This window comes from Borostomias antarcticus, assembly GCF_949987555.1.
Source record: "Borostomias antarcticus genome assembly, chromosome: 8".
Taxonomy (NCBI): Eukaryota; Metazoa; Chordata; class Actinopteri; order Stomiiformes; family Stomiidae; genus Borostomias; species Borostomias antarcticus.
The window spans coordinates 29,035,648-29,107,736 of NC_140241.1; the positions used below are offsets into that span (position 1 = coordinate 29,035,648).

At 44.9% G+C, this 72,089-nt stretch overlaps 2 protein-coding genes across 2 annotated transcripts in view; both read left to right on the plus strand.

Moving 5' to 3' along the window:
- The first annotated feature begins 10,210 nt into the window (after positions 1-10,210).
- On the plus strand, positions 10,211-38,106 carry znf618 (zinc finger protein 618). The gene is made up of 15 exons (XM_084442246.1): positions 10,211-10,459; positions 12,382-12,456; positions 17,648-17,957; positions 20,448-20,525; positions 20,993-21,037; positions 21,400-21,489; positions 26,296-26,376; positions 26,744-26,833; positions 27,347-27,427; positions 28,436-28,513; positions 28,916-28,960; positions 29,931-30,008; positions 32,433-32,618; positions 32,811-33,907; positions 37,400-38,106. The coding sequence occupies exons 3-15, from the start codon at positions 17,681-17,683 to the stop codon at positions 37,955-37,957; spliced, it is 2,784 nt and encodes a 927-aa protein (XP_084298372.1). The 5' UTR covers positions 10,211-10,459; positions 12,382-12,456; positions 17,648-17,680; the 3' UTR covers positions 37,958-38,106.
- Positions 38,107-58,125: 20,019 nt separating this feature from the next.
- pappaa (pregnancy-associated plasma protein A, pappalysin 1a) overlaps positions 58,126-72,089 on the plus strand; it is a gene marked incomplete at both ends in the record, with an annotated part of 53,047 nt that continues 39,083 nt past the window's right edge. Inside the window, 2 exons of the mRNA XM_084442590.1 lie at positions 58,126-58,516; positions 67,556-68,651. Of these exons, the coding sequence (XP_084298716.1) occupies positions 58,126-58,516; positions 67,556-68,651 (1,487 nt within the window). The remainder of the gene's footprint in view (positions 58,517-67,555; positions 68,652-72,089) is intronic.

Below are 72,089 nucleotides of genomic sequence, written 5' to 3' on the forward strand. Positions count from 1 at the left end.
CACTGAAGAACATAATTATGATGTACAGTATACAGTACCTACAGGACTGTTGTCAGATGTCAGTATGAGGAAATAGAAGTGCAGAGGTGGGGTCTGTCCTTCTCACAGTAGGTCTAAGCACAGGATGGTAAATGGACTGCACTTTTACCCAAAGCGCTTTACAATGGCCTCTCATTCACCCATTCACACACCAATGGCAGCAGCTGCCATGCAAGGTGCTAACCTGCTCATTGGGAGCAATTTGGGGTTCAGTGTCTTGCCCAAGGACACTTCGACATGAAGACAGGAGGAGGTGGGATTCGAACCGCCGACCCTACACTCATTGGACGACCCGCTCTACCACTGGGCCACAGCCGCCCCAGGAAAGTTGAACAGAACTGCTTCCCCTGTGATAACGTCCCTGAAAGCCATCTGAATTTAAACGACCCTGTCAGCACACAAAGAACCATCTGCCTTACGTCTATATGGTAACGTGGCCATTTCTTCCACACTAACAGAGATTGTTATCTCTAAAGATAACAATGTTATACCCCTGTTATCTCTAAAGGAGACACGCACAGGTCCCTTCGGGATGACTCCTCATCCCTCTGTTCAGTTGCATCGTTTCTCCGCCGCCTCCGCCATTTTAAAGAGCCGTGTAGCGGACAATGAGATAGAAAAGGGAAGAGAATAAGATAACGTCTGACAGACCCTGGAATGAACCTTGGTTGTCCATTTCGCAAGAAAGAAGGTTTCTACATTAGTGGTTTATTTAAGCAATAAGCCACAATGGGCCGTGGTGTACAGTGAGTTTAGAACAGGGGGCCTATCAGCCCGGTAGAACATGAAAATGATCATGCAATCACGCATTGCATTTGCATTTCAATCTTGTTACACACAAAGCGCCTGTGTATACAGTAACAGTACACACAAATTCAAATGCAAATCACATTATTACATTTTCATATTGAAATAATGCATGCAAAAGTGGAAAATGAAATATTGCATTTGAACATTTGAACTAGAAAGTACATTTCCTGGAGAAAATGTGAGGTGGGCTAGCTGCTGCAGCTGTATGTAACAGCTACTGCTAGTACTACTACGGACTGGGCAATCTTGTGAGTCCATTAATATTGACAGCGAATGTACATGCCAGTACATGCAAATATTCAATACGCAATACTCAAACAATGTAGACAAAAGTGGGAAATTAAAATGCATTCCCAATTTGCATTAACATATGAATTATGTTTCCTATACGCTTCCATAGCTTCACTGCAGCAGGGACTGGAAAACTCACAAAGATAGATGGCAAAATGAATGGAGCAAAGTACAGAATAATTCTAAAGGAAAACCTACTGCAGTGTGCAAGAGACCTGGGAGAAGATTCATATTTCAGCGGGACAATAACCCCAAAAATACAGCCAAAGCCACACTTGAGTGGCTTAAAAACAAAAAAGATAATATCCTGGAATTGCCCAGTCAAAGCCCCAACCTCAATCCAACTGAGAATCTGTGGCAAGATTTAACAATTGCTCCAACTTGATGGAGATTGAGCAATTTAACAAAGAAGAATGGATGGACATCAACTGCTGCATCCAGATGTGCAAAGCTGATAGAAATGTACCCAAACAGACTGTACAGCTGTCATTTCTGCCAAAGGTGCTTCCAAGGGTGATGAATGCATTTTATAGGCATTGTATACATGTACAGTATATATTTAAGCAATAAACCACGAGAGGCCGTGTGTTATAGTGATTTTATAACAGCTAGGGGGCGTTGTTAGGCACGACGCGAAGCGGAGTAAAACCCCCCTAGCTGTTATAAAATCACTATAACACACGGCCTCGAGTGGTTTATTGCTTTTATACAACGGTTACTACAGCTATTAGTGTAAAATAGACACACAGCAATGTAAAATATTAACATTTATTCAAAACGAAGCATCATTCCCTCAATTCCGCCGAGCAAAATAGTTCCCCTAACAAATGGGTTGCCAAGCAACAACAACAACTACAATGCATTGGATCAAATGGGAGGCGCGTTAATACTGAAAATGGAATGATATGCAGTCCCAGGTTTGTGTATTTTAAGTATTTTAACACGGCTTCCAGCCAATCAGAATCAAGAACCAGAACTAATTGTTGTATAACACTAGCTCAATCACTACAGTAGGTGAGAGACATCAATCATCAATTAATCTCTCAAGGGATGGCTGAACCCTACGCCCTCTCGACTTCATTCACAGTTTTCAGCTTTAACTTTCTGCATTTATGACATTTTAGCATTTTAATTGACTATTTCACACAAAACCATAGCGGTAAACACACCCTTGGGTTGCAATAGCAGTGGAGGGCAGCTGCATCTTGCTGTGTCTCTCAAACAGAGACAGAGACAGAGTTCGGAGCTGCGGGAGACCAGAAGAATGACAGAAAGACCATACATGTGACACACACACACCCAGATAACTCGTAAATGTTGATTTTGGGTTCGAGGTTTCAGTTGCACGGCGGCGGCAAAATATGACACGACATCTAACTCTAGACAGTGGGTATGGCTATAATTAACCCTAGACTGAGCATCACTGTAATCACAGAGACGCTGTTGCATTGTGGGAAGACTATCTTTAAAGTCAGCCTGCATACTCTTTGTTTTTTCAGAGGTACAGCATGGACATGACTGATGCTGAGGTTAGGACTGGGTCAGGTCATTCCATTTTGTGTGTGTGTTTTGCTCTGTCATAACTACCACAATGATTGCACCCTTTCTTTTTACTTGCCTGTGCTAATCAGAGGTCCGAGTTCTATGTCAGGGTATGACGTTAGCGCCGTCACCCCCAATACACCTGTGCTTTTATGCCCACAGCTAGCAATTAGCGAAGGGAGAGTAAAAGCCCTTGATTGCCTGAAGGCTGGGGTCAAAACATCATCCATCCCAAAATAAAGAAGAGTGCTATGCTGTCTCAAGCCGAGCGCAGCTCTGACCTCGATGGTGCCAACTCTACCTACAACGACACCACAATTACAAAGTGTAAGGATTGAAAGCCGAAATCAGTCGTTTCAAAAGCCAGCCTGGTCATGCATTTATTTATTTGTATTTGTTTTGGGGGGGGCGCCAATTTTGTCATTGAGAGCCTCCCATGTTGCTCACAACAAGAAGAACAACGACACAACAATATGAGCTGTGAGCATGAGGTCAAAGGTTTGGAAGTGAATAGAGTCAAATGACATGCTGCACATGGGAAGGCTACATGTGACGCGCTGGTCACACAAGCCAGGGCGGAGCCCTACAATTACTACAGACAGAGCACCGTTAATCCCCAACAGTGAGGGCACTCACCCACTTCTATTTTCCTCAGCATAATCGATGGGTCGGCCTACAATTGCTAGTGTCTCTCTCTGACAAAACCCATTAGGGGAAGAATGAAACCACTGAGATGCAGCCAGCCGAGACAGAGCAGTGGGTTACAGTGCTTTATCCTGTGCTGGGAGAACAGGAACAGGTTAAAACGTGGGAAAATGTGTGTGTGTATTTGTGTGTGTGTGTGTTTGTTTGTGTGTGTGTGTGAGAGAGAGAGAGAGAGAGAGAGAGAGAGAGAGAGAGAGAGAGAGAGAGTATGTGTGTGAGAGAGTATGTGTGTTTCTGTGTGTGTGTGTGTGCTTGTTTGTGTGTGTGTGTGTTTGTGTGTGTGTGTGTGTGTGTGTGTGAGAGAGAGAGAGAGAGAGAGAGAGAGAGAGAGAGAGTATGTGTGTGAGAGAGTATGTGTGTTTCTGTGTGTGTGTGTGTGTGTGTGTGTGTGTCTGCGTAAATTGGTACGTGCATATGGTGAACTAAGAGAAGAACTTCTCTGTCTGTATATTTATAGTTCCCTTCAACTCAACTCCATCTGATGCACCCTGCTCAATAACACACACACACACACACACACACACACACATACTGTACACACACAACCAATGCTTTGTGAAGAATTATATAAACTGGCTCGTACTGTATGTGTTTATCTGATTGAATAAAATGGAGAGATTAACTATGACAGAGATAATTCCTGTGCTAGCTCTGGCTAAATGTTTTCTCTGGCTAGCTAGCGCAGCTCCAAACCAAGAACACAGCCTATTTCCAATCTCCGGCCTATTTATACACTCTAGCGATACCTGATGGGGCAAATCTTTGCTTTCATAAGACACTCCTCACACTGATTTCCGCTCCTTTGAAACTGCTGGCCAACACTACTACTTGAGTACTATAAAAATACAAATTTGTTACATAAACGCTTAGCAAGTCAGCCCACATGAGGAATAGCAACGTCTCCCAGTGAGAAGATGCGCCTTTCACACTCAGTGTAGCCACTCATTAAACGGTCAGTATGAACAACAAGGGGCTAGAGATGAGAGGTTAATTGATTTATTGATATCTCACTTACTCTCAGGATGTGCGGTTGGTGTCTTTGAGCGCTTTGTACTGTCACTGTATAACTGTTGTTTTTTTTTGCTCTGTAAAAATGATCCATGTTTGTTTTCATTGCTCGGGCATGTTTGGGTATATTGGGCTTCTGCTGTCACAATGGACAGATTATTATGAGAGGCAACTCTTCCCAGGTCACAGGCGTGGCTCGGGGGACTGCATCCGCTGAGTCTGCTCTCAAGAGGACCCAAGGGGCCAGTGTGTACATCAGAAGTCTTCTTTCTCCCCAGCAGAAGTTAATTACCTGTGTGTGTGTGTGTGTGTGTGTGTATTTGCCATCCTCCCCAACCAGACACCCTGACATTCCCCTTGTCTATTCTAGTGTACCTACTACAGCACGACGTGGTTATAGTCTAATAAACCGCAACTACAGTCAGGTACAGTATGTGCAGTATGTACGGCATGTAAAGTATCGGCTTCTTGCATCCCACAAGCTTACTGCCATATGCATGGGTTTATTTGCATTCCTCTGCCTTTGTTCCTGCACACTGGAGTCCACAGCCCTACAGCGTGTCTCATCCGGCCTGCGAATCCTCGATGTTCCTGTTTATCTCCGTCTTTGCCGACGCATTGCTGTGAGACGCATCAGCTGCAGCTATAAACAGCGGGAACACGAGGAACACAGGATCACTACGGCCTATTCTGTCCCTCCCTCGTCATGTCTTTCCATAGAGAAACCCTTGTCTCTTAATGTCCACAGATCAGAGACATGTGAGAGGAAACAGCCACTCCAGTTGAGGAATGTGATGCCTTTTCCTCCACAACAACAGTAGGGTCAAGATGTGTGTCCTTCACCCAGATCCGGCTGTGTCCCAGAGGGTCTGGGCTATAATGCAGTCTAAACAGGTCAGGTTTCTATGTCCCCTGGCTGGTCTTTGATATTGAGCAAGTTTTGAGGTTTTTTTTGCTAAAGTTTTGTTATTCCTCAACAAATGAAAATGTAGAGCTCAAGATGACGACAGCTCAACGTAGCTTGTAGGCTACAGTTCCTAAAAGCTAATGAGAATGTCAGCTTACCTGGGAACATGTTCTCATTCCAATAGGTTAGACTGTACGGCAGAAGGAAAAGTACAACATTAGTACCAACCAATAGGGTTGCAGTTGGCTGGTTTCAAACCCGGCACCCAGGGACCCAGGTACAAATCAAATGCTTTTTGGCCTTCCTCCAGTCCTATCCTGACCCCATACACAGCGTTTGTTGTTCTATCATACACAATGCATATCCTAAAAAAAATGCTTAATGACATGCATGAATGCATTCGTATAGCCTATTGTAGCACTTGCTTTTCTCCATTGCACGGGCCTTAAAAATGATGCAGAAATACATTTCCGGTCAAATAAGGGTGAAGTTTGATTAAAGGTTTTCCCACAGCAATTAATGAATATTGATTTCTGACACCATCCTATTCAGCATGAGAAGAGATACTGTACATTTCATTTACAATACACACATTCACAATACAATTAATACTGTACAATTACTCACAAATGATGTGTGTGTGTGTGTGTGTGTGTGAGAGAGAGAGAGAGAGAGAGAGAGAGAGAGAGAGAGAGAATGATAGTGCACTTAAATGACCTATGAATAGAGAACTGATCAGACTGTACTTTAGCCATGAACCCTGCATGTACGCATATACAGTAGCAAGTCAAACTGGGCCAAATATGGGCCAGATGCAGTACTCATATGGCCCATATCGTCTTGCTATCAGGGGGACTTGAGTTGTCCACTCTTTTCTCCCATACATAGGCCTCAATACATTTTCTATTTCCCCATTTTTTATACAGTATGTGACCCTTATTTGATGGACCATGAGATGATGGACCTAGATCTGCCCAAGCATGTCATCTGGCCGTCACGGCGAGAAGTAGCCAGCGTCGGTGTCCACTCACGGGCCACTTGAGCATGCGGCCGTGGTCTCTCTAGGTAATGTAGGTCAACAGAAGAGAGAAAATAGCATCTCTGCTGTCAGCCTCTGTTCACCTGTTGCCGGCGCTGCCTCTTGAAGAACCGCGTCCCGGTAAGTAGGACAAAAAGAGGTCGGAGAAACCTTGAGAAGACTCGCAGAAGCACAAGTAATAGTGTAAAAGGCTATTATGGGATGTTTGTTAGGCTCCACAACCAATGGCATCAGAGGAAGGGTGATTATCACTTACGTGAAGCAAATTCTTACCCTCAACATTGTTCTTCACAAGTGTTCTTTTCAAATAATCAAGCATATAACGTTTATCCAATAGGCCTATGACATATTTGTAGCACATTGTACCTGGACACAAGGACTGAACAACAGCCCAATACATTGCAGTCATCCAATCAACCGATAAGGATCGCAAGGCCCTACAGAGAGTGGTACGGTCAACTGAACGTACCTTGGGGGGGCCACTCCCCCACCTCGAGGACTTCTACACCAAGAGATGCAAGACCAAGGCCAACAGGATCCTGAAGGACCCCAGCCACCCTGGCAATGGACTGTTCTCTCTGCGTCGGTCAGGGAAAAGGTACCACACACACACGGCGAACACAGAGTTTCAAGAGGAGCTTCTTTGCGCAGGTCATCCGTTGCCTGAATGACCTTAGCTAGTGTATACGGTGTACACATCTACCACGCATGTAAATGCAAATGTAAACACAGACAAAAACATATCTCATCCCTGGATGTTCACTTATCTACAGGTGCATCTCAGAAAATTATGTTGTGGAAAGTTCATTATTTTCCGTAATTTAATTCAAAAAGTGAAACTCACACTTAACTTAAAAATACAGATATAGGCCTAGTTATAGATTCATTACACATGAAGTGAAAGATTTAAAGGCTTATTGCCTCCATGCCACACTCCACGTTGATATAGGAATTTGTGCAAAAGGAGCCCCGACCAAGTATTGAGTGTATAAATGAACATACTGAACATACTGTACAATAATAAAGTTGTAGCATAGCATGTACTAAATACATCCATGCACCCCCCCCCCCCTCCCATTATCTTTAGCTTCACATTTTATAGATTGTATTCCTTGTGTAATTTAACTTATATTGTATACATTCTGTATGTGTGTGTGTAATTGGTAACTTGTGTATTCCTAATTACCTATAACTATCACAGAGCCGGCAGTAACATTTCACTGTGATGGTACAGTGTACCTGTATGTTGTGACAAATAAAGATCTCAATCTGAATTCAATCTGAGTAGAGGAGAGTAATGGTGGGTTCCTGCTGTCCTCTGGTGGGCTTAAGTGGTACTGCACTTTAAGAGAGAGAGAGAGAGAGAGAGAGAGAGAGAGAGAGAGAGAGAGAGAGAGAGAGAGAGAGAGAGAGAGAGAGAGAGAGAGAGAGGAGACTGTCTGCCACAACTGAACTTTCTTTGGTCTTCTAAATGTCATCCATAAGATTAGTTCCTCTCCATGTACATATATATATATATATATATATATATATATAATTTTTCATTGTCAAGCCTTGCCAAGCCTTTCACGTTTTCCTACTTTTACATTTATTTTTATCATTTGCTATGACAATAATACAATCACTGATTAATGAAGTCGCGCCTGACTATCAGCACTATGCTGTGACACGTAATGGCCGATTACATTCAAACTACGTCGGCATGCCCTACTGAGGAAACGCGACAGCTGTGACAGATATAGATGCCCATAACATAAGAGCATTATATTTTTAGGATGTCTAATTGGCCAAGCTAATACAGCAGCACAAACCATGAAACAGTGAGGGAGCATGTGCGTTATGAGGTTATGAGACTATGAATGTATTATTGTTCGTAAGTGGCTCTTCAAAACATCATGGCTTGCTCATATGGAGAGGATTCCTCCTTGTGTATACTGAGAAAAACGTCAACCAAAAAAAAAGATTAATTTAGATTTAGACACAGATTCAGTTACTCCATGCTCTGATTGTTCACCAGAGCATGGGATAATTGAGTTTCCTATTTCATATCATACTTTCCTATTGCTTCTTTCCTATATGATCTTATCAATATTGTCAACAACTAAATAAGATTAAATAATAAATAACATTTAACTTCCATTCAATCAGAGGCATTCCGACAGACAGGCTGAACAAGGTGAAGAAAACTGCACGTGAATTAGTGAGCAGGTGGCTACTGTATATTCTACAGAGAGAAAAATTATGACATAACTCACATTCTTCTGGAGATATAATTGACAATCTAGCAACAGTTCATGTCTAGAAAACGGTTGCAGTGAATAAGAAGAATGAACAACTGTATAGCAAATTCTATTATCTACATCTGATTCATTAATGAGATGATGTAGAGATATGAGTCTATATGGTACAGTATGAATACTGTATCTAATGACAACTAACTTTAAGACCTTTTATCTTAGCTAGTAATACTGTATTAATATTGAAATGTGTTAGCACACATATATTTGTGCCAACAAAGTGTACCATTTACTGCACAATTACAAGTGAGTCTGAATATATTTCCATCGAGGGCCAATTAGAACTACAACTCCCACAAGGCCAAGCTGCCTGTTTCCAAAGTAGTGACAGCCAGGTACCTCAATGAGGCACTAGTGTCTTTCTAAGCAGATCCATACTGTTTTAAAGTGATAGGATTTTAGATTTTAACTTAAATGTGGGCTACACAATATAGTCAGGTTTCATTTAGCATATAGTAGGTTAGCATATAGTCAAATCGGCTACTTGAGTCAACTTCACTTTGTTATTCAACATGACTGTGAATAGAACACTAGAATAATTGTGATATTGTTATTTGAACCTTATACATAGTATACATATCACAATAAGACATCTTCATTTGAACCTAATGAATAAAACACAATACAATTATATGGTGACATCATCTTATGAACCTTTAGAATAGAACACATCACAAATAAAACTTCCGTTTGTTAAGATAATGAGATGTGTGTGCGCTCAAATCCTTACTATGCTGAAAACGGTTAGACCCCTCCCAAAAAAAACAAAAACAAAACAACAACAACAAACAAACAAAAAACATAACTAAGTATGTTCAGTTTCAAACAATATTTTTCAAACCTAATATCTGTAATTGCAAAAATAATTTACGATTTTGAAATCTTATGTTGGCCAACCAAAACCTTGCCCTAAAAAACACAACCGCAAGCTGTGTTCTATTCTAAAGGTTCATAAGATGATGTCACCATATAATTGTATTGTGTTTTATTCATTAGGTTCAAATGAAGATGTCTTATTGTGATATGTATACTATGTATAAGGTTCAAATAACAATATAACAATTATGGGGTGGTGTTCTATTCATAGTCATGTTGAATAACAAAGTGAAGTTGACTCAAGCAGCCGATTTGACTATATGCTTACCTACTATATGCTATGACATTAATCACATTTGCCTATACATAACAACAAATCATTTCATAAAGTTCATATAGCTCAACACATAATGTAGGCTGGTGACTCATTGCATTCCGACTAGCCTACCACCACCTAATTCAATCAGATGGTTGATGGACTTGAAAATACATGTCCAAAGCTTGAACAGTTGAATGATATAAACATATCTTTAGACGGACAAGCCTTTCACTTTGATGGACTAATTCAAGTTCCATATAGCCTAGTACATCTGGAAATGCAATGGTAGCCTATGTGATTTCCAGTCTCCACATTTCCCTGCGCAACTTTACGGTCGTTCGGTCCTTTTCCCCCCTAGATCCCAGAATATTTGGATGTTAAAGCTCGCAGATTTCAGAATCTGTCCTCTTATGATGGCGGACGAACATTTCCACCCGAATACGGGCCAAGCTGAGCTCCCCCGGACCTGGAAGCCTCTCCAAACAAACCCTCAAATGCGTCCACTTGTGCCGGAAGATGTCAAGGTTGCTGATGCGGAAATAAAGCTGTAGCCTACTCGGTTTTTATCATTTGGAAATTATAGGATAATAAGTAATTTGAGTTGTAAAAAGAAGCAGTTGTCCGGTCCCCTGTCGTCGGGGAGGAGGATTTGGGAGCAATCTGAGCTGAGCCGCATCATTTGGGAGGTAACGTCAAATCCACTCTTTGGTATTTTTTCTGTTTTTAGAAATCCTAAATTTTCGAATTTCTACAATTTCTAGTTTCTAGTTGTCTCAGTGCAGTATAATGACCGATGTTTATTATATTTACGCTATTGCACGACTGGAAAGCTTGCCACTGAACTGGGTGGTTTATAGACGTTACCACCTCGAATTTATCTGTTGATTTTGACAGCAAATTCGAAGTAAAGTTTTAATTGAACTACTTAACAATGTTCAGAAATGTCGACTAGCGCTTGACCGAGCAATTAAGACTAATTGGCTACATAAACGCGTAAATACGCGTTTCTAAAGCGCGTGGGATATGAAGGACGAGGGGAACAATCTGAAAACAAAAACCTCCTGCAGCCATGTTTTATGAATTTTCGAGCAATTTTCCCGTCCATTCAGCTGTCATGTCATTCGACAGGCATGGCTTTTATTTCTCTACATTTCTTCTCTAATTGTATGATAAATGACATGACGAAAGAAATGTTTTGCTGCAGTTTCGAATATAATTTTTCACTTCTGTTTTTCGGAACATGGGGGGTAGCCTACAGGATTTTAATTCAATTTTTATTATGAAATTGGCGCCACCTGTCGGCAGTCATTTCTACAATTTAATGAAATTGTAGTTAATTTGCCATGTTTGACACTTAGATTTAACCATTTGTAAAGTCTTGCACTGTCGGTGTAGCCTATGTTTTGATAGTATCAGGACATTGTTTAAAATGATGTCACTGTGATTAGGTGATGTAGAAGACCGCCTGTCCATCTGCTTCATAGAAATGCACACTTGTATTGTTAGTTAATGTATGGTGTAGGCTACAGTGTTTTAAGGGGATTCTTATAGATGCAGTATCGCTATAATATAATCATATTATATTATTCCCGTTAACTCTTATTGCAGTAGTGGATGTTTCCTATTGACACAGCAGTGGTCGTCACATCAACCTATGTACTTAATCAGCATAATTAATGTTTTTGTCCGCACACAGGCAGAGAGGGATCTGAGGATATCTGGCACCCACTGTATGGTAGCATCATGGTACTTCTCATGCAAATTCCCTCCTGTAACAAGCAGTAGAAATGCATTGTGTTGGAGTGTTGCATATTTACATTTCAGCGTTTTAGGAGAGGAGAGTGCAAAAATAATTCATTGCCAGGATTGTGGAATATGGTTAACAAGGATTTAACTTAACTTCATGTCCAAATGTGGGAAATATGAATAGTAAAAAAAACTACTAACCAAACAATAGGAAACAGCACACAAGGAAAGAATGCACGGAACACTGTCAGCACATTTTCCGTACAGGAAAAACAATCATAACCAATTTCTCTACTGTTTACATTAATCTTGTAGACACAAAACAATTTCCCGTCCTCTGTTTTTTTTGTCTTTCTATGGGGGGGAGGGGGGATGGGGGGGGGGGAGCAATTTAAGATTTAGTTATTTTCAACCCGACCTTCAGAGGCATCTGAATTTGAAGACTTGGTGAAAAATATTTTATGCTATGTATGCAAAATTATAATGCAAACTGACCTTTCCACAGTCAGTCTCATAAATGAAAAAATACTGGGATGTGAATTGCATTAGGAAATTGAAGAGAGGCAACCAATTCCATGTTTTTAATGGAGAAGGATACGTGTACTGTATGAATGGCAGGAGTATTTATATGGGATGTGCGACCAAGTATTGAAATGCATTTAGGATTTGTATTTGAGTGATGCTGTGTTGAGGTGAAAGCCACCCTTAAACACGTACTCTATTAGACGTTCTTGTTAATTTGATTGATTGCTTTGAATTAGAGACTGGAAATGACTGCTCATGTGTTGGGGCTCAAAATATGTGCTCAAAATAAGCATGGGGCTGTACTGTATGAAACTAACCACACCTCCTGTCCTTCCAGGTGACTTTGAAGATTGATCGGGGGAAGAGAGGCCAGATAAAGAGAGCTGTACCCTCAGGCTCTGCTCACCAGAAGGTACTCTAACTCAACACTAATCTTGTATATCAGGGTTGTGAGCTGAAGATTGCTGCCCCAGTTTTCATAAAACAAGTATAGTGTTAAGAATAAACATTGTGTTGGTTCATTTGGACTTTTCAATCTTTGTCATTTACAGTTTACAAGAACGCAATGCCAGAGCCCTTCTTGATGGTCTATTTAGAGAATTGCAGTATGTTTCTGCCCCATTAATAGACTTCTGAAGAACCACTAGACCTTATTATGGACATTTGGTAATGAGTGCTTTTCAAACTTTAACTTTCTTCTCTCTTCTTTAATGTTGGCCAGTGCAAACTATGGCACCTTCCCAAACCTGCTAAACACATCAGCAATGAACTGTCTTACATAAGCAATCCTTTAAGAGTCAGGGTCTGGGATTGAAAATCTCACGACCGAAAAATGGCTGCAAAAAAATTAAATTAGACCAGACAGAATGGCTTTTCTCTATTTGGACTGGTAAATGACGTTTTTTTTGGCATGGGGAGAATATTGCTTGCATTCTGTCCATATCCCTCTCTCTCTCTCTCTCTCTCTCTTTGCTTAATACGAACCTTATTGGTCTCATGAATAATGCACAACAACACTCGCTGTTTGCTGCAGCGCTGAAAATTAAGCCCATTTATATACTGCGGTTATGTAGCTTGTATTTTTTTCGTCCATTGCCTAAAGGTTTAGAGCCCAGGTTACTTTTCTAAAAATATTTGTAAAAATTGTGAGCAAAGAGAATCTCATTTATTTGAGTGAGGGGGAGATGACTCCTGTGGGTTTAATGAATCCATAAATCACAATGGAGCAGGTTGGCCATGCCTGCCTGTCTGCGCTGCAATTTAGATTTTCATCAAAAATTTAATCTGCCAGCATACAAGGGTTTAGCAGCAAGCCGGATGCTGACCTGAATTTCTAATTTTAGGGCTGCTCTTTCAGGATTTTTTTGGTATAATTCAGGGCTGCTTTTTAATATGTCTTGTTATTAAATTTTAATTTGCTGCATTAACATATAAATTGAAAAGGTTTTTATGGGGTTTTCGGAGTGCACACAGATGGAATTTTATGACTTGATGCCATTCCTGCTTCCAGACCGCTCCAGCTATTAGAAGGAAATGGAGAAAAAGGGAAAAAAAATATTCTCCAATTTCTCTGCATTATTGCTTTTAGAAATCATTGGTTGGAAGCCATCTTGAGAGTCATTTCGCTATTAGATGGAGGAGGATAGGAAAATGTGGTTTTGATTAAAGCGAGCGTGAAAGCGTTCTGACTTAAATAGGTTTTTAGCCCTCCCTTCAGGTGACCCTTGCCACTGATTCCATTGCCTGAAAAGCAGAAATGCAATTTTATATTATAATACTCTCGACTTATGTCTCAGGCCACTCTTTTCTTTCACTCAGGAACACTGAGACCATCATGGTCATCTTAGACTCTGTTGACTGGTTGGTGATGATCCCTGGCTTACATTCCACAAAAGAGGTATCACATCCTAGGCTGGAGGACCCCAAAACATTCACACAAAAAATGCCAGAGGCCAATTATATCCAATATCTTGTTGAACATCAGAGTTCTGTTAAGAGATGTTTTAGAGATGATCAGATCATCCTCCTCCTTAGCCTAGCACCAGTCAAATAATACCCATGCAACTGTGTTAAGCATAGCAACTGCCCTCAATCCTGAGGAGAGCAGTCAGACTAGTATAGCGTCTATTCAAATAGGCACATATAAGCAAAACTAGTTTGATAATGAAATGCAGGCCCACGCACACACTCCCTAAAAACCCTCTTCAGCTTGATTTAATAGTGCTCGCTGTACTAGACTCCAGGAATGTTCATGTGAAAATGAAATTTGACAGAACAGAGTAAACCCTATTTCATGGTTGATGTGACATGGAGATATTTGGTGCCTATTTTATTGGCTTTTTGTTCTTGTTTGATCCTCTTGTGTAATGAATGAAAAAGAAAAAATGCACGTTTTGCTGTAAAATAATGGGACCTCATTGTTACAGTGCTTGGGTGTTGCAAAAGTGAAGGCCTCAGTGATCCCAGGAAATAAGGCAGTTGGCTCGTTTTTCATTTTGAGTCTGAACAACAGCCTGACAAATCAGATCTGCATTCTGAATATACCTAACTGCTACGAGAAATGTAGCATTGGACAGTAATATGAGTATCTGTAAATCATTTGGCCTAGTTAGAAATGAAGAGCAGTAGTTGGGAAGAATTTGATTTACAGTAGGGAAGCAGCCCAGAATCGGGTTCATTCTGTAGAATTAATTTACTTTTCCGTTGGCTCCTTGTTCTTCCTTATTAAATGGCAAAGTGACCTTTGCCTGCCAGTTTTGCAAACCTTTTTAATGGGCTGTGTGGAGAAAGGCTAGACTAATATGTTCAACACAGAACATCTTGGCCATTGATTTTCATCTATTGTGAGTTGGGGGGGGGGAAGGGATAATGCTTCTCCCCCAGAATTAAATTGTTCTCTAGCCAATGACCCAGTACACAACAGTGTGTTCCACAATGGCTTTAGGAGTGTTGTGCAAGGGGGCATCAAAACAAAAGTTGTCCACAGAAAAAAAACACTGACACATTTGGTGGTAGGCCTATGTATTTTTTTACCATTTTTTTCAAGGGAATATCTTTGTATTTTACACGAGGTACTGTCACATGACTGGATAGAGAGACTTAAGTTCCATCATATTTGCTACCACTTTTCTGCCTAGCTCACTGGAATGCTGGTGAAAATCAGTATGGTTACTGTATGTGATGAGATAAAGTCTTGAAATGGATCATAGTTTCTCTAGCCTACAAAGCCTCCGTGAAAAGAACATAAAGAACATAGGATGCCAGGTATTCTTCATTTGATCCGCCCTGTTCATTGTAAGTCTCAAATAGATTGGCCGTCCCTATTGATAGCTTGTGAACGCATAGCAACAATCCAAGCAACCAGCTCTGCATGAGTGCCTGTATGTTAAAGAAATTCAGGGCAGGAATGAATCACCGTCTGCCTTAATGGTATGAAATCCAATCATATTGAGCTCTGAGAGAGAATTGTGATTTTCAGTTTTCCCCTCCCCAGTGTTGATATTCCCCTCATACAGTAGCTTCCTGCTCAAGCCTGTTCTTGACAGGGCTGCTGTTTTGTTCCACATGGCAGCAGAAATAAACCAACACTCATCCGCTTCTTTCAGTTCTCTAAATTGCTTCTCAATATCTGCCGTGGCGTGTGACATTATACATCTCTTTCAACACATTTCAATGACCAAATAAAGTGCATGCTACGTTTTCCAGGCATTACCAAATAGAATAACAGTTGTGTGGCCAGTTTAGTTGTCTTTAAACACTTCAAGTATAGTGTGGGCTGTCCATTACAACCCATCGAGACCATATTGACAGTAAAAACATGAAATGGCCTCAATTCTCAATTCTGCACCGGACCAAGAGCACCATGGCCGCCTTAAGAAGGCTTAGCCTGTTGGCTAAATTAAGCATTATTCAATAGAGCATTAAAGCTAGCTGAGCTATCCTTAGCTTATCCAGCGTAAACATGCAGTGACAGGAATAGTTCTATTAGCTAATAGTCTATGTTCTGTGGGCCTCGGTCCTCTTCCCTCACAGTCTGTTATGTTAACCAATGCCCTTTATAGCTGCAACTAGCAGCTCTATAGCTCGTTCTGTCGGTTGGTTGGTTCGTCGGTCCACAAAAATTGTAGCCTGGTAAACCAGACTCATCGCAAAAAAAAGTTTTCATTATGAGTTTGGACTTTCAGCCAACCAGAGCGATTTGAGTTTCCCCAGAAAATGGGGCACCAATCTGGAGACTGCATTTTAACTGCTGTTCTGTCCCCAGTCCCTGATTGGTTCCCATAGATGATGACGTGAAATACAGGAGTCCGCTAGTAGTAGAACAGTAATGGCGGCTCCCGAAGCAACGAGCGGTAACGTTAACGTTAGATGAATAAACACAGCCATACAGTAAGTGCGGTTATTGCAGAAATAGACTCAATAACAACAAAGAACAAGAGTATGCACTAGCAGAGTTTCTCAGCGGAAAATAGGTTTTCGCCATTCTTCCGACTGGAGTTGGGAAAGTGATTGATCTATGTTACGCTGATTGGCTGAAGGAGTTCATCTCTCAAGGCAAGTACTCCCGCCCACTCAGTCACTCGCTCTGTGTGGCTGGAAGTCTAGACCCATAGTGAAAATGAAGATTTTCTGGGGGTCTGGCTGCACATGCTCGTACGTGGTCGCTGCTATTGTGAATTAATACTTGTTTATTTGGTAAAATGTATCTAAACAGTAACTTCAGCAAAATCAAGAAAGTTAGGTTCTATGGGCTAATTCCTTATGAACTGAGTCATGTTCTGGAACAGCAGCCTCACTTGTAACTATGGTCTTTAATAGTCATTTGCACCAATTGTCAGTCGTCATTTTCCTAAAAAGGTGTGTTGCAAAGCTATGAAAAGACTTGTCGCTATATTTGTGTGCTATTCTTAGTGTCTTTTTTCCTATTCCTTCTCTTTTTCCTATTCCCTCGCAAAATCAGTCATCCTCATCTAAATCGGTGGTGCTTGGTTTCATTTTAAGAGCAGCGTCTCTCAACTAGGCCTCTCATTATAGTCCCACACTACCTCCAGGAGCACTCTGGGTAATTTTAATATCTGAAATTGGAGCACCTGGGCTCTGTGAATTTACTGTCACCAAAGGTCACTTATAAACAATGGAGCACTATGCGCTGCCATGCTAATTATAGATAATAATAAGTATCTATTCCATCTATTTCCCCCTTATTTAATGCAAAGCTGTTGATTGGTTGATGAGTTGGGGATTATTAATGGGTTGGGTTGTTTTTTTAAGTTATTGTTTTCCCCTGTTGTTATAACAGACTATCTCAAATAGCAACCGTTTTTTCATAACGGTGTATGTGTGCAGGGACAGAAGAACTATGTTTCAACAGGAGATTGAAATGGTTCCTTTTTAAGAATCGGTTGGGGAATGGCCACAAAATGGCCTAGCTAGGTCCATCACTGCTGCAGTGGAAGTGGCTAAAGATTCTCAGGAGCCAGCAAGTCAAATTTTTCATTAGGATGGGTCCAAATAAAACTCTAGTGTTTCATATATCTACAAATAATCATTCTTTCTCTCTCTCCCCCTCTCTTCCTCGTCCTCCCGTCCGCTTCTCCTCTCAGCTGGCGTAGCGCGGGCCCAGAGGAGGAGGAGTCATGAGCGCTCAGGAGGTGCCCAATGTCGGGCAGGAGCACTTGGACACCGGGGGCGGAGCTTCGGGCGGCTCGTCCCCCGTGGGGACCAGGGCCACCAGCACCAGCACCTCCACCCCCGGCCCGGTGACCGTGAAGAGGGAGCCGGGGACGCTGGTGGCCAGTAATGGGAACGCGGGAGACACGAACCCCGCGGAGATCTGCGTGGTCATCGGAGGTAGTAGTAGTGGTGGTGGAGGAGCAGGAGGAGGTGGAGGGTCCCGCATCTCCCAGACACAGGGTACGTACACACGCTCATGTATGCACACACGTGTTTCCCACAGGATTTTGGGCAGCTATGGGGGGTGGACCTCCGAACCTCTAGGGGGGTCCAGGGGCATGCCCCCCCCCCGGGAGAAAATGTTTAACATTGTTAATTTAAATGCATCAATTTGGCGCACTTTGAGAGCAAAATCAAGAAGCCATAGCAATTAAATCATCGGACCACATTTGGTTATGAAAGGGGATGGCAAAGAAGTAGTCATACACAAATCATGGTAAATGAGACAGGACTTTAATAACTAAATCAATATTAAATAACATCCAGTGTCGTGGCCAGTCTTTTTAAATGAAAATACAAGTAACACCCTGACAAACAACTCAATGTGCCAAAGACCACATTTCCATCTACTGTACAAAAGACAATTTAATGCAACATACTGCGGGAATGAGCCCTTAAAAAATATCAGTTCTGAAAAAGAAAAAATCTGGGGGGAAAATGTGCCAGTGAAAGCTGAAATGACTGCAGTTGCTAAAAAGAGCCAGCTGACCATCATCTAATAGAGATCCCTCAGAGATGACCATCATCTAATAGAGATCCCTCAGAGATGACCATCATGCAGTCTGAACGAGGCTTCCCCTCTGACACTAACAGCTGCCACACACCAGGGCAGAGGGTCTGGACATCTCACTGGTCTAATATATCTCTCTTCCTCCTGCTATCTAATGAGGCTCTGACACTAACAGTGTGAGAGTGAGTGAGTGAGTGAGAGTGTGTGTGTGTGTGTGTGTGTGTGTGTGTGAGAAAGAGAGAGAGAGAGAGAGAGAGAGAGAGAGAGAGAATGATGAATGATGAATGAGGGAGCTACCTGCCCTGCTGCCTCTACCTGTCCTCCTGCCATCTGAGAGTCAGAGTCAGTCCCTCTCTCTCTGTCCCTCTGAGAGACTGCTGGAGTCAGAGTCAGTCCCTCTCTCTCTCTGTCCCTCTGAGAGACTACTGGAGTCAGAGTCAGTCCCTCTCTCTCTGTCCCTCTGAGAGACTGCTGGAGTCAGAGTCAGTCCCTCACTCTCTCTCTGTCCCTCTGAGAGACTGCTGGAGTCAGAGTCAGTCCCTCTCTCTCTCTGTCCCTCTGAGAGACTGCTGGAGTCAGAGTCAGTCCCTCTCTCTCTCTGTCCCTCTGAGAGACTGCTGGAGTCAGAGTCAGTCCCTCTCTCTCTCTGTCCCTCTCTGAGAGACTGCTGGAGTCAGAGTCAGTCCCTCTCTCTCTGTCCCTCTGAGAGACTGCTGGAGTCAGAGTCAGTCCCTCTCTCTCTCTCTGTCCCTCTGAGAGACTGCTGGAGTCAGAGTCAGTCCCTCTCTCTCTCTCTCTCTCTGTCCCTCTGAGAGACTGCTGGATGGAGAGGAAGCTCTCCTGCCTGAGAGTCAGAGTCAGTCCCTCTCTCTCTGTCCCTCTGAGAGACTGCTGGCTGCTGGTTGAGGCTGCTGGCTGGACAGGAAGCTCTCCTGCCTGGAGAAGCCGTCTCTCCTGTTGTAAATAAACATTTCACTGTCAGTCAATCCACTTTATTTTTTGACAAAAGCTTATGAATAATAATTATTCATAGGCAGTATGTTTGGCTATTGACTTGGCATCTATTGCTACGTTATCCTAGCTAGCAAGCCAACGTTACCTCAGGGTTGTTTTTTTTACGTTACGTTTACCTCAGGCTCCACAGCAGTTTCTTCATCTGCTTCTACTCTCACTTTCTTCTTGAAGAATGTTTATATTGGTCTGGTACTCATGACCTGAACATCAAGAGTACAAACATATTAGCTAAGCTTAAGACAGTCCCGTTTTTCAATGACATTGGCCTGACTAAAGTTACATGCAAACCTATCTAGCTAACGTTAGCTAGTGCTAGCCTAACTTTAGCTAGGTAACGTTGCTGGTAGTTAATTAACTGTCTAGCTTGCTAACCTGGAAAATTCGCATTACATAGACTGGAAAATGAACGTTACAGCATTGCCCAAATTATGTTTGGACAAGTAGACAACTACAGTGGATATTCAATATGGATTGTATTGTATATATTGTAAGTAGCTAACATTAACTTAGCTCTGACAACCGTGTCACAACTCCGTGTGGAATTCCAGCGTGAATCAATGCAGTTGTGTGCAATTCACACTTCCAACGCGACCTATTTCAATCCACGCGATTTCTGCGGGAGGGGGGTAATAACTGTTAATAACTGTCTGATAACTTTACGACAGTACGACAGTGCACTTACTCGCAGAGCCTGTGGGGGTGCAATTCCAAGAAAATCGGAGAAAACACTATGTATTGCTTTAAAGCCTGGTCTACTTTGTTACATGGTCCTATGTTTCTTTAAAGCCTAGTCTTCATTGTTACAGGGTCCTATGTTTCTTTAAAGCCTGGTCTACTTTGTTACAGGGTCCTATGTTTCTTTAAAGCCTAGTCTTCATTGTTACAGGGTCCTATGTTTCTTTAAAGCCTAGTCTTCATTGTTACAGGGTCCTATGTTTGCGGTGTATGTGGGAAGAAATACAAATACTACAACTGCTTTCAGACTCACGTCCGGGCGCACAGAGGTGAGCGTCCTCTCACAGACACACACCGCATTGCTTCTTTGTCTAACTCCGTAGAATACATTTGATACGATTTGAATGTAATCAAGTCCACTGGTCTCATTTGAATGATTTAAAGTCACCTCTCTTCTTAACAATTATTTTATGGTTCAATATACAGGCAGGCAAATGTTCCTCCTCACAAGTCATCTGATTCCAATATTAGTGGGATAAAATTGGATTTGCAGCACACTGCTATGTTTTGCAATCATCTATTAACTTGTCAGCCACATTCATCAGCTCATACTTTTTAGCTAGTTTCCTTTTTTTCTTCTTCTCATCCTGACATCCATTATCTTGATGTGAGAGATGGCAAATGTTTGTGTAAAAGGGTTTGCAGAGAGACAAGCTGTTGTACTGTAAGTGCTGGTGCTGTCCTAATCCACAACAAATGTGTCTCTTTCTCTCTTCTTTCTCTCTCTTCTCTGTAGAGACGGATGGCATGGCGGGTGAGGCGACACCCCAGCCCCCCAACAGTGAGTACACGGATGTGAAAAACACACACCTACACGCACGCACACACACACCATTCAATTTTTTTTTGACTGTAATCGGGTCAACAATTCCCCACTTGGACTTGCAAACGTTGTGCTACAATGAGTACCTTCACATTTTTCCAAACAATCTTGTCAATGACCTCTTCCCAACTGAGAGGTAACATAACGGTAGCACATCGACCTGAAGATGAATCCTATCCGGTTTAGCTAAAAAAAATAAAAAAAGTACAAAAAAAACTGTGAAGGAAATGTGTTGTTTCGAGGCCGTGGATGTTGTGTTACTCGATGCCGGTGCGTGTTTGCTACAGACAGTTCTGGTCTATCTGTGTGTCCGAATGCAGATAGCTTCCGCTACTCCTGCGACATCTGCGGCAAGAAGTACAAGTACTACAGCTGCTTCCAGGAGCACCGGGACCTGCACGCTGTCGACGGTAACTGGCCTCTTCACTTGCCCTCCTATCTGCCATGACTGTATACTACTACGTTTTCCTTTTTACTGTGATGTGGTATACAGTAGATGTATTTGTGAATGGCGGGTACTGTATATTGGCCACATTCCATAACTTTGGGATGATACCTGAGGCCATTGTGAGTTTGTCTTAAAACTGTAAAAAATAAAAAATTAAGTCAATTATTTTGCAATCAGTGGAGCAGCAAGCGGTAAGAAAAAGTGTCAAGTAAATCTGTCCCTGTCAAGGCATCCAGCAGCTTATCTGTTGAAAATTCGCAAAATTAAAATATATTGTTGACTTATTTTTCTCTAAACCAATTTGAGACTGGGAGAGTAAGGAGCTGCAGGGTGTCTGGCCACAGCCAGATAAAACATAATTTCTTTCAAATATAAAAAGCCAGCTTAGATAAAGTTGATTAAAAGCATTACATATCTACTTTATCTGTAATGAGGCCAGAGATGGAGAGAATACAAATAGATGAGAAATGCTCCAGAGCCATAATTATTTTTCACCTTTATTTAAGCAGGGGTTCCCTTTGACAGATATACTGTATATTTGGCAAGAGAGTTCTGCTTACAAAACACAATACAAATATAAATACAAAATACATAAAATGTAAACAATTACAAAATACAGAATGTACAAAGTTGCTGCAGTCCTAGTGGAACTAGTGTGTCCAACTTGAGTCCATCAATAATTCTGAAGATTCTGAAAACTCACGAGGTTTTAGATTTGATTTGAGAACTTTTACAATAAATAATTATTCTTGACATTTGCACTCACGTCAGATGTGAGAACTTTTAAAATACAAATCTCATAGTTGTATGTTAACAATTGTCAATGTCGTTTTATTTCTATAGCACCATTCCTACAAATCAATGTAGCACATAGTGCTTTACATAAAAAGAGATGGATACAAACATAAATCATGTAAATACAGTGAGAACAGATTTAAAAGAAGCAATAAAATTAAAATAATTAAAAATGTAAAAAATAATATAAAATATTATAAAAAATATTATACAAATAGAATACAAATTAAGATCACTTTAAGATATTAACACAAGTAAAGCTACGCGGTAAAAGCAATATTATAAAGATATGTTTTATCTCACTTAAAAGTTACCACAGTCAGACATTCGAACCATCAAACACTCAGTACCTGAAGGACCTATTGGTGTATATTTTAAAAGCATGTCTGACAGGTATTTAGATGAATGATTATGTATGGATTTATAGACCGATAAAATATTCTTAAAATCTATTCTAAAACTGATAGGTTTTAGTAGTAGTGATTTTAAAACTGGTGTGATGTGTCCTTCTGGTCTTTGTAAGAACATGTGCTGCAGCATTTTGAATCAGTTGGACTCGCTTTCTTGGTAGGTCAGACGAGAGCGTTACAATAATCCAACCTGCTGGGAGTATCAGTATCAGTATCAGTCTGGGAGAGGAAAGGTTTCACCTTGGCAGTTTTTCTTAGGTGATAAGATGAGATCCTTGTCACATTCTTTATATGGGCCTCAAAGCAAAGATCAGAGTCCAGCACAACACCTAGGTTTCTGGCCTGGCATTTGGTATTCAGTGACAGTGTTTTAAGTGCACAGATGGTCTCTCTTTCACCTTTTTCACCAATGATCAATACTTGAGTTTTGTCCTTGTTTAGCTGGAGGACGTTCTGTGACATCCACATATTTATGTCAGCAAAACATTCTATCAAACGGTCAACTGAGCTGTAGTCCAGGGGTGTCACAGAAATGTAGAGCTGGGTGTCATCTGCATAGCTATGGTAGCTCATGACATCACAGGGGTAACATGTACAGACTGAAAAGTAAGGGTCCTAGAATTGATCCTTGTGGGAGCCCACATGTCATCTCAGTGTTTTTTGAGCTGTGGTCACCAAAAACTTTTGGCCAGTTAGATAAGTCCTGAACCAGTCAAGGACTGGACTTGCTGACTCAGTTCTCAAGTCTTCTAACAAGGATATTATGATCTACCGTGTCAAACTCTGCGCTCAGGTCCAGGAGGACAAGGACAGAGAGCTCTTTTGAGTCAGCATTGATTCTGTGGTCATTAACAACCTTGACAAGCGCTGTCTCTGTGGCTATGATGATTGAGAAAACCTGACTGAAAAATACAATATGTAGCTAGGAAATCATTTAGCTTTTTGAATACTTTTTTTCTAGAATTTTACTTAAAAAGGGGAGGTTAGAGATTGGTCTAAAATTACTGAGGACTGTGGAGTCTAACTTGTTTTTCTTCAGAATGGGTTTTACCAGGGTAGTCCTAAGTGCTGATGGAAAAATGCCTATATACTGAGGGAACAATTTACAATAGCTAAAGCGTCCACGGATACAGTTAAAAATAGTCTTGAAGAACTTAGTGGGAATAGGATCGAGGGGGCAGGTAGACGACTTAATTTGTGATAACACTTTGCTCAACATATGTGTTGGAGGAAGAGGGTCATTAAGCAAAACATTTGGTCTTGACTGGGTAATATTCATCCCAATGCCAGTTGTTAGTTTTTGTACTTGTCTCTAAAGTATGCAACAAATCCCTCACACTTTGAGGTAGAGGACATGTTGACAGGTGTATAGGGGGGCGGGATTTAAGAGGTTTTCAATCATTGAGAAAAGCACCCTGGAATTGTTTTGATTTCTAGAAATCAGTTTTGCGCTCCAGCTTAGCCTGAAGCTGTCAGACTTGATCCCTCTTACGAGTTTTAAATTGTTATTGAGGAATATTGAGAGAGCGTCTATGATTTGCTTCTGTACTCCAAGTTAACCTTCTCACCCTTGTTAGCATTTTATACCTTGATGTCCTTGTATTTTACTGTACATTTTTGTAACTTTGAGTCTGTCGTGTTAATATGTTGCCTTGTCCTATTGTTGTCTTGTTGCCCCGTAACTTGCCCTGATTGTTGCTGCTGATACACGTCGCACTTGTAAATGAGCCCCTGGGTCTCAGTAGGATTTTACCTGTTTATATAAAGGCTTAAATAAAGAAATAAAAATGGTTAGGTAGAGAAGCAGAGTGCTTCAGGGCATTTGCAGTTTTACTGAATCTAAGATTATATGGTTAGTCTAGACAGTCAGAGATGGTGCTTAGATACAAACTTGATTCAACTTTTTTAATCGCTGTAGGCGTCATTTATTTCTTGGTTGCCTGAAAACTTGCCATTCATGATCTCTCATCCTAAGGAGTTGTGATAGCTCTCTGAAGAACAACACATTGATCCCACACTCTGACATCTAAAAGGGCCATGCTTATCTACCAATGGAATAAAAATAGATGAGATAATTCTCCAGAGCCAGATCTGGGTCAGAGAAGTACATTTTCTCATCTTGGATCGGTGTTTCACTGTTTACTATTTCTAATACCCCAGCTATTGGACAGTGATACCCTAATATATCATAATGTTTCTATTGCACTTGTTGTCTTTACTGCACTTTGACATTTATGCACTGACTGTAAAGATGGATTTCCTGAAAGGACTGACTAAACTAAAACTAAAGAACACCACTGGGCACATATTTAAGTGGATTGTTTCTTAGAATAATAATTAGAATAATAAAAAGTCTTGAATAGCACATTGTTTTAAAATAGCAACTTGTTCTGTCTCTGCTTTTGGTCTGTTTTAACTACAGCCTCTGTATATTCAGTGGTAAAAATGGAAATTATTCACTCAGGGGACCCTTGGGTTCTGAGATCCCAACCCGGCTAGGGGGGTCTGGAGATAAAAATGATCTTTCTATGTTCTCTATCATGATCGGGATTGCTAAGCCAGGATAGTAAATATGAGCTATTTAAATGCAAAAAAAAGTGTTTTTTATATATATATATATAAAAGGACCTTGGAGAAAAGGCTTATCGTTTGAAAACTGTCTTCACTTCAGTGAATAACTGAATAATATCTGTAGATACCAGGGATATAGCCCCAACGACCACGCTGTTCCAGGGCTAGGATTGAGCCTGATACCGTAGGTGCCCATGTCTACACACACATGTTGCCTGTGTTGTTCATCATCATCATCATCATCATCATCATCATCATTGCCTGTGTTGTTTCAATCACAAACCTGAAGTTCCAAGTTAAAGTTAATGAGGAATAAATTGAATCAAGTTCACAAAGGATGAATTGCATGCCCTTTACAATATAAAATGTTAAAAAGACAGTACATTCAACTACGTTAAACTAGACATCATTTAAGAGAAGAGGTATTCAGGTTATGCATTTTCATTAAGCAGTCTGCTCAGATATGTGATGTTCCTATAGTGTTCAGATACGAGATGTTCCTATAGTGTTAAGATACGAGATGTTCCTATAGTGTTCAGATACGAGATGTTCCTATAGTGTTCAGATACGTGATGTTCCTCTAGTGTTCAGATACGAGATGTTCCTATAGTGTTCAGATACGAGATGTTCAGTGTTCAGTCTGTTCAGATACGTGATGTTCCTATAGTGTTCAGATACGAGATGTTCATATAGTGTTCAGATACGAGATGTTCCTATAGTGTTCAGTCTGTTCAGATACGTGATGTTCCTATAGTGTTCAGATACGAGATGTTCATATAGTGTTCAGATACGAGATGTTCCTATAGTGTTCAGTCTGTTCAGATACGTGATGTTCCTATAGTGTTCAGATACGAGATGTTCCTATAGTGTTTAGCTCTTGTTCTCATGGATTGGAGCTGACTGGCCTGCCTCACGTGCACAGGCGTTAAATCCGAAGTTCATTAAAACAGAAATACTAATTATCTCTCTCCATCTCTCTAACATGTTCACAGACCCTTATGAGGCGGTGACCTTACCTATGGATGACCTCAAGGAGGAGGACACAGTGGAACCCTATCAGAAAATAGGACCAAGTAAGACTGCAATGCATGCTGGTCTATTGTTTCCCGGCAGAATGGGGTTTGGTTCGTCCAGGCGAAGGATATTTAAACAGTTGCCCTATGATGTTTCAGAAACTCTTCGTGTTTTTGGTCTTCTGGTGTCTCTGGATTCCTTCACAAAGCCTTATTGTTAGTGTTATCCTCATTAAGCAAGAACAGTATGTTGTAGTATGTTGGGCAGTAATTGACTTCACTTCATGACTGTATTATAAGACAACAGGAGATTAAAGTAAATTATTTTGTCACATGATTTTCATACAGCTGTTGAAAAACATCCTACAACTTTTGCAGCTAAGTTGTTATCATCACACGTATGTGATGAAGCTTTTCTGTGTGTCAGAAACCGGGAGCTATGTGTGCGAGTTCTGTGGAAAACAGTACAAGTACTTCAACCCTTATCAGGAGCATGTGGCTCTTCACACACCAATAGGTAAGCTAGCCAACCGTTGACTGCTGAATACACACTCATTGGCATTCAGTTTTTATTTAAAGGTGCTCTATTCGATTAACTGCACTTTTTGTAAAAAATAAAATAATCCAATATATGCAATAAATAGGTCCAAGGGAGTCATAACTATCTGTACAGAAAATATAGCCAACGGTTTAGTGCCTGTGGAGCAAATGCAGAATTTATTATTATTAATAATTAATAATTATTTATTATTATGAGCGAACGCGGCCCGGCGCTGAGCCCCACCCCCCGAACGGCACCGTAAGGAGTGAAAACGCCCACTTGTTTATATCTGATACGCTACATCACTGCCCCGTCTAGTGGCCGAAAAAAATCGAACTGAGCACCTTTATAAAAAAAAATACAAAAAATAAATCATATTTGGGTATTTTCAGTCATGTATGAACTTGTTTTGTCGAACAAACATCTCTTCAGTACTGCATTTATCCGCAGCATTTGTTAGTGACTCAGATCAAACTTTCCTGCTAGTAGGTCGCTCCTTCGAATTGAAGACCCATAGGTCGCAGCAGCGTGGGAACGTGGACGCCACCAAATATGGCCCCAGTCAAACGGGTAAGGAGACAGAGGAGACACATACTTATGACCCCCGTCAAACACCGTGTCCTAACTACACGCGACGCGAGCGAGCGTCAGCGACAAAATGCGTTCCATTGCTTTGTTTTCTATTGTTATGTCCTGACTGGACGCGAGCGACGCAGCGGGAAGCGGCGCGACGTTTTAACTGCCCTTTTGACGCTCGCCCTGTTCCTATTTGCCTCCTGTCGCTCGCGTTGACAGGCGTTCGTTCTTTAACTGTCTTCAGTTTGGAATATAGACAAATGACGTAACAGAACACGGAATTTGACGGTTTCAGTTAGGACAGCAAGCTGCGATGTCGCGTTCTGTTGCTCGCGTTGCGTGTAGTTAGGACACAGTGTAACCTGGGCGAGAGGAGGGGTCATGAGCTCTTCTACACAGGTGAAAACATGAGCTCCTCGGCACAGATACAGTATTACCAATTCGCCCATGTTAGATCTTTGAATTATCCATGGAGGGAAGGCGGAAGGTCCATTATTGACAATCCCAATTGAATTGAATTGAAACCTTTATTGCCCCAGAGGGGAATTTGTTTAGCACACATCAAGCATACAGAAAACATTCAAATGTACGCCCATCACCAACACCCACAATGTCACCAACCACCATCATCGACCTCAGGCCCTCAAAACTCTCCATCTGACTCTATCACTGTAGTGAGATGAGCTTATCTCCTGCCTCATCACCCCCCTCTCTGCTGGACAGTTCGATACGGAGCGCTATTTGAAGTGTGACACTTTACACTCTCTTACAGCACGGATCTGGGTCAAACAGATAGCATCGGGAAGTGGGCTCGTATCCAAATACAATATGAACATCTGTGGTAGAGTGTGACTAAAGTGCATTGTCATTTTCAAGAGAAAGCCGCTCCGTGCGTTAGTTACGGTTGTTTGAGCATTACGTGCGTCAAAAGGATCCAGGCATTATCTCAGGCGTGGTGTCACGCGTGTTTCATAATGTCTCCGCTGTACTGTGCGTTTCCAGACACCCCCTTCAGTAGGAAAATGGAGAGCACTCTGCAGTCCAGCCTGGTCGACACCAACAGCTCCCAGAATTCAAGTGGTGAGCACGGAGGCGTGTGTGTGTGTCGTTTGAGTCTGTACCTGTTTGGTCCGTGTGCGTCTCTGTGGCCGTGTGTGTGTGCGCGCGCGCGTGCTCGCACGGCAAAACATTTTCAGCGCCGCTACTTTCCGAGTACATCAGTCTGTGAATGTCAATAAACATGGTGGTAGTATTTTTCCAGTTGCTGGCGTCTGGGTAGAAAATGGTGGTTGGTCAGATATAAACAGACAGGCAGGAGGGGGTAATAGTGAAAATGGTTTGTGCTTAAGTATCCTAAACAAAGTGTGTCTCTGTGTGTGTCTTTGTGTTTGTGTGTGTGTGTGTGTGTCTCTGTCTGTCTGTCTGTCTGTCTGTCTGTAAAATGACAATATTTCCCCTCCATTTCTCTCTCCCTCCCCTCAGGTACTCCAAGCCCCCTGGTGGCTGGTTCTTTCCCTGCATCACAGAGTGAGTCTGATACCCCCTGCTGGACACACACACACATTACTTCACATTTACACACATCTGATCATTTTATTTCATTGCATGTCAAGGTTATTATTCCCATGAAAATGGCTTCTGGCAGTTCAGTTGCCGATCCTACCCTCTGTTTGGCTTTTGAGTTTTTTTTTTCTTTTTCTGTGTATTTCCCATTCCACCATTTTGAGTATTTGTACTTTTGCTGTGCCGATATTCGTTGTGTTCGAGGTACATGGTGTGGGCAGATGACTGCAGGGTGACGTTGGGCTTAAGGAAGATGAATGCAGGACTAGGGTGACATTGGGCTAGGTGAATGCAGGCATGGATTAGAACCTCTTGTGTGTGTGTGTGTGTGTGTGTGTGTGTGTGTGTGTGTGTGTGTGTGTGTGTGTGTGTGTGTGTGTGTGTGTGTGTGTGTGTGTGTGTGTGTGTGTGTGTGTGTGCGCGCGCATGTGTGTGCCTGTCATGGCTGCTAGTCAGTGTTCTGTATCCAGTATTGCTGACTCGCACTTTACCCAAACATAAGGCATACTGTTTTTATGATCAACAGAATAAGCAAGTTTGAGAAAGGCAAAACATATTTCTTCAGTAAAATTGCACACGCCCTACATGCCATTTCTACATTAATGTTGAGAATGCTTACTTGCAAAACAACCCCCCCTCAAAAAAACAAAAAAAACAGCCAACACGAAAGGACAAACTCCGTCCATACAAGCAGGAGGACTCTAAAACCATTCATTAAGTAGGTTTAACATTATCCATTAGTCGTCTGTGTATTTTCAATTTGTTTTTTCTCCTCCACACGTGTTAAAATTAAACATCCCGGTAGTGTCCTAGATACCACACAAGCTCAGGGGTATTATAGACACGGCGGGTCCACTGACGCCTTTTTATGGTTCCACCACCACTACCCTACTCTTATACCGGCTGGCCTTTCTCTCGGGCCTTGTGTTCCTAGAACCCTACACTTGTGGAGCCTGTGGCATCCAGTTCCAGTTCTACAACAACCTGCTGGAGCACATGCAGTCCCACGCTGGTGAGTGAAGCGCGCCTAGAGGGGTCACTACTCGATAGGGTGTTCTTATGAAGCATGGTGGCCCGAAGAGTTGGTAGTCAGACTTATATACAAATTGATTTCTGCCCTCCCTGAAACATAGAACTTGCAGTGCTGGCTGACTAAATGTTAATTGTGCTCTATTTCATCTGTGCGTATTAAAAACGGCTATCTAGGTTAGATGGCCAGTCTGGCAGACTGCTCAAGGTAGTCTTCAGAGAAAGGGAGAGCGAGTGCATGTCCTTAGCCATCCTTTCTTTGGCTAGCTTGTTTTTCTATTTTCAGATTTCATATGCTCATCCAATTGATTATGCTTTTCATTTTTGGTCACATTATCACCCTTTAGTTTCACTAGTGCAGGTGTCCATTTGTGGCCCTGGCTTTTCTGCTGAAAACAGGTTTTACCTTTATCTTACACTAATAAGCTAACTGTTAGGGGTGAGGTGTATGTGTAATGGAGTACATCAAAATGCTTTTTTAATGGCCCCTTTAAGATACTTCAGACAGACATACTGTCTTGTTTAAAAGGCAAATATTGAACACAGTACAATAGCCATGCATTGTTGTACTTTTTTTCCTGTGCAGCTTCTCATACATGAAAATGCATTGTTGATGGCATGCCCCCTTTGAGGGACTTGAGACAGACAGACGTGAGAGCTTCTAATTGCTAGCGCTGTAATGTATTAGCCTACAGTCAACTAGACCAAACTGTAAATGGTTCATTCACGAAGGCCCCTGCCATTACACATGTTTTTATTTCAATATATTTATTGGTTTTTCTGTTTTTAGCACAAAAACAATAACAATGCAAACATAGACAATAATAATAAAACAGAACGGACAAAGACAAACTAAAGTAAACAAAAAACAGAAAAACAAAGATTAAAAAAACCACACAAAAAAACCCAGCTCTGATAGTCAAATCCATAAATAGCCTTTACAGGAGGTTACAGCGGCAGCTTATATTGCAATTAGATCACAGCTTACTCAAGGTCAAGAATAATAGAAGAGAGGTTAGGTCCTTTGTAGTTCAAGTAGGGCTGCCAGACTTTATAAAACTCATTTGTTTTGGTATGTATAATACATGTAAGAAATTCCAGTGGCATCAGTTCTGATACTACTTTATGCCAGCCATTGACAGATGGGCCTTTGTTATTTATCCATTGTAACATAATATTTTTCCTAGCAGCAAAAGTTTTCCTAGCAGCAAAAGTTTTCTTATTCAATTAGAAAACATATCGCTTGCCAGTGTTGAAAGGTTACATTCAGTTTAAAGGAGCAGTTTGTTATTACCATCATAAGCCCTGTTATAAGGTTATTTATGATCATATATTGTAAAACGGTTATAAAAATGTTGACAAATTGTTCACTCTTGAGATATTAGTGCTCATTGCTCATGTCACAGCTGCAGACACACGCAGCTAAGTACACAATGGATCTGTGGGCATATATCTAAAATATCGATTGTCGCTAGCTCTCTAGCTAATTTGTAGTGCAGTTACTGTTAGCCTACTATATAGCAAGCATGCTAACGCAGCCTAGTCACTGAAGTCTTTGACAGCAGTCAGGGACTTGAGTTCTATCTGTCTGCGTTTGTTATTCTTAGTAAGGACTACAGTAACATAGCATAACAACTACCACATTCGGCTCTAATGTAACATTACATCAAACATATTCTGTTCGTTAGGTATTTTGACCTTTTTTATTCCCACAATAAGTACAATGCCAATGGTAGGATATCTGTAGCTAGCAAGGATTGTAAGCCACATTAGGGACGTTATCACTCTAAAGCCATTTTCACACTTCATATAAAAAATGGCTTTCAGCTTCATGTGCTGTGTGAGCAACTTTGATTGGAATGAATGGGTGGCCATCTTTCAATGCCGTATCCAGTTCTTTTAATACATCCATGGCAGATATGAGTCGTTCACTGCTTGCAGTATTCGTTCTGATTTCTTCCATGTCTGTTTGGTCATGTGTGACGTGGTGGCTGGCGCAGTGCCCTCTTGCGGCTAGGCGATGAATCGCTCCCGCTGGTCGATCAACAGTCGATTTGCCTCTTTAGTGATATATAACATGTGCCCCACTGTCTGGTGCTAGCTACCTGTTTGCTAAACAGATGACACTTGTAGTTTTTCTTTTTTTCCCCCCAATACCAAGAGCTAATCTCTTGTAGCCATGTTGTCAGTGAACATAGCGGTTTGCTGTACACTAATTCTCTGTGGCTCAAGCTTAAAGCAAGCCTTAAGTAGCCTAACCCAGTGCAACTAACTGCTAGCTAGCTATCCTTTACATTTCCAAATTGTTAGCCTTTAGCTAATAGCCTTTACCTTTTAGCAGTCACTCTGTATGTTTCATTTAGCAGTTAGCATTTTTACCTCATACACTATCTCTGTGTCCCCATAGCGGATAATGAGAATCACACCAAAGCCGATTCTCCAAAGACCTCCCCAGGCCAGACCTCGCAGGACCAGCAGTGGAGGTCCCCTCAGGTCCAGGTCCAGGCCCAGGCCCAGACTCAAGTAGTACAAGTCCAAGTCCAGCCTCACGGTCCACCTCAGGCGGCACAACAACGAAACCACTCCATCAATCGTAAGTGGTTTTAAATTGAACGCAGCTCAGGGGAAGATCCTCGTCTCTCCGTTCTTTTTTATTTTACTCCTGCGTTTTCCCTTCCATCCACCCCCCCCCACACACACACTGCAACTGGCTTTTTCTCCTTGCCTCTCCTTCTCTCTTCATTTCCTGTCTCTCCCCCGCCCCCCCCCCCCCCCCCACACACAGAAAACAATGCCCTTCCAGAGAAGGAGAGGCAGCAGGTGGCCGAGCGTCTCCTGAGGGTCATGTGCTCCGACCTGAGCATGCTCAACGTCCTCAACGGCAAGGACTTCCTGAAGCTAGCCCAGACGCTGGTGGACACGGGCGCGCGACATGGCGCCTATTCCACCCGCGACGCCCTGGGCAACATGAGCGCCCTGGCGCTGCGCCAGCTGCCGCGCATGTTCAACCAGGTCAAGGTGAAGGTCACCTGCGCCCTGGGCTCCAACTCCTCGCTGGGCATCGCCGTCACCTGCCACTCCCAGACGGTGGGGCCGGACGCCTGCTACGTCCTCACGGCCTATCAGGTGGAGGGTGTGCGGCTGAAGCGCTACGTGCTAGGCGTGAAGGAGGCGGACCTGAGGGAGGGGCCTGAGCAGGTGCACCAATGGGTGCAGAACGTGCTGTCGGAGTTTGTGATGTCGGACATCCGCACGGTGTACGTGACCGAGCCGCGTGTGTGGCCGGCCGGCGTCGGCGGGTCGCCCCTGGGCAGCGGGGGGCGGGGGAGGGTGTGCCTGCGCTGCGCGGGCTGCTCGCTGGGCGCCGTCGTCCAGGCCGTCTTGGGTAAGCGCAGCCTCCAGGCACGGGGGCTCCACGAGCTGGCGGAGCTCCTCGCCACCTGCCGGGACATCGCGGCCTCCACCAGCCTTTCGCTGCGTGAGGAGCCCTCCTCCAACGCCAACCCCGCGGCCGAAGAGTCCGTCTCCGGTGCCCCCGCCCAGTGCCCCACGCCCCCCTGCTGGGAGCGCACGGCCGAGGCCCTCCTGCAGGTGCACGCCCACTTTGAGCAGATCTGCGAGGCCTACGGGCGAAGCAAGGCCACGGCGCCGCTGCTGCAGGGCCTCAACAAGCACCTGCTGGGTACGCTGGCCTGCATGCTGGCCCCCTTGCGACTGGCTGCCCTGGAGCTGAGCAGCCAGAGGAGGCCCACCCTTCAGCAGGTGATGCCCGTCTACCTGCGCCTGGAGAAGCTCTTCACCTCCAAAGCTGGCGAGGCTGGGGCAGGCACAGCCAGCAAGCTCTGCCACTACTTCCTTGAGGCGCTCAAGGAGAACTTCAAGGTACGTAAGCGTAACACGCATCTGATGTTCGTCTCTAAAGGCTCTCTGCAGGTTTTTGCTTTGGGAGATAGATAAATAGATGATAGCATACATCATAAATACTGTTAAATTGTGTAAGGTGTATTTGACTTCTCTATCTGGTAGTTAGTTGATGACACCGTGGGGTATCGGTAAGAATGCACTGGGAGATGAGCTTGCCTTTACTATTTTAATATGAATCTTCACACACTGAACAGTCTTATTGAGACGGTATCAAAAATATACAAGTATATGAGTGTGTGGTTCTGAAATTAACAGAAATAAGAATATGGACATTACTGACAGTAGCACTACAAACACTACTACAGCCCATAATACAAATAATTACACGTTTAGTTATAACCAATCTATTATCAATCATGTATACACAACACTCAATTGGCATTCAATAAGCTAGGTACATTGAACTGAGAACAACATATGACTGAACAGAATCCTCCTTCAATAATCCTCGGTAAATAGCAGTCCTGCACTGCACTAACTAACAAACACATTTATAGCTCTACACTCTATCCAAATAGAACATGTCCTTCACAGGAAGCGCCATTTGCTATCCATAACGCAGGTGTAGTCATTGCGGACTATCGTATCTACATTCATTCTTAAACAAACAAGGGAATGCAACTTGCCTCTCGATGGACGCACACCGTGGTCTACTGATGATGGTCTCACTCACTATATGTAGGCTGATTGTCTAACTGAACTTTGAGGTAAATTAGCCACCGGTAGGCACTCGTGGTCTTCTTAACTTCACCGGAGCCACTCGTTGTCCTCTTCTCCTAGTCTGACGCGACAGGTTGCTACGGTGGAATGATTGACAAGCTAGCTAACCAATGGAAGACAGGCTACTTTTAGTTAAAGGATATGTACACTGGATGTCTGGTTTAGCCCTATTCCTGGCTTCCTTGGCATGTATCTGACTAGTACAGGTTAAAATATTTCTGTTTTGTTCAGTACAGAGTTCTGTGTCAATAACGTTGGCGCGCGCACCCTGGCTCGTTTCTAGCTATGGGCACACTCGAAAAACTCTAAAAAGATGATATACGTGGATTTCAAGTTCAGGAATTACATGGTTTATGCTTAACAAGCTCTGAAGTCGTCCTGTAATCACCTTGACCTCACTCAGTCGGTGCTTCTGTGACAGGCTATTTTGTAGAGTGTCGCAGGGGTAGCTTGTCACAGTTGCATTTTTCTCTACCAACTCCCAAAACTCAACAATTTTATTACAATAAAGAAAGTACACTCTCAAAACATTTTTATTACAGAATCTGCAGAGAAGTGACACATTGTCCCCCTCAAAGTAGTCCCCCCCAGAGTTAATGCACTTCTGCATTCGCTTTTGCCACCCACCTCCGTGGAGGAGATAAAGCCAGCGTGAGTGGGGAACTAAGGGGGCTCAAAGAGGAAGACTGCTAAGTGCTTCCATGGGTGGCAAAAGCGAATGCAAAAGTGAATGATTCAAAAATGCAGTAGCCGTGAATGCCTGTACAGTACATACATTAGGGCTGGGTATTGGCAAGGACCTCACAATACAATATGTATCACAATACATTGCGATAGAATACAATACATATTGCGATCGATTGCGGTACTTAACATAGTTAACAGAAAATTTTTAAATACACCTGAAAATACAACTCCATCCTTGGCTGTTTGGGCAACAAAACAAACTATATTAACGGCCTAAACACACTACCCCGTCACGTTCAGCGTTCAGTATCGGGGGAACTATTCATTGAAAGCAATGCAAACTGCCACACTGCCAGTGTTCCTCCATGTTCAATGGCTTCGTCCAACATCAATAATCTCAAGCTTGAATTCTCGATGGCTGACGGAGTGCATTGAAATAATGAGTAATCAAGTTGATATTGGCTGTTTTCTGCATTTTATAGCCTATTTTAAAATAATTTTGTTCTCTAATCACATTAGCCATTTTGAAATGCAATGTATGCCAATCTTCCTGATTTTATCATAATAACGTATGAGTTCATGAAACGTCAGTGGAGTTGTACCGGTATTATTGAATGTCATTAACATTAACATACAGTACATAATTTTTTCACTTGATTTCATTTCAGCAGTTAATCCATAGGCTACAATCCTCGAGAAAGCACATTTGAGATTTTCATTTGATTCTAAATGAGAAAGTATCTCTAGCCTACAACTGTCCCACACCCTGTAGCTCTGGCTCAGACAAGTTTACAGCGAGGGGTTCGTTTGTTTTTTTTACTGGCAGCGATGCACCACCGTACATGACATGCAGGCCATGCTAGTACTGTCCTTTCATGATGGATGACGTGACGTGACGCCCTCTGTGTGGCAGGTATAATGTCACTTTGACGGCCGTTAATTCCCTCCAAGCTGACTCAGGTCCATAGTGTCCAGCCAGTCAGGGGGATGCATTGAACTAGCAGATGGCGACTGGTAGGAAGGACCTACAGATGCGCTCCGTGAAGCACGGTGGCAGAATCAGTCTGTAGCTGAAGGTGCTCCACCTCAGTAGACTGGAGGGTGGGAGACATTGTCCATGATGGCCCTCAGTTTGGTCAGCATTCTTCTCCCTGCAACTACTGTCACTGAATCCAGGCCGACCCCCCAGTACCGATCCCGTCCTCCTAATTAGATAATAAATCTGACAGGCAGTAGCAAGTATCAGAAGCATTTATCTATCGCTTAGGCTGTCACGGCTGATTGGCTTGCATGCTGTTGCATCACAGTTGGATGGAATATATCTCGACAGGATCAATAGCTGTTTTGTCAGGCTGTGATGTGGCAGCATGGAAATGAAACAGCCGTAAATAAATAAGGCTACACACAACCACGAAATTCAAAACAAATAGTGTACACTTTTATTTAGAACGTCTAGAAACGTCTAGAATCGTCTTTGTCGACAATTTGCATGAAGGACGCCCAGACTGTAGAGTTGCCGCTAGGTTTGACCTCTTTATATTCATTTTCTTTCAGCTTATTTTTCACGTCAGTCAGAGAGAGACAAGATACTGGTGGTGGCTGCCATATTTACGTGTCTCCGCTCGCGTCGTGCCCGCGGTCTCACTCAATTCGCGTCATGTGTTTCTCTCGGGTATTACGCATAATGATAAACGGACCCGGGACCTGAGGTAATAGAATCGGATCAAACCGAACCCAATTGACCATAATAAAAGTGTGGAAATGTGGACCCGGACCCGTATGGGTCTCGGGTAGGGTTTGGGTCCTCTCGGATTTACCCGACCCGTGAAGACCTCTAATGCATACAAGGCGACGTATGTATAGATCCAAATGCATTCCCATGTTTTCTGCATGATGATGAAACACTGAAGCAGGTGAGGTTAGGTTTGGGGTTAAAAAACACAATTTCAATGAGTGCATGAAAGCATTACATACTAATTTCTTTCCAATGGTTTCCCCCTGATAAGGAACCGGGACTAACCACAATGACCCCTGACCTCTTAGGTGGAGCGAGCCCACCAAGTCGCCATGCTCCTGGACCCCCAGCTCAAGCTGCGTGGCGTCCCTGCCTACCAACACGACGACATCATCACCCGCGCCTGCGAGATGGCCGCAGAGTCCCGGGACGCAGTGCCGAGCGGCGGGGGGTCCGGAGGCGAGGATCGGGACGGCGACTGTCCGCCCACGCCCAAACGGAGCCGGGCCGAGGTCCCAGGGGGCGTGGGTACCGGGGCGAACGCCCGCGGGCCCCAGGGGTCGTCTTCGTGCGCAGTCTCGGGCGGCGACGACAGCCAGACCCAGGTCAGGCAGGAGATCTTCCAGTACCTGGCCGAGCCCGTCCTCCAGGGCACCCCCGACCTCTTCCAGTACTGGAGCTCGGGGGTGGGGGACAAATACCCCAGGCTGGCACGCCTGGCGCTGTGGCTGCTGGCGGTGCCGGCCGTGGGCGTGCGGAGTGAGTGTGTGAGTGTGTGCGAGCAGAGTTTGGCCATGAAGAGGAGGCAGCAGGTCACGTCCGAGGAGATGAACAAACTCATCTTCCTCCGTTCCAACATGGCCTGAGAGACCCCCACCAACGAACCAAAAAACAACCACCGCTCGACTGACGACTGAGTGACCACTCACTACCATTTCCAGTGGCTTATAGGACGTCGGAGGACATGGTGTAGGAGTGTATTTACCAACTGACCTTTGCTTTGTACAGCGCAACTCAAAGCCTTTGTTAGCAGATTCATGGAACCTCCATCAAACGTTGAGATGGGTCAACAGTATGGAGCGTAGAGAAGGATCTTTTGAACGTGTCCTTGACATGGTTAGTTCTGTTTGCAACAAACCAAAAAAGGATCAAGGGTTTTTGGTTTGGTTTTTATGTTCAGTAAGAAACTGGGATAGGGAAAACGGCTTCGAAGTCAGTGCTCAACATGATGGATTAGCACTCTATAAATACAGATACTTTAAAGATTACTTATTTATTATGGATTGATTCAATAGGATAGTTTTCTAGCACCCAATAGTATTTGAACTAAACTTATATGAATCTATGGGTGCCCTGCTATTTCATCCAGGGTGCAGCTAGAACAAGAACAAATTAACATAAAATAGAACACCAGGAGTTTTGAAATTGACTTTTTGATTTAAATCCTATAAAAAATATTAGGGCAAACAACGGGTTTCGCCCTGTGGCTTCCTTAAGTTCGCTTTTGAATTAAATCACAGTCACCTCTGACCCTCTCGACTGTACAGTCAACATGCCTTTACATGGTTACTGAATTGCCTTCTTTTCACTATTTAATCTGTGGCTTGTAATTTAACTGTAGCTCCTCAAAGACCCTAAGTGAACAATGGAATTGGCCTAGCATAGCTGGGGGTGAAAATTGGGCTGGTTTCTGATCCCTTTTGGACGATGATGCCATCCCAGATAGCAAGCGGATGTGTAATGATTCTGGGCCATATATGGGCCGGAACTAAGCCACAAGGGCCAGATCTGGCCTGTATATGGCCCAGATCCGCTTGCTATCTGGGATACTAGCAAGACGGGTATGCCGGGCTGAGTTTGTTCAGAATCTTGTAAGGTGTGGTTACTCTTCAGCCCTCCTCATGGTGTCTGTTGTCTTTTTTTTCCTGTGTCTGACAGTTAAGCCTAAGCTGTCTCTTGATAGTACTGCAACATTTTAACTGTCTTCAAACTTCAAAAGTGATTTGTTTATGTTCAGTGTTTGTCTTTTTTTCTGATCTTCCTTAATATTTGGCCCGGGGGCTTTTTTCACTTGAGAAAATTCAATTAGTTGAACTGTCCACAAGCAAATAGTCCAAAGACGGTATGGCTGTTTCGGTTCCATGCTTTTAATTCATGCACTGGATTCATTTGTCGCTTTTTTCTTGTGTACAATTTTTTGGCTCGCTTATTGTTTTTGGCTCGTTTCTTTCCATTAGCGATGAATCCACTTCATGATTTTGATGTTTTTAGTATTTCTTATTTGTTATTTTACCTTTATTTATCAAGGGGAAAACCCATCGAGTCCAATGTCTCATTTGTGATGGTACCCTGTTTATGGTGCCGTGGTTACAAAGAATTCACAGTTCAAAATAATCATATATAAATACATTGTACACATTCAACTGATGAGATATTATATAGTATATGAGCTTACATATGGTGTCATATTCAAAGAATCACACTTAAATACCTTCATTTTGAGCTGATAACCTGTCAGTTTGGTGAAGGTTTGATTAGGGGCCTGCCCCCAAGTATCGTTTATTTTATTTTATTTTTTAAAATTTTTTATAGCGAAGGGATTTCAACTCCCAAGAGAAGATGCCATTGGTGACGAGGTGATTTCCAGTTCTGTCGACTGACACACTTTTGTTCAAGTTGCTACAATGAGACTTACTATAAAGATATGCATGCAATATAAAAGGTACTGATGTAATATCATATAAGCCAGAGTGTTTCTTCTAAGATGGAGCCGTTTCAGGGGGCTCGGGATTTTACCGGGATGTTACCCATAGGCAGTGCTCTAGGATCAGTTTATGCCATCCATTAGATAGAGGAACACAAAAACTGACCCCAGTTCAGTGTCTGAGGGCAACATCCTCTTACTACGTTCAGGGGAGGCAGTATGTAAATACAAGATAACTGCTGTTTTATTCCACTAGAGGGAGCAAGTATGTCAGAATAGGGAGCACCTATACCACCATACCTCGTTTTTATACAGTAGCATTTAAAAGGTTTTGATACACAGACAAACCCAAGCTAGATACTGTTATAGAGAACTTTATTCAGACTAAAGTTGTTGTTTCTTCTGCCACTAACCTATTTAGATGATAATTGCCTCATAGAAACAGTTGGTGTCCTCAACCTGTTGGTGTTTTTGACAGTTGATTCTGATGTTTGACGTTGATGCAAAATGGCTTACATGATTTCTATGTTCCTTTCCGTATGAGTTTTAGCCTTTATTCTAAGAGTCTCAAGACTGGGTGTGGATTTGTTCTCTTTCTCAGAAGTGTTTGTTCGTTTTGTCTAAAACACACAAAAAATGCATCACATTCTGCCGTTTTGTCCGCTCATGCTTGGGTATGTCGTTTTCTTAATTTGGATGGACTCCTGATTAGTTTTCCCATTAAGGCCTAATTTATACTTTTGTAGCAACACTAGCCTATTTTTATACACTGCCAACAATAGGATTCCAAGTCTTTTGTTTCAGAATGTCAGATGTGGCAGCGCTGTATGTACAATGTTCTTAATACATTATCCACTGTAGTGTGTGCTGTGTGAATAAACTTGCTCAAATCACTGCATCCTATATCCAGTGGCTCTTCTGTCTCATGTCATGGCACATGGCAAACAAATCTACCGGAAAGTGCTGGCTGTGATATGCATACAGTGTTGTAGGCTAACAGTAGCATTCTTTAGCATGTTTTTCCATACCCTAAAACACTGTTTCCTTGCATAGGGAAAAAGCTAGCGTTGAAATAGTCCATATCGCCGGTTTGATTGCATAGCGTCCCGAGTGAGAGAGGGAGCGGAGCGAGGCCTTGCACATTGGCTGACTGAGTGAAAAACATGGAGGCCTCACACACATGTAGAGGGGGCAAGAGGGATGCCTTACATAAGGGCGAGAGAGAGGGAAGACTCGCACGTGGAGAGGAAAAAGCGCGCGAGAGAGAGAGGGGCCGCGCAGAGGCTGGTCGGAGGTGCGTGCGAGGGTTCCCCAGGGGCCACTGGTGGGGCGAGGGGGAGAGCAGGGGAAGGGAGCGAGTGTGGGTTCCCCAGGGGCCCCTGGTGGGGCGAGGGGGAGCGCAGGGGAAGGGAGCGAGTGTGGGTTCCCCAGGGGCCACTGGTGGGGCGAGGGGGAGAGCAGGGGAAGGGAGCGAGTGTGGGTTCCCCAGGGGCCACTGGTGGGGCGAGGGGGAGAGCAGGGGAAGGGAGCGAGTGTGGGTCTCGGCCCGCTGTCTTTTTTTCCCTCCTCCCCTCGCACCCGGGTCACTGAGCCCCCGGGGCCATGCCGACTGCAGCCATGCAGAAACACCCAAGGTTTCCAAGGTTCCTCCCACCACAAGCCTGCCCGCGAAGGCCTAATTCGCAGCACATGGGCCCCCGTCTTTGTCCCCCCCCCCTTCTCCCTCCCCCGTTGCTGAAGGTGAGTTTTTCCACACCGTTTAACCACAGAGCTGGATGCTAAGTTTGTTTTTGCTTACAGCACCAGTGTCGAGGGCAGCGCTCATTTGCAGTCATTTGGAGAGGCGAAATGGGGGGAAAAACAACCCGCCCGGCGGACAATTGCTTCCGTTCCGTGCTGGGTTACGGAAAAGTTGCAGCCCCTCAGCTCTTTCGTGCCGACTACACTGAAAGAGAGAGGCTGTTTTTTTTTGTGAAACACAGCTCGTCACATGAGCTCCTCTATCTGCATCCTCTGTCATTATCATTAATCCGACCCCAGTTTAGGCTTAATCACATTGGCACACGCGGCTAAATCCAGCTCTAAAGGAATGTGAGGGGGGTTGGGGGGGTCCCCCCTATTATCCCTCTGTCAGCCACAAGGTGGCAGTATCTGGCTATCTCAGCAGTCTGACTGTACGCCAGTGTTTTGGGGGTGAAGTAGGAACACTTGACAGATAGTCCAACTCTAGGTAACCCCTGGCTGTGCTGAGCTGTGCATTGGCGGGGCAGGGAAAAGGCCCACGTGACCCCTCTCTCTCTCCACCTCCCCGTGTCTCAGACAGGTACGTCAGACCTGGAAACCAGGGCAGATTTATTGAAAAGCCCGCTGATTGCCAAGGCCCGAGGGCCATCCAATCAGAAGTGTTTTGGCTTGGCCTTTCGGGCCTCCGTGCCGGCTATGTGTGTATGTTTATTTTATACGTAGGGACAGGGAGCGCAACTCGATATCCAGGACGAGGGGAGGCGAGGTGGGGTTTGGCGTACTCCTGTGTTACCCTTATTTAACTTAAATGTGATCCCTTTCCCCGGGACTTTTTGGGGAGTCCAGGTGCAACTCCCGCCCCCCCCCCCCCCATCCTCCACCCCCCAAGCGCATTTCTCACGGAGTGAAAAGCCGTGCTTTTTTTTTTTTTGATGAATGAGATGAAAATTGGAATTGTAATTGCGCCTCGGCCACCGCGCAAGAGTAATGGAGAAAGCAGCCCACACACGGGTCCCGATCCCATGACTCACATCGGCCGTTCTGCCATGCCTCTCCTACGCTACGCACTACCGCTGGACCCACCGCCGCCTCGCACACTCGGCGCGCTGAGCCGACAGAAGCCCGCTCGCTCTCCCGTCACTGCCGTCCTTCACCTCCCCCCCCCCCCACCGCACTAATCTCATTACGCTCTGCAGCAGAGATGTGGCTGCAGTATGGAGGCCTCGCTCCCGAACGCCGTCCCCCCCCCGTGTTTCCAACAGCTCGCTACGAGCGACGCGCCCCTAAAAGAGGGGAGACGACGTGGAACGAAAAGACGCCCTCCGTCCACTCTTTTAGGTTCTTTGGTGTTGGGGGAGAGTGGGGGAGACGAGGCCTCGCGCCCCGAACGTCCTGCGGCACCATTTGCCGCGTTAGCCCGAACCCCCCCCCCCAGCCCCCTGGGACGGCTTCCTCCCCGTCGCACGCCTCGGACCCTCTCTCTGTGCCCGCGCCTGGTGCCCACGCGGAGCTTCCTGTCCCCTCCCTGACACGGGCGCCGGATTGGCCCCCGCCACCTTTTTGCCCGAGCGCCGGGCGTCCCGCCTGCCCGGTCCCGTCTTGCTCATCGGGGGCCTCAAGACAGACGGGCGATGACGACGCACGGGGAATGGAAGTGCTCCCTCCTCTCCTCGGGCCCGTTACGGAGGACTGGTGTCCCGGACGATGGCGGCGACGCTGCTTTGCGCCTCCTTCCCTCGCGGACGCTGACGTTATCCGCTGTGACACCGACGTACAGAGCTGCCAAGCCGCATCCGCCCCGGCGCTGTCAGGTGTCGCCCCCGCTAACACTCCACCTCGCTCCTGATCTCAAGGCACCCGCTGTACCTGCCTGCCTCTGCACACAAACACATAGGCGCACACACACGGACACGCACGCACACTGGCCCAGATTCAACTTAGTCACAATGGCAGGGGCTTTTTCCAAAAGTTCCAGCGGGACCGGGAGATTGAGTGCGAGGGTATGTAAAGACACATTTTTAGACCCGCTGGTCAAAAATTCAGTAGCTACTCTGGAAGATAAAGTAGGTGATTGAGGCCATTTTCGCTGGAAAGATACAGCATAAAGGGGTCACTGTTCTAAATGCACAGGGAACATAGAGTTCCAGGTGTTCCTGTATATTCTACAGTATGTACAGGTGTGTGCTACCGTCTTACCGTCAAGATGGAGCACTCGGTGCCTCAGCCATGAAACACACAGGTGTGCCTTCTTCCCCCCAGCCTCCCTTACAGACGGGCAGCCAGGCAGACTTCGGAGGCGAGGTGAGGAGAGAGAAGTGTGAAACGACGACGTAGCGTAGGCTACAGGGAAGTGCGTGTGGTCGCCCACGTGAAACGAGGTCAAGGTTGAATGACCGCCCCCGCCGGCTGTAAATAGACCAGACAAGGTCCCCTGTGTTCTGGTCCGCTTTTTATTTATTCATCCTTGTCATGATTTGGGGACCGCGATGTCTGACAAGCAAAGAGAACGTCAAGATGACGAGCAGGGAAAACCGCCGGCACTCATTTTGTGCTGCCTGAGAGCGGCAGATCATTTCCCCGATCTTAATCATCAAGATTTAATTTGAAAGTTGCCTAATTTCCCTTCCACGACCTTTAAGGTGTCAGTACAGTCTGGTGTTGCATACCAAATGGGCTTTTTTTTTGGTCCAGGCTAGATTTGGTTATGGAATTCAGACCTTGTTGTAGGCTAGAGTCAAATACTTGTGAGGGAATGTGATGGGTGATGTGGAAAGGTGTAGTGAAACTAAACTAGAAAAAAAACAAGCACCAGAAGGCTTACGCCAAATCCCTCAGTGTTGCACGGTCAAAATTCTACTCCAGTATCATAAACAACAGCCCCGGAAACTCTAAACAACTTTTTTCCACCGTCAACCACCTGCTCAAACCCCAAGTCCCACAACACTCAGAAGCCACAGACAAGAGGTGCAATGAATTAATCTCCTTTTTTAAGGAGAAAGTGAACAACATCCGCTCTCACCTCCACAGCTCTCCCACCTCACGTGTCCTGACTGTGGAACCACATCCTGGGCTTGGGTTTGGGCTTGGGTTTGGGCTTGGGCTTGCCCAACCTCTATGCTGCTTCTCTACCATCACACGGCAAGAGGCTGAGGACATCATAAATGAAATGAAGCCGACCACCCTGGACCCTTTCCCCACAGCCCTGGTGAAGTCCCATCTCTCTGTCCTCACCCCCCTCATCACCAAGACCATCAACGACTCCCTCCTAGCCGGTCATATCCCATCTTCCTTGAAAACTGCTGTCATCAGACCACTCCTCAAAAAACCCACCCTAGATCCAGACGTCCTCTTCAACTACCTACTACTATCTCTAACCTCCCATTCATTTCCAAAGTAATCGAAAAAGCAGTTGCCGCCCAACTCCAGCACCATCTCAAACAAAACAATCTGTTCGAAAAATTCCAGTCTGGTTTCCGCCCTGGCCATAGCATGGAAACAGCCCTGGTCAGGGTCACCAATGACCTCCTGATGTCTGCAGACACTGGCTCGTCATCCCTCCTCATCCTCCTGGATCTTACAGCAGCTTTTGACACCATAGACCACAACATCCTTCTCCACCGCCTGCACTCCACCATCGGCATCTCCGACTCCGTTCAAAACTGCTTCACCTCATACCTCACAAACAGAACTGAGCATGTTGCCATCGGAAGTGCTAGATCTGTCACCCACAACGTCACATGCGGTGTCCCCCAAGGTTCGGTGTTGGGACCCACCCTTTTCACTCTCTACATGATTCCCCTGGGCCATATTATCAGCAGGCATGGTATCTCTTTCTATGCTGACGACACGCAGCTCTACCTCAGCACAAAACCCCCTCCCTCTACACCTCTGCCACTATCCACATTAACATCTTGCCTGGAGGAGATAGAGGGAATGGATGAAGCTAAACTTCCTGCAGTTAAACAGCTCAAAGACGGAAGCCATTTAGTTTGGCACACCGCATCAGGTCCAGTCATCCACCATCACTAGCATCTCTTTCTCCGGCCAAAACACCCCCCTCTCCACATCCGTCATCAACCTAAGTGTTAGAATGAACCCCCATCTCACCTTTGAGTCACACATCAAACACCTGTGCAAGACGTCCTTCTTCCATCTCAGGAACATGGCCAAGCTCCGCCCCATGATCACCCTGGCAGATGCAGAGAAGCTCGTCCATGCTTTCGTCCCCTCCAGGCTGGATTACTGCAATGCTCTCCTCATCGGGATCCCTAGCTACAACCTTCAAAGACTCCAGTATATACAGAACAGCGCTGCTAGGATCCTGATGAGGGTGCGGAAATATGACCACATCACCCCCATCCTCAAGTCCCTTCACTGGCTCCCCATCTCACTCAGAGTTGATTTCAAGGTTTCCCTCCTCACCCACCAGTGCATATATGGCAACACCCCCCTCCCCCCCACCTCAAGGATCTTCTCACCCTCCAGACCACCTCACGCACCCTCCACTCCTCCACTGCAAACCTCCTCAAACCCCCACAGATCCACCTTAAAACCATGGGCATGGGGGCTTTCTGCTGGGCTGCCCCCAGGGTGTGGAACGCCCTCCCCGACCACCTCAGGGAACCGCAGTCTGTAGAATCCTTTAAGAAACACCTAAAAACGCACCTTTTCACAAAAGCCTTCTGATGACTGCTTTCTTAGGTTGCATGTTTTCCATATCATGTTTTTAAAATGCCTGTTTGCTCATTTTATCTTGTCTTTCTTTGTCCTCCCATGTAGTTGGCTGTAACTACTTCGCTGTTTTTAAACACCTGTTTTATAGCACTTTGAGATTTTTTTTTCTAAATGTTAAGTGCAAAACAAATAAAATGTATTATTATTATTATTTGTGCATGTCTTTACGTTCGTACATTTCAGCTTTGGCAGCAACAGTGACGGCGGTCGTTTGACCCCCACTGCAGGGGGCCATTAGAAAGGTTGGGCCTTATGAAAGAATATAATAGTGGGCCCCCCAAACCTAGACCTTATGATGATGATGATAATAATCATAATAATAATAATAATAGTGGTTTATGGGGGCCCCGGGCAGTGCAGGGCCCTTGGAATCGTCCTAACTTTGCCCGCCCTTATGGTTCCCCTGCCCCACCGTAAACTCCTGCGGGGGTTTGCGTCTCGTTGCGCAATCTGCGTGACATCATTCAGGTCGACTTTCCCATGTTGTGCTGCATTCAAACTGTCAGTAGACCAGCGACACCAATGGATGACCAAGACACGACTATAAAAGCCGGAACAAGCACCTGTTCAGTAGACTAAACACTGAAGAAGGCAGAGCCGAAACGCGTCTGTCAGGTCTGTCCACTATCATGTATTAAAAGAGCATAAACATAGTTTTGAGTGCGGACCCTTCTTTATTATTGACCAAGACCCGTTAAAAGCTAGTCTCCTCCATCGCATGTGGTGCTGTGAGGAGAGTGAAGGTGGTTAAAACTGACCCTTCACTACTCAAGAGGCCCAGATCTTGGCGCCATCCCAGCTTATGTCATTCTAGGAGGTTGCTCTGGACTCAAGGTAATGCAAGTACATTTTTAATGATTTAGCAATGAGTGGCTTTTTATTCTTATTCCCTCATCTCATTTCCATGATTTGTAACTACCGACTCTCTGGAATTAATCTTTGGGGAGCATAATTCATTCTTGGCTCGAGAGCCCCCTCAAAATACAAACTGGGCAATTTGTATTGGCAAGGATGCTGAATAATAGCGCCCACATCCAGCTTTTCTGATAATCAAGGCTGGCTTTCCATTTACATTTTCTAAACACTATCATCAAAACAGGAAAATGAATCTAGACACATCTTGCAATTTGACCATATGCACTGGCTAGACCGTAATGAGATGGAACTCCACTTTTCGTAATGGCAATATTTAATTGCTTTGCATCATAGGCCAGCTTGTTTTTGCGAAACAACTCTTTATAAGTCTGAGATCAATGCTTGATTTCCGGTACTTTCCCCAAGATATGTAAGATGGCGGTTTGGATTGGAGTCTCTAGCTGTGCACCCAGCTGGGGTTGAAACACAAGAGGCCAGAAGTACGACAAGCGAAGCACGGGTGTCTGGAAATGTGGGTGTTGATGCCATGAGGAACTAATCAGCAGTGTTCCCCAAATCTGCTGTCGTTAGGCTCCTCAGACGTAGACCGTGCGCAGGAGGACCCCAGGGCATCGCAGGTGCATCGCGATGACGCACTCCCCTCATCAATGTCCTAGTCCTTGACAATGTCAAGCTATGCTAAAATGCTTTAGGGATCGTCAAGGCGCCTGGGGTGTTTGCACTCACACACGAACAGGCACACACACACACACACACACTCCTGCTGTCTGTCTCACTCTCTTGTTTTTCCCCCTCTCTCTCGCTCTCTCTCTCTTTATCCCTCCTTTGTTTTGATGCGAGCACGCAGCTCATTGGCGGGGATGAAAAGACGGGCTGATTGATCAGGCCGGGGGGTATTGATCAGGCTGATCCTCTGCCGTGACCCTTGACCTCTGATTGACAGCGGCCCCATAATGAGGGCTGGAAAGCCGGTGGAGGATGGGGGGTTTGTGTGTGGGAAAGAACCTTCCAGGGGACAGGCTGAGAGCCGGACTCAATCAATCTGGCGCTATTGTTGTTTTGATGCACTCAATAACCCCCAAACGCAGCTCACGTATCGCCAGATGCCCAAAACACATTTCAGGTCGGGGGTGATGTTTATCAAGTTCAGCATGTAGAGAGCAACCGAGGTATTGCTGTGTCGCGGTGGTGTTGCATTGTTTCCGGAGCACAATACGTTTTGTCTGCGCATCGCTCCCTGATGTTAACATACTGTAATAAATAATGTGTAGCCTATTGTTATCCCAGCATGGGCATGGTATGGATCTTGTTTACACAGCGCGACCCATTCACGGCATGCGCTTTGTTTACCAACCTCAACACATTTTGGTATGCGCCATTATTTGCCGTCCCTCGCGAGGTTCGACGCCGGGCTACGTCTTTCATGTCGTCTCCAGGGTAAACTGTTTACACAAAACAGAAGGGAAATGAGTAGTATAATGTTTGGAGTCAGTCACGGTTTAGACATCTGGCTACACAACAATCTCTTTGTGTCATGCTCTCGGTTTCGCCGTACATCAATTTCCTTTCCCTGTCACACCACGTATCATACATTCCATCCATTTCCAAGTGCGCATGCTTGCCCGCTGCACCGCGCGCCGCAGACTCTGGCACCTGAGCCCCCGACCTCGGTGTGACCAGTAAGAATGCGCGAGTTGGGAAACACCGAACGACCCGAGGCCCCCGGACTTAACTGAACTCGGCATTCACGGCGAGGGGCCCCCTCTCGAGTTCTCGCGTCTGCGTCGGCACTGAGGGGGCCCCCTCTGGAGTTCTCGCGTCTGCGTCGGCACTGAGGGGGAGCATTCTGGAGACGCGGCGATAGCACGAGGATCTGATTTGTGTTTGTTCGTTGAAATAAGATGGCGGAGTTGTGGTTTGTGTTTGAACGCGCGCGTTCGGGTTTAGAGAGAGGGGGGGGGGGGGGGGCAGACAGGAGTAAGGAGTGCTTAGCCTACAGAAGGGGGGAACGGCTGCTTCATGACAAGATCTAATCAGTTTGATTTGAACTACCACACACAATACACACTCGCTGTTGTGTACCTCAACACACTTCCCCCACTTGCTACTTGGGTATTTCCATCTCTGCTTACAGGTAAAACACACTCTGTACGACCTGTTCAAACACAGACACACACACACACGCAACATACACACACCACACGCACACACGCTACTTCTGACGCTGGCGCCTCTCGCAGAATCAAATGCTTTGTTGCAGTTGGCACACCATTTATCTTATTATTGTTGGGATGAATGTAAATATGTCCTGCCAGTCAAAAAATATAGCCTCAAAGATATTGCGCAATGACTCTTCGGCAGAATTAAAAGAAACACTTTGGAAAGGCGTTGGTCTTTGAGATTTTCTCACAATGGGAACTTCAGTGCGTGTTGACTCGGTGGCAGGTCTCTCTGTTCAACCAGTCCCACTTTTGACAGCAACTGATTCAGTAAGGTTCATTCTTGCATCTGCTGCAAGATTGTGCACACAGATACTCACACATTCATGGGCATATGCACACATGGACATGCTTGCTCTGACAGATGTTCGTACACACACACACACACACACACACAACTCCTCTATTTCCGCACTTGCTCGGGCAAACATACACACACGCACACACACAGACCGACCGAGAGACAAACAAGCACACACAAATCCATGTGCACACACATGCATTTACACATTAAACTAACCCCACCCCCTGCTTATTCAGACAAACACTCAAACACACACACACATGCACGCACACACACTTATTCCAGCCTCTGCACGGAGAAGCAACAAATCTGGACTATCTGTAATACCCAGCTAGAGACTGATTAACACCTAATGAAATCCCGAGTGATCCCTTTGATTGCTTGAATAAAACGGGGTAACCCTTTCAACCCGTAGAAACACTTCACACAGAGCAGTGGACAACGATATTACAGCTCTACCTCCACCGTGACCCCAATTAGAACCTATTGTGGTTTTGCTAACCACTTTCTTTTATCTCTACTGTCTGCGGTTTTTGCTTTTACAGCCTTTGACGGTGTTACTGTACGGCTTGTGGTCACATTCGTCAAACCTGATTTTTCCAGCAGCCTTTTCAACACCTCTGCATTTGCTGTTTTACTACTGGTTTCATTTCAAGATACCCTTTCTGAAACGGTGTTTCATATTCATATTGCGCAGTTCCCACGCACGCACGCACACAGATGTGAACACAGATACTCGGATAACATTCGCACACACCATAAACACACTGCGTGCTGTTTAATTGTCGGAGCCTCTCAATAGCCCTGCATACTTTGAGTCACGGGTGTTTGTGGACCAGAGACAGGGAGCGGCAGTGGTCCTGCCCTTTCTCAAATACTCAGACTCAATACTAACCCTAACTCTAATCCCTTTCTGAAATACTCTTCAAACAGAGACACTGGGGGTCGAATTCAAACCCAGCGAATGTCACTCGAGGTCTCTCGTCTGTATTGTTTTTTGATTCGACTCCGAATTTGTTGTAGCTTATGGAAAGCTTTGTTGATTTGCCACATGCTATCTGGTTTTATCTCTGTTGGAGTCAAGTGAGGGTCATGTAAGTTTAAGCCCAGTTATGATGTCATCGGTGCAATACAGGGACATGTCATGTTGATTTTTTCCGCACCGTTCTGCACATCCCATCCTCGTAGATGGCGGTGTACTTGAAGGCCTAGACTCAACATACTTACATGGCTTGTCTTATATGAGCCAAAAACCTTTTGCTTCCCTTCAAGGAAGCAAATCTTGATGTTTTTAATAAAACCAAGTCATTTTTCTTCCCATGGACCATATCCCATACACCCCACCGAACATTTTCAGAAATCTTTCCATCCTTCCTCACCCAAAGATGGATTGGAATACCCCCCCCCCCCCCCTCTCGCCCACCCACCCCCAGCCCCTCTCCTGAAAAAAAAACACAAAAAGTTCCAGAAACCCTACAAGAAACTTCTCCTTTCCAGTTTCTTGGAACGCGTTCAGCCTTCAGCCATCACTTCGCGACCGGGATCCTGTGCCAAATTGTTGTCTGTCTCAAGGGGTTGATGCCTCAACCGGGAGGGTGTGTGTGTGTGTGTGTTGGGGGGGGGGGGTTTAATACCCCACCACAGAAACCACTCTACTCTGTGCTTTTATGGACAAGCGTCACTGCGACTGTATTTCAAGTAGGCCGACTAATGAGGGTTTTAACCACCTCCATATGGACGTGCCCCGGTGGCTAGACGGGGTGGCAGAGTGTGGTAGCGGCCGGTGCTGACGGTGCCATAGTCTGCGCCCCCGACACATGTCCCTCATTCCCACAGGCAGGGGAGTTAAACCGAGGGCAGCTCCGCGAGTGTTGACGCTCACCGCAGCGCCCGCGCCAAGGCCGGGGGCTCCGCCGGCCCCTTTCGACGGCGACGACGACGCGCGCTCCCGGCTTCCCGGGCAGGGTCCCGATGTGCAGACGGTGGCGTCATTCTCGGCGGTCGCGGATCTCACCCGATTGGTCGGCTAATGAAAGCGCCGACTGTACTTTTTTATAAAGGTGCCGTACGGTACAATGCTGACGGGTCGGGGTTTTGCCCCCCGAGAGCGTGCAGTGCGACTGTGACGATCCCACTCTACTTCTCAACTGGTTTTTGCCCTCGACTTCTTTAGACTGCTTTACTTGCGTCGACATGGAGTCTACTTTGTCCTCGTATGGCACATGACTGATGGCTGACAGAGACCAATCTATTGAGCCACTATCATGTGTTTGAGATTAGAGGAGCATGGGATGAGCTGAAGGCACCAACTGCTAGGCCTTGTGATCCTAATTAGCTTGTTGTTACAGTGTTGACGACATCATGGAGTAGAGGTGACCCAAGGACTGGGGAGAGAGGAGGAGAGGAGAGGGGATCCCCCGTCGTGTCCCTTCACGCTCGCCTGGCTCAACCCCGCCGTTCTCCCGCTCCTCTCCTTCTCTTTCCCTCACTCCTTTTGTCTCATTCGGTCTCTTCTCAAAGTCTCTCTCTCTCCCACTCTCTCCTCTCTCTCTTCGTTCTCACTTTACAGTGTAAAGGTAGGAGAGGTGCATTTTTACCTTAGCCCAACCACAGAACAAGTGAATGATTGGTGGAAAGTATGTAGCCTATATTGTAACCGTTCTGGAGGGAATGCGATTCCTCACTTGGTCTGCCAGGTTCAGTTAATTTCTGCGGAGTCCGCATGGACTGAAATGACATTTTGTGTGTATTGGTTGGTCTACTCCCAGACGTGTTTGAGAGATGAATAAAGTGCCTTGTGATGGGGCATACAGCAATCTAATTGTTCCCTAGAATTAAAGTGCATTTTGTATGTTACAGCATGCCAAAAATCATACGCCGTATGTGTGTGTGTGTGTGTATGGGGGGTTCAATGTCAGGGAAAAGCAATAACCCGATGTAAAGTCAAGCACTAAAGAACCCTTAGAATTCCAAACAAAGACAACAAAGACGGTAGAGACGGGAAGTTACCTCAGCAGATTCTCCCGTCCCCGGGACGCTGCGAGCAGAGGGGAGGAGAAAAGAGCTTCGCCTGTGTAAAAGATGTTGTCAAACCTGATTTGTTTCCCCAAATTGAGTTAGCGAACGACAAAGCGGAAGCCAGCCGTTCCGTACTAACCTTTAGGGATGAGTTGGGACTCGCCTGCCAAAAATCTGCCCAATCAGAGCGGGTGGTTCGGATGAAAGCAGGAAACGGGGGGGAAGTGTAATGTGATTGGAGTGTAGGAGACAGGGATTCTCCAGTGCCAGACAAGGTGAGAGGAAGAGAGACACTTTCACCCCCATCTTGCTGTAGAGCTGGGAACTATGATAAACATATGATGAGGCGGTTGGATGAGGAAGATCAGGAGTGGACCAGAGAATTAGAGGGGGTGAAGAATGGATCATATATGGGAAGGAAAGTAGATATAGGATGCGTGAAGCACCAAGCCATTGAAATGTGCAAAAAGACTAAATGTAATTTAGTGAAAGGGGCCGGACAGTGATGGATAAGGTTGAGGGGAAACTGATGAAGTCAGGTTTGTCGGCAAACAACTTGTAGAACTGATGACACTTCTGAAGTACTGCTGCTTCACTAAGTGCCCTTGCAGTGTTTCCCTGCAGATGAAACTCGAATGCGTTTGCGTTTTTAACCCTTCTAAGCGTAAAAAAGTCTGTTAGAGATTATTTTTCTCATTGTTTCAGTGTACTGTAATGCTGTTTTCACAGGCGACCATACTCTGGCATCCTACCCTATTGTCTCTTATCAGAACTGATATATCAATAGAGTTCTTAGCTGAGGGCCCTCATAGCGCATCCTTTAATGGCATCTGGCATCCATATTAACATTTTAGTCAACAGATTAAAACTGATTCATGACCATACATATAATATATTAATTGTTCTGTCCTTGTTTACATCTACATAATTTTGCATGGAATTCCTATTTTTGCCACAGATTATTTGCTACTTTTCTCTGGAAATTCTGCATGCGTGTTGGTTTTCCGGGAAGGTAGCCCTGGTCTGAGTTTGTAGGTGGCACGGGATTATATTCTTAAGGGCCTTTAATGGGTGTTCTCAAACGGCATTATGCTCATGCAGCCCCATTGTCCCTACAGGTTATGAGATCAATCTCATGCACTGCTGACCTCTATTCATAGCTGACCTAACGTTCCCCAATAATACGGCCCACCTAATCTACGACATTAACACAATCACGCTTTCACCCTGTCATAGTCGACGTGATCTATATATTTTTTCTCTCCATTCCTTAAAAAGGAGAAGAGAAGCATTTGGGTTTGCACTTTAGAGCAACCACGGTCACAGATTAAGCCGGGTGCATTAATGGATTACAGGCCAGTGTTTTCTTCTGTTCAAGCTGAGCCAGTGCCCCTTGTTATTCACTTGGATGACGTAGTGGGATTATTGTCGTATTCTCCTGTTCTCTAACAGTCCTGGTGGTCAGGGATAATGATGGGAACGCTGGGTTGAGATGGCTCAGCCCTTGGTTGGAGCTACAAGGCGTTTGAAACACACAACATGCGTACCCGCGTTGCACACTTTCATCTCTACTTTAAAGGTAGAGTACGCAACATTTCATCCTTGAAATATTACATACAAGAATGAACCTGGGGTCCATCGAGAACGACGAATCAATGAACGACATCAATTGTGTAGTCACCAGTTCGGCCACGCCCACCTATGTTCAAAGGTTTACATAGCGCACCTTTAATAAATGCAGTGCAACATCGGAGTGAGTGCATGCTTCTATTGCAAACCATGAGCACCCCCCACTATCTGCACAAGTGCATGCTGCTGCTACACACACTCTGTGTCACTCCAAGCTGTCACTGCCCTCCCAGCTTGTGCCTCTCAATACAAGAGTTAAGCTTTAATCTGCCCACATCAAGCAAGCAGCGAGAGAGAAAAGCCAAAATGCTTTTGCATGCATCGGAACTTAATAATCCCAACTGCAGTTACTGCAACAATGGCGCTAGGCTTTGTTTGCTCTGGCCTACACGGTTTGTCACAGCAGAGATATGGGAAGTGAAGTATGTGGACCAGCACATGCAGTATATTGTGTTATTTTTTGTACAGCCACTGAGTATTCTGACTCACAAAGCTTCTTATGAGTGGGAAAGTAACTCGAGTCAGAATTGAGTCCGTTTTTCAACCGATTTGAGTCCAAATACTGACCCCCACTGACTTTTAACACCACTGTAAGCATCAAGCTACAAACACAGCTACTCCTGTTAGTTACTGGCCTTCCTAACAAAGTAAACGCCACGGAACTGCTGACCAGAGACTGTCCTCCGCATGCACTGCCTCAGAATAGAACAAATGATTAAGTAACACTGATATTAAAACATGATCAAGCAGATGACCTGCTGACACCATCGCTCGAAAGATTTATTCTGCAATTAAATATGATGAACATGAACAGTAAGAATAACCTTTTTTCCCCAAAGTCATGACAATACAGTAAAGTTGGTTTTTCCCCATACCTCTCATTTTCCACTCTGATCCTAACCCATGGCTGTTGTTGGGTTCAGGAAAGACTTAAATCACTAGGGCTCAATGACACTTCCGGGTCATGGGTTCAGATGAGACACTGCAGCATCATCATCGTCCATAATCTCCACTCATACTTTCTGGTCCCTGAAGTCAATTGGCTGATTTGACCGCGAGCGATATTGCGCAAGAAAGGGCGCGTGTTCTGGAAGTATGCGTCCTGAACCCTGAAAACCGAGTGCATGGCACGGGCGCTCGGGATAGGACGGGAGGGCTATTTTTTTGAAATGTGATCTCAATCTCCTTGCGTAACGGTGGAATTGAGAGGCGACCTTCGTGCATGGTCACTGCACAGCATCCTTGTGTTCCGTGGTCTGTACATGTTGTGCCAGTGTGCCAGTATGAGGGGAACTGACTCGTGAACATAAGGTCAATCCATTTTTTACCCTTCTTCTATTTCAGCCTTGATTTTTCCTAGAAAGCATGTGCTTTTACGGCTGAGTGGGGTATGAGGGACGGAACGAGGGGAAAAGATGATTTGAGGAAGGCATCGAGATACCGAGCCTTTTTCATGAAAGTGTATTATGAACATGTTAACAGAAGGCACATTTCACCCAAAATCTACTGTATAGGAAGACTTCGCATCACAGTCATCGTTAGCTGTCTGCCATGAATGGGTTTATGGAGAAAATTCAAACATGACAACATTATATATATATATATATATATAATACATTTAAAATATGCACACGGTACAGTAAATGGTGACGCCCAGCACACTCACAATGTAATGGTACCAAGTCCTTTATAAAAGGCAAACTTGTGATTGGTCGGTTGACCTTTGGGTGACCCTAAAACTAACCAAAGCTTGTATCTCTAGGCTATAGACAAAAGAGCAATACACTCACACATTCCCAGCCTAACTGTTGGTGTGGGTGAAATTGCAGTGTCTTGCAGAGCCTTATAAAACAAGCAACGTCCCGGGACTCGCCTGAGACCTCGACCACATCTTTGAGGCCAAAACCCAGACCAAGACTGTGTTTATGAAGGCAGCAAAGGTCAGCAGACGACCAGATCTTGGAGGAGAGGGCGGTAGCAAGCGATACAGTATGGGATTTTGGACACCAGAGAGACCATTTGAATGTCTCCGTTGGCTGAGAGTGACTTAACACTTAGTGGTCCGCAGGAACCTCCTCTCCCAGCATGCCCCATGCTTGGACCATATGCTATTCCCCCTCCTGTTAAGCACAAAGGCAAATATGCGGCCCTGCTTCGGCAAAGTCGCAACACTGCACGAGGAGCGGGGCAAATATTTGACGTGTGTTCCCTCTCACTTTATGGTAGGTGGCAATTTTCAGCTGGTCAAGCATGCATTTACCCCAAACAACCACGGGATAAGAGAAAGGGAAACATTGACATTCCTCACAGTCTCTAGGGAGGGCCATTAAAGGGTACCTATCGTAAAACGTTACATTTCTGTCAACGTAGATGGTGGGGAAACGGCTGCATATCTGCAGGGGTGCGTTATAATGTGGTTTTGTGAGTGAGAATGTTGAATATCAAATTCAACCATGCAAAAATAAAATGGTGTATGGAGTAGGGCTATTTGCTTTGTTTTATAGTTCATCCAAAATATGCATCATGCAAAATATGTTGACACAGGCATCACTTTTAAGACCGCATTGGTCTGGTTGAAAGGAACTGCAAATTGAAGTTTTGAAAAGTATTACTGTGACTTGGATTGAGCAACTTTGTTGCACAATATGACTCCAAGTTGCCCCACTAGGCTAATCTTGAAAGGAGAGGCTAGAAACATCCTACACATTATCATGCATGTCATCAAACCATACAAAAGAGGAATAAAAACGGATAAGAGAAAACGGATAAGAATCATCTCTGAGAGCCAAGGGTTCTGCTGTCATGGGGCTCTTGTTTACGAGACTATAGGCTACGGACCTCTGGATAGACAATGAGTGAAAGTGTAAAAAATGTATTGTAGCCACTAGAGGGATACACATACGCCTTCCAAAGTCCGTAAACAGCGTCCCATCACTATGTACCATGGAGAAATGGGATTGCCGTCTGTGAGAAGCCTACCTGTGACTTCCCACTTTAGATGAGGAAAAAAAAACAGCCCGGAACGAAACATGAGTTGCTCTCTCTTAAAAAGACTTAGAGAGTAACTGCTCTTAAAGCGGACAACCAGTCCTGGCTCCCTCTCCAAGTGTCTCTGCTTCAGGCAAATCAATGAGGATCGCGATGCTTTACTTCTGCTGCTCTCTCTCTCTCGCCTTACAAGATAATTTTGTGCATTTCAACTTTTAAATATCAAAATCAAGTTGAGGAATTCTATTTTTTTCTCTCTTGTTTTTTTTTTTCTTCCTCTCTAATAAATATGACAGGTCGGTTTATTCTCACTTTTCTTTGGAATTTAATATGTGGCAATTTTTATACTGTTTTACGGGTAGGATAAGGAACAACAAAAAGGTGTGACAAGCGCTTGGCGGACAACTGGGTTTCTGCGATTAAGTCATACAATCCAAAGAGGGATGAGGGAGCATCAAGCGGATCCCCTCTTTGATTGATTAGTTATTAGTCATCCCCTTGGCTAAATGAGACCCAGTGAAAAGGCACCGTGGAACACATGCATGAATCAAATATCCCAGTGTCCCTTGAATGTCTCCTGAAGACTCTTACTTTTGCTTAAACGGGCAAGGAAAGGGGGTCGTGGCTAAACATTATAAAGGGGGGAATAACAGTATCGCTTTATGGGTTTATTTAGACTGAATCTACGGTTTGACAAGCGGCTGTAAAAGGAGAAAAGAACAACTCGGTAACATTTCAAAGAGGGACATTGTGGACTTACGAATTTTATAGTTATCCAATTATTTCGTTTTTATATTTTTATCATCTCATCAGCTGAAAATGAAACTTTGGACTTCTCCCTGGCTGCCTTGCCTGGTGATACTCATCTTGTGTTTTGGATCAGAGTGCGGGACTGTCCGGAGACAGGGGAGATCCAAGAGGGACTTGGTGCGTATCAGGGAGGCGAGAGCCATCTTCCCAGGGGCTTGTGCCACACGTCTGCCCCGGGGCAAACGTTCTTTGCCCGGCTTGGAACGACGTGTGCCTCGGCAGCGTCGGCGCTCCTCCCAGGCGGAGGAGAACTCTCCAGGTCGGGGGAAAGCTGTCTATTTTACCGGCAGGGGAGACCAGCTCCGGCTTAAGCCAGGCGTGGAGATACCCAGAGGAAATTTCACTCTGGAGATGTGGATCAAACCAGAGGGAGGTCAACGATCACCCACGGTGATTGCAGGTACACAACAATAAGTCTGACTTGTTTAAGCAGGAATTTACGGGGTTTTGTTGAATGAATTAAATTGTATTTCTGACAAGTTGTTGCCCACAAATCTCGCCAGTAGCCTAAAACATGCAGTGTGAAACGTGCAATACCTCTCTCGTTTGTTATCGCATTAAAGTTGGCAAACATATGATTTAAGACACATTTAATGTATGCCCACAATCTAATTTGCAGATCATATTACTACTTGGATATTATGACCCAATATTATGAAAGGTTGTCATAGATAAACATGCAGCCGTGAGTGAGTTGAGAATGAGTTCATCTAAGAACTGACCCAAGCAATGATGTAATGCTGTGAAAAGTGCAATATCAGAGATTCTCGGTAGAAGCGCTCATTGAGCTGCACGGTTTCTGTTCAGTTCATAATGCTTCAGAACACGCAGAAAATTACACATCTCAAATGTGGAAGGCCATGCATTTAACACAATGTTGTTGTTTTTTCACCTTTAACAGATTTGTTTTCCCGAAATGCACAATGCTATCTCATTTAGGCTACCCCATATTGTAGATATGCCTTGGAGTGGTTGGATATTATTTATACCGCATCATTTGATTGACAGGTGATGTCATCGTGCGTAAAAATTGTATTTTTTATGAGCCGTCTGGCTATTTTAAAACTATGATGTAATGCCGAAACTTTGAATATGGGCTCGTCACAGCGGGCATAGAAAAGAAATATACGTTTTATTCTGAAACGGCTACTGGTAGTGCGTGTGCTATAGTCTCCCCCTAATCGACCCTTCTGGACTGGCTGTGAGGAGGGTACAGTAGGGGACTTCAATAGCAGGGTTTTCCCCTTCTCGTGGAGCTGCGCCGGTGTGTGCAGTCGCGTCGGGGACGCTTTCCATGTCCAAACTCTTGCGTGCGTTATTCGCAGACAGTAGGCTGCCCCAATGCGCTATTATTGCATCCTAATCTCTTACAATCAACGCCCGGAGATAACGTATCGCTTGTTTACCCTACTTTGTATTGGTTAAAACACCTCAAGCTTTGTGATTCAAGTGACGAGAGCAGCCCACTCCATTCGCACACATCGACGTCAGTATTATGTGCTCTGAAAAGAGAGCAAGGTTGGTCGAGCCACCTTTCCTTTACGCGCACCACGAGTCCGCTATCAGAATGAAGGCAATGTAAGCCAACGATCCTATCTTATCGTTTGTATAAGTGTCCGTAGAAGCCCTGCCTCTGTGGGGATCTATAACGCTTTGACTCGATCCCATTGGCTGCCAATAGGGAGCGTAGCGGACACAACTCATTGCCTGCTGCTGCTGGTGCAGTTGCAGTTCTTTATGAAGCACTCAACGTTAAGCACGGAGAGGAGCAGGGATTTACGCACGCTCTCCCTCCCACCTCTCTCTCCCCCTCTCTATCTCTCTGCTGTTCTCTCTCTCTCCTTATCTTACCCCTTTTCCCTCTACCCTCCCTTTTGCATGCCCCCCCACCCCCCCCCCTCCCCGTCTCTCTTTCTCCCCCTCTCTCTTCTAAGGGAGGATCGGTTTCCCTTAAGGCAATAACGAAGCATGTTTATCATAGAAGTTGATGGTATTTTAACATAATGACTGTAGTGTTTTGTGAAGGCTTTGAACTGATCTTTCACATGTTGTTTAGCATACCTGCTTGTGTGTGTGTGTGTGTGTGTGTGCGCGCATGCACAAATGTGAGTCTGAGCGTGTGCTTGTGTGTGTGTGTGTGCGTGTGCATGCGTGTGTGTTTGTGAGTGTGTGTGGGACTAGCCTGGGGGTGGACGCATCCCAAACCAGACCCTTATTAAATTCTCTCTAGGCATTTGAACTCTTCGGGGAATCTGTTGAGAGAGCTCAGAGTGATTCTGATAAAAGTCTCGTCAATGTTTTCTTGGGGGCTTAGAGGATATTACACATATTAACCTCGGCCCATCTTATGATGTGATAGCATTTGATTGCATTGTTTGCTCCCAGCATCCAGAGCACAGAGACCCTTATGGCAGAGAAGAAACTCTCCACTAGCCATCAACCAAATATATTAGTGCCTAATCTTTTAAATCCAATTCAGACCTCCCAACAATCCCTAAAGCAGCCCTGTTGTTTTGATCCAGAGGCAGAGTTGTTTTCTACAGATGTTTTCCCACCGTGTTGTTGTTGTTGATGTTGTTGTTGTTGTGTCAATGCTGTTGTTTTCATATAGAGCATATCATCTCTTTTACTGAGTTGTTAAGTGCTGTGAGATGCAAACGTAGGGTAACGTGCCTGTATTGACCTACTGTTTGGGCCTATACAACACACACTGGAGCGCAGGTTGGTTGAACAAAGTGACGACCTCGGGAAAGGAGATAACTGCTGTTTGATAAACGCGAAGGCACACCTGGGTTCTGCTCTTGTTGGTTTAGTTGACTTTGTGGCCCCAAATCATGGAAATATATCTTTTGACGACTGTAAGATGCAGTATGTCATGACGTCTGTTTGTTTGTGGGGGGACTTAATGTAGCCTATGCAATTTTGCTGTTAGGGAAACAGAGTAGCGTTCATACAACTAGCACTTACCGGTAGAACACACTGTCCCAGTGACAATAGCAAAGGATTATGGTTAGTGTTGGTGTAACCAAGTTGAATTGGTTAAACTCACGCTTTAGTATAAATACCATCCATCGGTAATATAAATACTGTTCACCGGTGTCATTGAATTGCCTGCTTTTTGGTGGCATAGCTCGCTAAAGCAGTATATATTAGAGGTGGTCACGTGTTTGTAAGCTATCTAGAAAGGGGCAAGTGAAGGTACAAGGTAGCAATACTGACAAGCAATGCAGTGCCCAGCAAACACGCAATGTCAGGGAGACGTTCAGATCATGTCTTAATAACGTCCGTCGGTCCAGAACCCCATTTGTACGTCTGCTGGACCCCTCAATATTCAAACGTCTGGCTTGGACCCCTCTAAGACGTCTGTGGACGTGCAAAACGGGTCCAATATCTGAACGTAAAAAAAAAAAAATCATTCTGGCTCCTAATTGGATGTCTTTGGACGTCCAAAAAAGACGTCTAAAAGTCGTCTTTTAGACGTGTCTTTGCTCAGTGGGTGACACTCGATTGACACTCTCTGCCCGTTGCTATCAGAACATCTGAGACATTATTTTAACTCCCAATTTATATGGAGGGAGACACTCGACATAAAAGTAGTCGAAAGATGTGATATAAAGGCCTCAGGACCTTTAACAGTGTTGACTAAATTAGTACATGTCCAAAGGATGTAGAAGTGACCCTACGGTGTATTCACACATACGTCACATAAACCATTCTCTGAATCTACATTATAGAGAACGTAATTCATATATAAAATTCCTGCACAAATTTGAAATTCCAGTCAAAGCTAAAGCATTTTGGTCATTTTTTGCTAGCTTAGCCTCATGCTAATTATCAGTCATAACAATGCTGAAACCACACACGCTCTCAGATGCTCGTGGGTGAGCTGAGAGGAACTGGAAAAATGACAAGCTGCATATGTCTCGTTTGGAATTGTACAGGACTGTCTACTGGAGTATCAACGAGCTGGCAACGCTGCTAAGTACTTTTCTAACCTTGTCTCCAAAAATATTAAGAAGCCCCAGATTATTTTTTATGTTTTTGATTACCTTGTAAACCCCCACATTATAGACCATATTGTACCTTCTTTCATTTTGTGTGATAATTTTCTTAAATTCCTGGTTGATAAGATCTCTGCTCTCTTCCGTCTTCTGCTGCCCCAGACCATTCTGCCCCAGACCATTCTGCCCCTCCTACAGTATGTGCCTTACTGTTTTTGACCTCTTTGACCTGCATCTGTCTTCTCTATCTGATACAGTTCACCAGTTTTAGCCCTCAAATAGGCTCTTTGCACAAGCTCTACTACTTCCTGAAATTCTACAGGCATCCTTATTTCCTGTCCTGTACTAGTGGATGGAAGTGATTAATCAGGTGTGCGGCACACCTGATCACACCTGATTAATCACTTCCATCCAATGGTATAGGACAGGAAATGAATATACCTGTAGAATTTCAGGAAGTAGTGGAGCTTGTGCAAAGAGCCTATTGCCTTTCAGATACAGTTCCCTCTCACCTTCTCAAATAAGGTTTTGATACAGTTGGTTCATGTATTCTTGTTTTGATTAACATCTGTCATATCAAGATGTGTTCCAGCTGTTTTCAAGCGTGCTGTAGTCCAGCCTCTCATCAAGATATAAAGGTTATGAATGAATGAATGAAAAAAGAAGGCAAATCTAGATCCCTCTGTTTTCAATATTGTTAGACCTATCTCCAAACTGCCTTTTCTGTCTAAAGTTCTGGAGAAAGTTGTTCTTATTCAGTTGAAATCATTTGTAGACAAAAATAGTAGTTGTGAAAAGTTTCAGTCTGGTTTTAAACCTTGACATAGTACTGAAACTGCCTTTTTAAGAGTTTTCAATGATCTGATACTAACTCTTGATTCAGGGGACTCTGCTATTCTAGTGCTTTTGGATTTGACCGCTGCTTTTGACACCGTAGATCATGGGATCCTTTTATCTCGTCTGGAACAGTGTGTAGGGATTAAGGTGCTGCCCTAGAGTGGTTTCAGTCGTATTTGTCAGACAGGAGTTTCTCTGTCCATTCTGGGGAACACTCCTCAGATACGGCCCCACTCACTTCTGGTGTCCCCCAAAGCCCCATTTTGGGCCCCATCCTATTTTCCTTTATGCTGCCCTTGGGGTCCATTCTCCAGAAGCAAATGACCTTCCATTGTTATGTAACTTCCTCAACTTAAATGACAACAAGATAGAGGTCATCCTGTTATCTTGGATGACTCTGTTTATGCTCTGGCCCCCCTAGCCTAAAAAAATGTTTGTAAAAAGCCTTGGTTTTACTTTTGACAGTGCTTTCACATTTGAGAAAGAAATTAGCTCTGTGATTAAAGCTGCCTTTTTTCAGTTAAGGCTCATAGCCAAGGTCAAGGCCTATCTCCCTCCTAAATACTTTGAAAGGGTTGTACATGCTTTTATGACCTCTAGGTTTGACTATTGCAACTCTTTGTATGTAGGTCTAGACCAGTCCTCACTCTGACATTTGGAGCCAGTGCAGAATGCTGCTGCTTCGCTTCTGACTGGAAAAAAGAAAGCATGACCACATCACACTTGTGCTGCCTTCCCTGTACCGGCTTCCTGTCTGCTTCGGGATTGATTTTTAAGGTTTTGTTACTTGCTCTTAAGGTTTTGAACGTCCTGTCTCCTCTGTACCTAGCTGAACTCCTTCATGTTCATAGCCCGGCTAGAGCACTCAGGTCAAGCAGTCAGCTGCTCCTGGATGTCCCTATATCCAGGCTCCAAACCAGAGGTGACCGAGCTTTTGAGGTAGCTGTCCCCAAGCCGTGGAATAGCCTACCACTACATATTAGAGCTGCCCAGACTTTGGATGTCTTTAAGTCTCTGCTGAAAACTCACCTTTTCTCAGTGACCTTAATGACATGAACTTAGCACCCCAATAATTTATGTATGTATTTTCTGTTCTTGTCTTGTCATTTGCTATTTATTATATTGTGTTTTACTGTTTTAGTGTCTTTAGAGCCTTTAGCCCACTGTACAGCACTTTATTCAACCACGGTTGTTTTTAAATGTGCTTTATAAATAACGTTTGACTTGACTTGAAAACCTTGTTGTTTCCCTATTGTGACATTCAAGATGCTTGAAAGTAACACAAATGCCGACATAAAGAGGAATGGCCTCCCTAACTGTAAGTTAACTTGAGTGGATGCAGCCATAGGCTATGCCCCCTCAGAGGAGCGTATGTCACCACATACCCTCGTCCAATCAGAATACCCGGCACTGTGTCCAAATGTTACACAAATGTTGTCGTGCCCTATTAGCCCTTGTATCCAGGTCATGGAGGGCAATCCCGCATCAACCAGAGGAAAAATAAATTGCGAGAGAGAAACGAACAGATGCTTTCTTCCATGACCCGCTGTGGACAATATGCCCATGTTGGCAGATATGCCTGTTGATAACAAAGCAGTGATACCTATCTTGCTGCTTTGCAGGTTTTTTTTGTGATATTGAATTTAAACAGGTATACTCAGGTGAGATGTCCCTGAACTTGAAAACCATTTTGTGCTGTTGGGACAGTTTTTAACTTGAATAATTTGCCTGGATGTATAAGGCTACATTAGTGTGATGTTACAGTGTATGCAGCAAAAGTAGACATCTTTATTTTAACTTCATGATTGATTTGTTTGGGGAGGGTGGAGGGGGTGTGACAGGTTAATATTGAAGTACTCTGAGTATGAGAACGTGTTGTTCATAATTGCTGTGTGATTGCCTCAAGCTTTTGGTGTTCTTCCTACAGTGTACAGATTGTGATATGATAAGGACAAAACTCTTTGAAACCCTTTTTTTCTACTATTACATTTCAAGTGATGGTTTTGTTGAGTGAGTGAAGGAGGAAGTGGGAACCATTTGCATCAACTCATGTTCATAATGCCAGTCACTCATAATTTCCGAACACTTAGCTTCCTGAGAAAATACTTACCTTATAGCTTAGCGGGCTACGGTGACCTAAGTTTAAACCTGTTGGTCAGATATACATTTCAGGACTGATGTGACTTGTTTCAGTCTCATAAGGCATGCGTTTGTGGAGTCTCTCTGGTGATTAGAGGCTGTTCCTGTCATTAATACAGTACACCTGTGGATTGCTTTGTCATTCCTATCGATGGAATTTTCCGATGTGTGGCGGTCACTTGACTGGCCGTTCTCGGAATCCCTTTCCGTGACTTGTCAGTGTCAGAATAGTTCAAAGGCAAGAGGAGAAGGAGGCCAAGCCCTCATTGTTCCCTCACACCCTGCTTTTCATCAGGCTTCTCTGACGGGTTTTATTTTTTTATTTTTTACCTGAGTGTGTTTTCTTTAGGGAAGACAAATGGCAAGTGCAAGCAAGGTTGCCTTTGAAACGACTCTTAATTGTAGCGTGTGTATGCAAATACTGTACCTGTGTGTGTGTGCATGTGTGTGTGTGTGTATGTGTGTGTGTGTGCCTGTCTCTCTGTGTGTGTGTGTGTGTGTGTGTGTGTTTTTGTGTGTATGCGTGTGTGCTTATGAATGTGTGTGTGTGTCCGCGTGTGCAAGAGAGCGTGTGCGTGTGTGTGTGTACGTGCACGTGTGTGCGCGTGCGCATTTGCCTATCCGACCACAGAGCAGGTTTGGTCTGGAAAAGTGTACTATGTTAGATTAATTGAGCATGGCAGAATTATGACAGCTGTTTACACTAGGAGCCCTACAAGCATTTTAGCACACCTTTTAGCCTTGAGTGCGCTAGCTGACAGATGGAAGGGTTTTTCCTTCCACTGTTGTGGAAAGACTGAACACGTCACACTCCGAGGGAATGACCTTGACGTTGAACCCTGCTCATGCTCTTTCAATGCTGTTCCATTAGAATATTGACCCAAAGAACACATCTTGTGTTTCTTATTAAAAACCAGTTAAAGCTAGCTACATGGAAGCACAACATTAGCTAATCAGTTCACTTTGGGTTCAAAGGGGGCAAATTGAATGACAGGCTTTTGTAGTTGAAGATACATTTTAAGGTGCATTCAGTCATTTGCGGATATCAGATCACTGACTTTTGTTTTTAACAGACTTCAGAATGTCAGTCTTTAACACGTTGCACCCCAATACTAAGACGTTTGTTTTGAGAGTGGCTATACAAAGACCGCGGGTGACATTGGACAACTCTGTGCCAACCCTGCTTGTTCATGCATACAGTACACACACGTCTAGCATGTCCGCAGGCCTGCACACAGCTCTACAGTCTTAGCTAACGGCACTGAAGGAAGGGAGCCCCTCGCCGTCGCATAAGTGGCGCCCTGCCCCGTGTTAGCACATGTGAGGAACGTATGCCCCCGGCTGGGGTGGATTCCACTGGAATCTTCACATACATACTGTACATGTACTGTTACTAGTGCGACATGCACAGATGCACGTACACACACACGCGCCCACACGCATAAACACATGCATAGTCTACAACTGTGTGTACGCATGTATCCAAGTACACACGTACACACACGTTTCCCCTCACCCCCTCCCCCAACTTTACGCACACACACACACACACACACACACACACACACGTCCCCCACACATCCCACGCTTACTAGACACACAAACAGTTAGCATTCAGAGATCCCCTAAGAAGTGAAAACACATTACCATGCTGAAACTTAGACATACGCTTTCCAAGTGAAACAGGAAAAAGGTGTTTTGGTGCCTCTAGCAAAATAAGACTTTAGCAGAAAACTACCTTTTCTGGCTTCCCGTGCTGGTGAGGCACATTTACACAAACCGTTTAAATGGCCTCAATGTTCACGGAAACCCATTTTCCAGGAGTTTCGATGGGTTTCCCCTTAGCTAAACATGCACTTCAACCCAATTTCAGCACAACATTCTCCTGTTATCGGTAAATGTATCATATTAGCATTCTCCTGCTAATCTATACCATATTGTGAGCGTCTAGAACCAGATCTGCTGAATGGAAGAGTATGATTAAACGCATTGGCATTACAACTGTTTCTGGATAACATAGAGCATGCACAGTGTGTACATTGAATCATAACTTACATTAGCGATTGGCAAGCACAGACTCCGACTATGGACCTCCTAGGTAGTTGTTATTGGGGAGACAAGCTGAAAAAGTGGAGTGAATGAGTCTTTGGCACTGGGCCAGGGCTTGGAGGTCCCTGAGGTGAAACCTGAAATGTTAATGACTAAGAATACAAATGACAGGGGGTGAAATATCGGGTCGTCACCCGAATGTTCCACCTCTGCTCCCTCTCTCCCCTTCTTTCTATCTTTCTCGTTCTTTCTATCTGTCTCTGTCTATCATTCTTCTCCTGTCTCTTTATTTCTCTATGTCTCTGTCCCTTTCACTTTTCATGCTTCTTTCTCTAGCACAGTCATAGTTCTAATTGACCCTTTGTGACCCCCCCCCCCCCCACCCCCCACCCATCTCTCCCTCCCTCTCCCAGGACTGTACGACAAGTGCTTCTACGCCTCCAGTGACCGCGGCTGGTTGCTGGGGATCCGGGCGGTCAGCGAGCAGGGCAACCGCGACGCGCGCTTCTTTTTCTCCCTCAAGACCGACCGCGCCCACAAGGTGGCGTCCGTCCACTCCAACGCCCGCTACCAGCCCAACCAGTGGGCGCACCTGGCCGTCACCTACGACGGCCTCTACATGAAGCTGTTCGTCAACGGCGCCCAGGTGGGCGTGAGCCGCGAACAGTCGGGCGACGTCTTTAGCCACCTGACGAAAAAGTGCAAAGTGCTGATGGTGGGGGGGAACGCGTTGAACCACAACTACAGGGGAGTGGTGGAGGGGGTGAGCCTTTGGAGGCAAGCCCGGGGACAGAGGCAGATCATCGGGGACATGCAGGGTCATGAAGACCCCGAAGACGCGCCCCAGCTGGTTATCCGGGAGACCTTCGAGCACCCGGCCAGGAAGTGGCTGACAGTGAAAGACGGTAGTTTCCCCCAACCGGAGGAGGGCGTGCATAGTCGGGCGGGGCTCGGAGGCAGAGTAGGAAACAGCGGCGTGTCCCTGGACACCACCCTAGAACCCCCGCCCTGCGGACAAACTGTTTGCGACAATGTCGACGTCGTGAAGAACTACAACCGGTTCTGGACCTTCCGCAGGCCCAAGACGGTGCGCTACCGCGTGGTCAACGTCTGGGACGATGCCCGGCGGAGACCCACCGTCACACCGCACCAGATACACCTGCAGCACCAGCACCTCAACGAAGCGTTCAGCGTCTACAACATCACCTGGGAGCTGAGCGTTTACAACGTCACCAACTCGTCACTTCGCAACCGTTTGATCCTCACCAACTGCGACATCAGCAAAGTGGGCGACGACATGTGCGACCCGGAGTGTAACCACACCTTGACGGGCTTCGACGCCGGCGATTGCAAGAGGCCGAGGGGCCGCTGTGCCGAGTACAAGCAGGGTAACGGGGCGTGTGACCCCGAGTGTAATTGGGACAACTTCTTCTACGACCACGGTGACTGCTGCAACCCCAACGTGACGGACGTGACCAAGACCTGCTTCAACCGTTCGTCTCCTCACAGGTAAGATCAGACTCTGTGTCGTTTTTGCACGACCGTTTGAATTTGTTTATTGTGTCTGCGTAAGAAACGGTGTTGTGCTAATGTGTTACTGCGCGCTAGCTTTAGTTTTGCTGTCGAAAGCACCTACAAGTTTGATTTGTTAGTGCTTGTTAGCAATCCCAACTATGGTGAACTATCCTGGAGTGAAACACACACACACAAACATGGACTGTACACTATCTTCGCACAGTCATGTCACGGATGTGGGCTTTAGATATCCAGTCCCATAATGTCTTCGCGCCGACTGTGCCAAAACTGAACGTAACCCTACCCTTGGCTTGTGTTGCCGGGCAGAGAGGGTGTGTGTGTGTGCGTGTGCGCTTGTGTGTGCGTGTGCGTGTGTGTGTGTGTGTGTGTGTGTGGGGAGCGGGGTGGTCCTCTGTGGCCAGCTAGTTTGATCTAGCCTTAGCTTTCCTCAATCAGCACACACTTAAGACTGGGCCAGACAAACTCAACCAGATGGCTCTCCTGTTAGCCTCTCCTCACAGAGAACCCAGAAAGACCTTTTCCTCCCTTCTCTTCTCATTTTTCATCCCTCTCTCTCTTTCCCACTCTCTCTCCCACCGCCCCTTCCCTCTTTACCTCTATACCTTCTCTCCTCCTCTTCGCTCCCCCCTCCCTCTTTCCCTACCTCTCCCCGTTTCCCTCCGCTCGCCCTATACTCAGTGGCCCTAATTAAGCCAGATTGATTGGAGGAGCAAGTGCTTTTGGAAACAATGACACTCCAGACAGGCCGTAGGGGCAATTAGAGGTCAGAGGAGAGCTGCCAGTGCTGCTCTTGCTCACAACGGCAGGGGACCCATTTCAGAGGCGCACCGCTCTCTCCAGGAAGCAGGCATTATTTAGGGTTTGTAGAGACCCTTGATGGTTGGGGGGGGGAGGGGTGGGGGGCAGAAACACCTCTTCACAGGTTCTGGTCTCATCTTAAACCATCTTTAAGAATGCTCTAGCAAAAGCGAACATTGGACTATTTAAAAAAAGAAATAAAATTAAGCCGCAATACCACCGGGGTTTGAAGAGGGATAGAAGCGGGTGTAAATTCTTGGGGCTTCTTTAAAGGCATAATGATCTTAGTGCCTCCATTGTGGGTCCCTCTGGCGCTGTGTAACCTACCCGTGTTCCCTGGCTGCGTTCAAGATCATACAGTATACTTCTACTTTTTACTACCAGTACATAATACAGCTGCCCCTAGAAAGTACGTACTTTGCATGCAGCACGCATACAATTTGGACCAACGACTTTGTCATAACCTTGAACCTTGAATTTTTCCCACATCCGTCGCTGTCTATAAAGCAACATCCTTACACAGCTGTCGCAACTCGCACATGTGAGGTAATTTCCACAGCGCACAGGATTGTGGGTCAGAATAGCCTGAAAAGTCTGCTGGGTTGCATACTGCAAATATACGACCGGATGTAGTAGGACATCCTGGTATTTTTCCCATACTGCATTTGGCATACTATGTATTATGTACATCCTTTTTTGGCATACTATATTGTATGAAAGTTTGCGATTCGAAACGCAGCCCCTGTATCTAAGCAAGCTAGGCTACCTGGTGGGCAAGGTTGAAGACCAATCAGCATGATTCAGGGCAGCTTCCTGGGTTTTCCCGGCCTACAGGCTTAAAAGGCTCTCCAGTCCCTCAAGCACTCTCTCTACCCTTTCCTATAAGCCACATTTATCCTGAGTAGTTTTTATTTTATTTTTTTATTTTGTATGACTTGTACGGTGTCACGTTTTGATCTTGGTTTTGTGTTTTCTCCCCTATGTTTGTGAGGTGCTTGGGTGGAGACAGCGTTGTTCGCTTTGGAGTTTGTGTTGAGGCTTGTATATTGGGGCAAGAGGGGCTATACATTGGCTATCGGTGCTGCATAGTTATGGGGCTACCCTGGTAGGTTTACGGCTTCTCCACTTTGGGTTTTGCCCGGCTCTTCCTGGTTGCGGTGGTGCAGCTGGAGCAGTTGTCTTGAGGACACATTCAGAGCCGTAAGTTGGGACAACCAGCTTGCTGAGGGCTTCACCAGGCGACTGAGCTGGTGTTTAAGGAGCCTCTCGCTAAAACTGCATGAAGACTCGGTTTGAGTTTATTCAATTAGATGTGGTTCGGCAGTCAGCTAGACGGTATACGCTCTGTTGTGAGGTCATCAAATTCAGTACCTGCCAGTATCTGTTTAGGGCTTGATACCGTCCAGTTTCATACATATACGTACTCGAACGCTATGCAAGCAGCATTGTTCACATACTGCACTGCATACTTTTAGTCCTCCCTGTTTCCTGTTTCCATCTCGCAGAACGCTAGAGGAACGTTAGAGGATTGTTGGTATAGGACTGCCCCTATGATTTATACTAATCTGTATTGCACCTTGCATATGCGTACAATCAAGGCCTAGCGAGACGTGCGTAATGGATGCACCAAACAAACGCAGGATACGTGCGGCAGCCATCTCGTGTGTGCGTGCACGTACTTAGCGCGAAGTATATCTAAGTCTCGACGCAGGCTCCTTCCATTTAGGGTGATTGAAAGCCAGAGAAAAAAGAGGGCGCTCCAGAATCTCCGTGTGTGACTGCTTTCTGTCATGAACCTAGTGGGCCTCCAATAGTAAAAGCATTGGTTTTTCTTGGCGCGCTCAAACTCAACAGAGAAGACTGAGATATTCTGTGGCGGTTGTAGGGGGTCCTTGTGGTCTGTGAGTTCTCTCGCTGGAAAAAAGGAGGGAGGAAAAAAAAAGAAATCTAGCCATGTCAGATGCTCGCCGATGTTTTTGGACGGCGTAATGTAAAAAAAAAAAAGTGGCGAGGGGGAAAAAAAAAAACCCAAGTAGGTCTATTGTAGGGATTTTTTTTCTGATGTAGCCAGAATCAAGACACACTCTGGGCTGGTTTCTATCATAGAAAAGCCTGGAAATCGTGTCTCTGGCACTCTCTGTGAGGATTCAAAACGGCTGCTGGAGGGCTGTGTGAGGCGACATCAGAAGGAGAAGCAGGTGCCATTTTCCATCGCTCCCATCCTTCCCTCCTCCCCTCCGACCCATCCCTCTCCCCCTTCCGTCTCCATCAGAGTCATCATCACAATCACATTCGTCTGCCAAGACCGTTTCTCTCCGAAATCAGCCGTTGGCACCGGCTCCCGCTCCCAAACGTTCAAAAGGACCCTCAGACTGTCAGAAGGGGATGAAAGAGAGATGGAGGGATGAGGGGAGTGAGAGAGAAATGGAAAGACAGAGGGAGGTGGAGAGAGAGAGAGAGAGATGAGAGAGTGTGAGAGAAAAAGGAGAGAGAAGTGTGTGTGTGAGAGAGAAAGAGAGAGAGACAGAGTTTGGGAGGAAAAAAAGCACGATAAGCTCCCCAAGTGCATGCTTATTTTGCTTTGATTATGGTACGTCTAAAGATCCCGCATGG

Coding starts and splice junctions, on each gene's coding strand:
- znf618 (XM_084442246.1), top strand. CDS start 17,681: ATGAGCGCTCAGGAGGTGCCCAATGTCGGGCAGGAGCACTTGGACACC. Junction 28,514..28,915: donor CAGCTCCCAGAATTCAAGTG/GTGAGCACGGAG, acceptor CCCTCCCCTCAG/GTACTCCAAGCCCCCTGGTG. Junction 28,961..29,930: donor TTCTTTCCCTGCATCACAGA/GTGAGTCTGATA, acceptor TTGTGTTCCTAG/AACCCTACACTTGTGGAGCC.